General features: G+C 56.7%; 2 protein-coding genes and 1 long non-coding RNA gene across 11 annotated transcripts; 1 reads left to right on the top strand and 2 right to left on the bottom strand.

Annotated features, from left to right (window-relative positions):
- Window positions 1-22,405: 22,405 nt before the first annotated feature.
- On the bottom strand, window positions 22,406-28,332 carry LOC135316253 (uncharacterized). Its single transcript, XR_010375675.1, has 3 exons — window positions 28,168-28,332; window positions 23,574-23,698; window positions 22,406-22,684 (listed from the first exon to the last, which is right to left on the bottom strand). It is a non-coding gene; the product is annotated as an uncharacterized LOC135316253 (long non-coding RNA).
- Window positions 28,333-53,273: 24,941 nt separating this feature from the next.
- NTMT1 (N-terminal Xaa-Pro-Lys N-methyltransferase 1) lies at window positions 53,274-56,762 on the top strand. 6 transcript variants are annotated; one of them, XM_064469188.1, is made up of 5 exons: window positions 53,274-53,352; window positions 54,273-54,337; window positions 55,169-55,364; window positions 55,585-55,837; window positions 56,272-56,762. In XM_064469188.1, exons 3-5 carry the CDS (start codon window positions 55,203-55,205, stop codon window positions 56,526-56,528), a joined length of 672 nt encoding a protein of 223 aa, XP_064325258.1. In that variant the 5' UTR covers window positions 53,274-53,352; window positions 54,273-54,337; window positions 55,169-55,202; the 3' UTR covers window positions 56,529-56,762. The 6 variants fall into 6 exon arrangements, with proteins under 6 accessions (XP_064325258.1, XP_064325261.1, XP_064325256.1 ...); XM_064469191.1 differs by having other exon boundaries at window positions 54,273-54,349; window positions 55,173-55,364; XM_064469186.1 differs by having other exon boundaries at window positions 53,275-53,352; window positions 55,161-55,364.
- Window positions 56,763-57,616: 854 nt separating this feature from the next.
- ASB6 (ankyrin repeat and SOCS box containing 6) lies at window positions 57,617-63,246 on the bottom strand. 4 transcript variants are annotated; one of them, XM_064469183.1, is made up of 7 exons: window positions 63,194-63,246; window positions 62,175-62,406; window positions 61,566-61,747; window positions 61,037-61,143; window positions 60,523-60,631; window positions 59,919-60,005; window positions 57,617-59,713 (listed from the first exon to the last, which is right to left on the bottom strand). In XM_064469183.1, exons 2-7 carry the CDS (start codon window positions 62,285-62,287, stop codon window positions 59,037-59,039), a joined length of 1,275 nt encoding a protein of 424 aa, XP_064325253.1. In that variant the 5' UTR covers window positions 62,288-62,406; window positions 63,194-63,246; the 3' UTR covers window positions 57,617-59,036. The 4 variants fall into 4 exon arrangements, with proteins under 4 accessions (XP_064325253.1, XP_064325252.1, XP_064325254.1 ...); XM_064469182.1 differs by lacking the exon at window positions 63,194-63,246 and adding an exon at window positions 63,026-63,187; XM_064469184.1 differs by lacking the exon at window positions 63,194-63,246 and adding an exon at window positions 63,062-63,187.
- Window positions 63,247-68,148: the final 4,902 nt, after the last annotated feature.

Below are 68,148 nucleotides of genomic sequence, written 5' to 3'. Positions count from 1 at the left end.
CTTCAGAAGCACCGGACGGCCGCACAGCTGGGCTCGGCCACCTCGGCCTTGCAGATGGATGGAGAAAAAGGATTTGTGTGCCTGCGTGTGCTCGTGTGTGCTCGCGCGCGCGTGTGTGTGTCTGAAACCTAATTGTCTGCTGTCTAATCCGTCAGCCGGGGGGACAGCTTGCACAAGCCCCTTCCAGGCAGGCTGATAAATGCAGCGCTGCCAGGCCCCTCTGCGATGTAGTTCGGTTTAATTGGGATTGCTACGTGCACGGACTCTGCACGCGTGGAAGGGATGCTGCGCATGGGGAAGCACATGGCCGGGCTCTCAAGGGACAGACCCCTGTGTTCGGCAGGGTCCGGGGTCTTGGGAAACAGCATTTGGCAAGGTGATGTGAAGGTAACCCAGTGCTGGACTGGGTGAGGTTAAGGGTGGCTCCATGTCACGTTAAACTGGTGATATTAATAGTGGCACTGTATGGTCCTCCTCTTATGGGCTTTGTATGTTGGGGGGGTTCAGCACCTCCCAAGACTGGGCTGTAAATACACCCAGCTACTGGGATTTTGAGATCACCCGGGGTGTGATGCAGAACGTATTGACATTAGCGTGCTGGCTTGGGGATGTCATCTGCCATCTTCAGCGCAGCATAAGGAGCTGTGCAGGGCTGTCCTCTGCCCGTCCCCCCGACGACCAACACCGAGGCATCTCTTGAGCATCTCCCAGCCCTGAGCACATGGCAGCTCAGGGACTCCCCAAGCCAGAGTGGCATTTTGTCTTTAATACCCCTCAATGGATTTCCCATGAATTTGTCTAGTTGATTTTTGTAAACATGTAAGCTTTAATCATCCCCGGAGAGCTGTGGCAAGGACTTCCACTGCTAAACCATGCACCACGTGAGGAGCCATCTCCTCTTGTTTCTTTTGAACCTGCTGCCTCTTAATGTTATTGGATATCTCCTAATTCTTTTATTGGGAGATGCAGTGAGCAATCAATCTCGCTTCACCTTCTTGAGGCCACAAATGTGCCTCTTTAGCTGCTTCTTTTCCAGGCTGAGATCTTCCTCCTTTGGACTAATTTTTTTTTGATCATCCTACTCCAGACCTTTCTCCAGCTCTGCTGGTGACGTCAGGACTCTGCATATAGCGACATCCTCATTTGTTATGTAATTAAAGGTGATGTCATGATTACAGCAGATGGTATTTGCATCGGCATTGGTTGCTTAGTGCGTGTTGATGTCAGGAGATCCTTGTGTCCTGCCCAGTCACAAGAACTTCTCACAAAGCTGGTGATCCTCAACCTAGGGGTTTAATAATATTTTGCCTTTGAGTTCCTTGGCTGAAAGAGACAGGGCCCAGTTATTATTTGTCAGGAATCACTTGCTGTGCTTTGCAATATATTCCTGACTTAGGAGTGATACATCCATGTTGTTTCATCCCCCCGATGGAGTCACCTCCAGGTTGATACCCACCAACTCTTCCATCATAAATACGCGTTAGGTTTCAAGACAGGTACTTGAAGGAATCATGTTTGCAGGTGAGGGATTACAGGATGGCAGACTGTAGCTGCTTGTGTGGCCATTAGACATCTCTCTCATAGCTGGAAAATCAGCTGTGTGGTGCTGCTTTATCCCAGACCACGGTGGGGTCCCGGCAGTGCTGTAGGGTTTGGAAGGCGAGGGGCAAGCCCAGGGTGCCCAAACCCAAGGTCACCCTGGCCCAGGGTTGTGGTCTGGCACCTCCACCCTGTTCACCCCATGCTCCCCACCTAGGGTGGTGGGACCCCCTGCCCGTGGGTGCCCCCCGCCTGCACACACTTGGGCAGGACCATGGTGCACTGGCCGACCCTGGCCCATCACCCTGCCCTCCTGCTGCTCTCTGCTTTCTCATCCCTCCTCCTCCCTCTCCCGTTCTCCCTTTGCCCTCTCTTTGCTTCTCTTTCTCTCTACACCTGCTCCTCTCCTTCCCTCCCCTTTTCTCTTTCCTCCTCCTCCTCCTCCCCTCGCCTCTCTCTCTCTATCCTCTTATCTCATCCCCCTTGTTTTTCTCCTCTCTGCCTGTCCGGCTGATTTACATGCACGCTGCGTTGAAGCAGCTCAGCTGGATCTAATGCCTCCTGCCGCGAGGAGCAGAGCTGTCTCCGGACTTGGTGCAGCACCTCCCCGGGCAGGGGCAGGGAGGTGCTCTGTGCACCCCACCATCTTGGCCCACACTTTAGGCCCTTTCTGCATCTCCTTCCGCTCTTCATCCCCTCTCCTTCCCTTCTAAACCCTTTATCCACCACTGCTGTCTTCTCCATCTCTCTTGGCAGGTCCATGACCTGTGTGCCTGTGCTGCCCAGGTCTCCTCCAGCCTCCCTCCTGGGTTGGTGCAAAAGGATGGACCAAAATCTTGCAGCCAGCCTGAGATCTGGGGGCTAGTTTGCTGTAAATGGTGCCATTCCCATGGCCTTGGCACTAACATTGATTGAATATACCCAGGTGGAGCCTGTGGGTCCCCCACACCACTGCCTGGGTTCCCCACGCCACTGCCTGGGTCCCAGGACCACCATGGGAGCCTGGGGCATCTCTCCTGCGCCCTTGTGGCTCATGGAGCTGGGATCAAAGTGCCCACGTTATTCCCAGGCTCTAATCACTCCTGTTTCCATTCTGCTGATTTGCATTTCCACGAGAGGAGGGTGCCCTGATTAATATCCCCTCAGAAGAGCTTTATTGCGATGGCTCCTGCCTCTCTAATTGGAAAGTGGTCTTAACCTTTCATGCAAGTGGCTGGGACATTCCCTGCTTGCCAGAACCCGTGGGAAGGGTCTTTCTCATCCTGAATTTCAGGGGAGTGGGACATTTGGAGTCTCTGACTCTGCCTCTGAAGTGGGGCAGGAACCCCTCTGCCTGAAAAGGGCACTCCTGGGCATCATACCCCTGATACCAGGGGATGGGACCATCCCCAGCACAGCAGGTTGTCTGGACAGAAGTCAAGGGGTGACGGCAGCATGGGGACATGCTGGGATGATCCAAAACCAGCCGGCATCCAGCCAGCCCCGAGCCAACACCTTGGTGCTCCCCAGCTCACACCCACGTGCTAATTAAGGGCCTATTGAGGACTACGCTCATGTGGTGTCACTAGGGCTGTTCCCATTTACCCTCCTGCGGCTGGGAGGCAGGATCCGACCAGGCAGCTGGGATCCTACAGCTCTTGCTCCCTGGGGAGTCCCAGGCCCACCACTAACCCACACTAGCAGCTTGAAAGCCTGCCTTGCACTTAGCTGCTTTCTGATCTTCAAAGGCACTGAATGCCCAAGGAAATCAGACCTCATGCCTTTTCTTCCCATGCAGTCCCCAGATCTGGACTCTCATACAATTTATTATCCCTGGCACATGATTCTCCCTCCCCAGCCATGTGTGGGGAGGGAGCATCGATCTGCCACTCTTTCTTGGGTGCTGGAGCTGGGCTGCCCCGGCCATGGTGCAAAGCTTGTGCTCCTCGCACGTTCTCAATGGCTCCCCACCCCTTGATGCTGAAGGCAGGGCCAGGTTGATGCACCAGTGTAGGCACCACTGACTTTGTCCTGTGAAATCTTCCTGCTGGCCTCACAGCAATGCACTCGCCAGCCGAGGCTGGCAGCTGCATGCTTCAGGCAGGTCCTTCGGTCCCCTGCCAGTGGGTTTTGCTGCTCCATCCCTCTGGCTGGGGATCTCAGTCCCTGTGGCTGCAGAGCCTCTTTTCCCTGTGCTCCTCCTGAGCTGGTGACGTGGCTGCTTTATTAAGACCCCAACTCGTCTCCTGGGTGGTTCTACCTCCCCTTCCCTTCTGAGGTTATAGAAAAGATTTTTCTTTTTTAATTATTTTTAAATTTTGGTGTTTAAGCTGGTTTAGCGGCTGCAGCAGTGAGTGTTCCTGATAAACAGCCCAGGAGATCCAGAGAATAATCTCTCTGCTTGGTGACGGCAGAGGCGCCTATCGCAGCTGCTGGCAGCACGCAAAAAAAGCCGTCCTCATCCGCTGCCTGCTCTGTCAGCCCAGGGAGGGGAGAAATTGCCTCCCTCCTTAATCACAGAATTTGAAATCCCAGCTAGTCTGTACCTTTTATTCTTCAGGTTTGCAGGGCTTTGCCGTGTGTGTAGAGGGAGAAATAACCAACTCTCGGATGGGAGCAGGAGTTGGAGAAGGGACTGGAAGGGGTTGCGTGAGCAGCAGCTTCTCTCCCTTTGCCAGGTATCTCCTGGACTTGCCACCCCACAACATTTTCCTGGAACCTTTCTTCAGGGAGGTGGGTTAAGGCTGTGTTTTTAATATAGAGTCACAAAACGCAGCACGAGCTGTTGTGTGCTCCAAAAGTTTGTGAACACTCTTCTGGTCAGTAAGAGTACGTGCACTGCAGACATGCTTGCCAGAGCTCCGGTGCCAGGGCAGCTCCCCAAGAGGTGTCGGGGAAATACAGTAAAAAGAGCAGGTGAAAGGATAGTAAAACGCAGGGAAGAGAAGAGATGCTTCATTCTTGCCTCAAACACCAGTGAGAAAGATGTTTAAACTTGTCCCCATGTTATAGACCGGGTCAAATAAAGGAATTGGGTTTGTGGCATAGGAATGGCCCAGATATGTATGTATTGTCCAGGGAAGCCAATATGTTGGTGCTGGACTGCAAGATACTGCAGCCAAGCAGGCAGCATCTGTAATGAACTTCTGCCTAGAAGATGCGTGATGCTGAAGCCATAATAACTGTCAGGGGGTAGTTCTGGGGTGCAGGACAGGGCTGGACATACCCCCATAGCCCCACAGTGACTGTAAAGCAGCGTGCAGATGCAAGATGCCTCGGCTTTGTGCTCAGCGCCACTGGATGACAGCGTGGCGCCCGTGCACGTGGGCTGTCACTGCTGACAGTCTGCTCAACCCAACGGTGGAACACAAATGCCCGCCATGCTAGAGACTGGTGTCGGAGGTGCTGGAGATTGCCTTTAATGAGATAGATAAAGTAAAATGAAAAGCAAATTAAGATGCAGGCCTGTGGGAGCTGTCTTGGATGCAGTGCTGTGACTTTCCTGGGGGGAAGCTGAGGTTGCAAATGGTGGCAGAGGCACTGGGGAGGCAATCACAGGAGATGGTCATCTTACACGGACTCAAACCAGAGAGCAGTCAAGTCCTTTCTGGTGCCATTTGCAGATGTCCTACTCCGGCACATTCCACTGTGATACGAAGCAGACCCCTGTGTCGCACCTTTGGCCTCAAGGTGCATCAAGAATAGTGTTGGTATCGTCCGCTCTCTGCTCCCTTGTCCCTTCCCCCCATCTCCCGTGCCTGGGGTGGGTTTTGAAAGCCCTGCAGTCACAGGAGACAACTTTCCAGCCGCATCCCAATGATGCCGAGGGAAATAGCTGGCTGCCTGAAGCAGAGCTGCCGTGGTCCAGAGCCGCCCAGGACCTTGGCAGTCCACCCCAAACTTTCCATTGAGCTCAGAGCATCTGAGCTATTTCTGTAAAAATCCTGCACTGGGTCAGGAGGCAGGAAAGGGGCTTTTGCTCCAGCTAGTCTGTTCTTGAGCAGAGAGTGTTTAACACAAAGCCCCCTCCTGTTTCTGAGCGAAAAACGCTCAGGCATTGACTATCAACGTGAGCAGCATTGCTCAGGCAAATGGTGTTTACACCCCGAAGCCTTCAGACTTTCTAGATTTCACCTGCTTCTCTGCAGAAACCCCTTGAGAAAATGTTACCGAACAAGGCAATACTTGGGTGGATAAATTGCCTGGAACAAACGAGCTGGAATTTGTACGATCCCATTCTTCATGTAAGAAAGATGTCACTCCTTAAGCAGTCCTCAGGGAAAGTGCCTACCCTGGGGAACATCACCCTGGGCTACCCATGTTGGCCATCCCCTGCTTTGGACTGAGCTGCCTGGGTTTCCATGTACTACAATGCTTTTTTGTCATCCCTTCCCAGGAATTGCAGGGTGGGTGTTGCAAACAGCAGCAAAGCAAGTTTTCTCTGTTTTGGGGATTTGTTGGGATTTTTTTTTCTGTTGGGGTTTGTTTTGTTTGTTTGTTTCTCCTCCCAGCCCTGGGCTGGAGGGAAGGGGGATTTAGGGGCTCCTTTAAGACCAGCTGCTGAACTGGGGTGTCGAGAAGGAGGTTTGGTGCTGTATTTTGTTGGTGTTGTGTTTTGCTGGTGCTGCGGAAGCTGATCCCACTGCCAAAGGCATTTTGGGACACATACCCTCCAGTCATCATCGCTCGTCCCTTGCATAGTGTAGCTATTTCTGCCTCAACTTTCCAGCAAGCTGCCTCCAACACTTCCCAGTCTAAAATCACATAGGTTTAGAGAGCCGGTTTCATTCCCCTTTCCATGTCTCATTTGCATATATTTGCATAGCACACAGGTTTCTGGGAGGGGAGGAGGTGCTGGAGAGGCACATCCTTTATTCCTTCTTTTTTTTTCTTTTCCCCTTTCAGCAGAATTGTATTTATTTATTTAAAGCCAGCGCTGTTGCTCTGAGGGGCTCATTCCTTGCCGGGTCCCACAGGTGACTCAATGGTGGACAGAGGTGTCAGGATGGTGCCCCCAGGCCCCATCCTGCTACCTTTGCTTTGCCCTTGGCCACATTTCCAAAAGCCCACCCTGGTCCCTGCCCACTGCAGAGCCACTGTCATGCATCCAAAGGTCCCAGCCTCCTGCCAGGGCGCATGGGTCCCCACCGGTGGTCTGGTCCTGCATCTTTCTGGTTGGAGACTGGTGTATTTTGGAGGAGGTGATGGGCCAGGGGGAATTGGCTTCTCAGGTCTGTATTTTTCCAGTTTCCCAGCCAAATTGGAAATGCAAACAACCTACCTTCCCCTCCAAAATCCGGGCAGGTGGAGCTCATGGGTTTTTGGCAGTGAAGCTTTCCTTCCAGGGATGCTCTCAATGTGAAATGCCTCTGGGACTAAATGCAAGCCAGGTGTAAACGTGCTGGAATTGCCACTTGCTATAGGTGATCACACGGGGCCCTGTGTGCGCTTGCCCGCCTTCCCACAGCATCTCCTGCATTGGGCTCTGCTGCAGCCTGGCACGGGTCGGGGGGTAAAAGCTTCCTCCCCAAAACTCCTGCCTTGCAATGGCCTTGCGGAAGAGAAAGAAAACTCCGTTTCCCCCAGGGTTTGCTGGTTTTTCCCTCTCCTTTCTGGTCCTTCTCTAGGTTTGGTTGCCTCCCTGGCACTCCTGAAGGGCTGGTTACTTGGGATTTTCCACTTCTCTTGGGAAAGAGCAAACCCTTTCTCTTGGGATATGTTTCATCAACGCCAGTAATGGCTCTTCCCATGCTGAGAAGGGAACTTCTCATTTTCTTTCTGCCATAATCCCCCTCACCTCAGGGTGCTGGCAAGGTGGGCAGCTGATGTAGCACGTGTCAGGGGGATGTGGTGACCCCCAAACTGCTCCATCCCTGTGGGCAACCACTGGTGTCAACCTCCAGGAACTGGGCAATCAAGCTGATGCATCTCAGTGTCTTGGTTCTCGTTTGCTGATAGACCCAGAGAGATTTGAGACTGGCTGTGGAGTTTGCCTAATGGGCTATCATTTCTAATCTTCCTCTGAGTTATGGTCATGTGAATCCCTCTAGGGATATTCCACGCATGCCCTGTGCTGGGCGAATTTAAGGTGTGGTTTTAACAGAAATTAAAATGATGCATCCCCCAACCTATGTGTTCACCCTTTTCCACATAAGCCATGTTTCTTCCCAGTCCTTGTGCCATGTGGGCTGACTGTGTTGCATGGTGGGAGGGTTACAAGCCAGGTGGGATCCTGGGTGTGCTGGCTGGCCGGGAAGACACACAGTGCCTGCATCCCTGGTGCTGCTCGGGGACAGCCCTGGCTGAGGGCTGGGCAGCCTCTTTGCACTGTGGGGTTGTCCTGAACTGATCGGTCACGGTCGTCTGACCTTCCCTTGCAGGCAGTAATACTGCTGGGGTAGAGCTAATATTGCTTGTCATAAAGAAATTTGGTGGGTCCAACCAACTTCTCTGCCTGGTTCTCTGTCCTCCTTGGCCTCGGCATGTCCCTTTGTGTCTCTGCTATAATGTCCTTTGCTGTAAGAGGGGTGACATCAAGGTGTCTCCTTACTGGCCTACCAGAGTGGAAGGGCAAATGAGCAGGAGAATATCACGTTGGGGTCTTGGTCTGTCACCGACGGGGCTGTGCAGACACCGGGCTCCCTTCAGCTGGATTTCCTCCTCCCCCAGGGCAAGATGAGGAGAGACCAACCTGGGGGCATGGATGGGGACAGGAGGACAGCGAAGGTGGCAGCTATCAGCACGTGGGGTGAGGGGAGGTAAGGCGTGTAGTTCCTAGAGCAGTGAGGTGCAGGGAGCTGGGATGGGAAAGGACCAGCCCCAGGCATGTGGAGCTGCCTGGAACATCTTGCACCTGGCTGGGGTTTAATTTTTTATGCAAACTCCTGTTTGCAGCGAGCAGAGTGTTGTGGTTCCTGGTATTGCAGAGTGCGGAGGCGAACTGCTGAGCTGCTGCCTGTGCTGAAAGCCAGCTCTAACCAAGCAAGGGGGAGAACTGGCTGGCTGTGGCCAGCACGGCACGGCACAGCACGGCTCTGCCCGCCGAGGGCTCCGCCGTCCCTGTGTGCTGTGGAGGCTCCTGGGCAGGGCAGAGATGGGTGCTTGGCCATCGCCGGCCGCAGCCTGGGTACATGGGATCTGGGTTGGCAACGCAGCGAAGTTTTGCAGATCTCCATACTGGAGACTATCTCTTTTAAGACCTGGACTCCGATTATCAAAACCCAGAGCATCCACTGGCGTGAGGGCCACGGAGCCACCCACCCTGGGTGGGAATGGGGAGGGGGGCTCCGGCGCAGGACACAGCCTGCTGTTTGCTCCCATGCCCTCTTGCTCGTGAAGCTTTCCAAGCCGCCCAGCTCAGAGGCTGTTTGTCTTCAGCTTGACCGTTCCTCCGCCTCCCCCGCCTGTCTCCTCTGCTTCCTCATTCTCGGTGTCGGGTTGAGCAAGAGCAGAGCGGAGCCTCCTCGGGATCAGGGTGAGGCCGGGGTGGGGGGTGGGGGGGCCTCCAGTTCCAAGTTCCTTTTTTTCCCCCTCTCTTTTTTTTTTTTTTTCTCCTTCTTCTCTCTGCACACAAAGCCGGCTATGATGAAACTCCAGCTCCGTCTTGCTCGCAGCATTCATGCACGGCACATGCTGGAAATAATTGTCCTTGGTGGAGCTCTGCAAGCTGCAGAGCAATTTAGCCAAAAAGAGGTGGAAAGGAGTTTTATTTCTACACGCTGTGTTTCAGAATCACTGCAGCCCCAGGTTCACCTACAAGGTGGATCGGAGGCAGGCATGAGCTCGGGCTGGATCTGCAAGCCCTGTGACCATGGCCATGTAGCACCAAGCTTGAGTTAACATATCTTGTCATTCAGCAGCACTTATTACATTGGGCTTGACGTGGCTTTGATCGGCTCAAGCCCAAGCAGAGCAAGCCATGGCTGCCTGCAATGCCCTGTGTAGCGTAGGCACTGGGATGGGCTTGATGTGAACCCTCCTGTTGGTTCCTCCAAGTTTGGGATCAGATGCTGCAGTGGGAATTTCTGTAGGTGCCAAGTCGTGCTGATAAGGGAAATATGTTGGGTGCACACTGCCTGCAGAATATTCCTCACAACCTGGACTCTCCTTCATGCGCCTTAAATAAATCACAGATGATTTAGCGAGTCTTGCTTTACATTTTCTAGTTGTACGAACTAGCTGGGGAATGCCTGCTAGGAGTGTCCTGTCTTTTGCATTATTTTGATGGGCAGAGGGAAGCATGGTAAACTGGAAGAGGAGGGTTGGCTCCAGGACCTTTTGGAGGTATTTGGAGCAAGGGCTTTGTTTGAGTTGCCTTAAGGAAAGGGCCCATCTTTGGTGCAGAAAGACAGGGCAAGGACAGAGCAGCCAAGGCCACCATAATACCTCTTTGAATGAGATTTTGTCCTACCCAGCAAGATCTCCCTGTTCTGAGCTCCAGCACATGGTGGCAGGAGTTGCATGTGGGGAGTGTCCATGCAGCACCATTCAGGATACAGCTTGGCCTTCTCCTGGTTTGCTCATTAGTCATACCGAGTCCTTCTCCTCCAGTTCACATAACAGTACTGCAGTTTGCCAGGCTCTGTTGTGGAATATCTGTCCACAAAAACATTTTGTTTTCTTCAAACTTCCTTTTCTTTCCAAATGGCCAACCCATTCTTCTGTGAACCTCCACAGATTTCTGCTCTTGGTCACCAGGGATCTCCGTTACTGTCCATCTCAGCTGGCTTAGTACTTTGTGGTTGGTCAAGGTCAGATGTGACTGTTTGCTGATCCAATTGGAGAAAAGCCCAAATCCTTTTGCCTTGAAAACTTGGGACTGGTGGCACAACCATGCCCCTTGGTGAGGAGGACCTGCTGGCCACTGATTTTTTTGTTTTCACCAGCTTCTCTTTTCTAAGTGCCAACTGGTGTGAGGAGCAGCGCGCAACCTCTAAACTGTTTTCTCCTACCAAGTCAGAAAGATGCGATCTCATGTGTGCTCCTCAGAGCTGGGCAGAAAGAGGCTTTTGCATTATTTACTCTGTTTTCGAGCTGGAGCCAGACCTGACCCTGGTCTCACTCAGCTGAAGGCAGTAGAGGTGGGAGCGAAGCCCTCCCAGTAACACCATTGGAGCTGCTGGAGCTGGGCTCAGGTTTCTTCCTGGGCTGGTTCTCGTGGCTCAGCAGAGTCTGGCCATGCTCCCCCTTGGTGTAATGCTGACACGGGATTTTTTAGCTCAGCTCAGCCCTTGTGTAGCTTCCTCAAACACCACCCGCCAGTGAGGTTTCATGCTTGGGGTGCTCAAGCCAGGCTAACTCGCAGCCGGCCAGCCCTTCGCAAGCGCTCCGTGATGAGGCAGAGCCAAATTCTTGACTTCTCGCCCTTCAGTGGTGGCCAGGGTCGATGTGGGGTGGGGAGGAGGAGGAGGAGGGCTGCGGTGTTAGCCCCATTTGGAGTCCCCCCACCCCCTCGCCCATGGAAACAGTCCCAGTGAGGCGCTTTGCCTGCTGGCAGCTGGCTTTGCCCCCATCCAGCCTTGCTCAAGCACAGAGCTGGGAGGGGGGGGCCCATTCAACACCCGCTTTCCTCTCACCCTCCCCACCACCCGCATCCTCACATTCCCCCCCCCCCAAAAAAAATCTTGCATCGCCTAAAAAACCACATTCTCCCTGGCTGCTTTTTCTTGCTAACCTCCGCTCGCTTTGCCTCTCCTCCCCTCCCTCCCTCCTCTCCATCTCCCTCCCTCCTTCTCTCTGGGGGGAAAAAAGGTCATTGCGCAAATGATTAGTCAGAGCTCAGTTGCTGTAGCAACCGGCTGCTGGAACTGGGACAGGCGTGCAGCGAGGACAACGGAGAGGTCGAGCATCAGCCAGGGCTGGGGGAGCCCAGCCTTTGTATTTGCTTTCAAGAGCAGGGGAGCCGGGCGGTGCGAAGCCCCCAGCTCCGCACCACGCATGGGGCCGTTTCACCAGCAGCCCCCAGCCGCTTGGCTGGGGTTTATTAAATTGCTGGCGTCTCGATGCCACTGTGGAATCAGTACGGCCTCGGTGTTTCTCCGGCGTCTCTTGGCGTGGTGGCACCGTCATTCGCTGGCAGTGCCCTCTACGCTGGGAAGGAGGTTCCTGCCCTCGGCGGAGTGGCCGTGGAGCCGGGGCACGTTGTGATTTCTTCCCCACGGCAGAGCTGGGAGGAACGCATGCCGCTGGGGTTCAGGGCTCCTTGTCCTCTTGCAACATCCCACACTGAAATATGAAGCCAAGTTCCTCCTGATCCTGCACAAGGAACCAGGCGTTAACTGTGTCCTGCCCATTTCCAGTTCCAGAGCGCTGCAGTCCCTCTGCCTTCATTCCCCGAGCAGATTCAAACAAAGACGTTTCTAAATCCTCCTTTTCTCCCTGCCCTAAAATCGAGGACGGCAGCTCAGCATGCAATATCTGTGGGCCGCTTGGCCTTGGGGTACAGGGCAAGGTCTCTCCTGGGGTTGGTCGGGCCACATGCACAGTGGTTTTCACCACCATGATCATGGTCTTCAAGTGGTTTTGTTGCCAAGGCTGCTGGATACGGGCTGGGGACTGTGCTGTGGAGGCTCAGCTTGTCACAGCCAAGTCCCAGCCTAGACGATGTGGCCGAGGAGGGCCAGCAGCAGAGCCAGCGGCGGTGCAGCCAGGGACCCCTCCAGCCATCTGTTGGCTGGTGGGACCCTGTGCTGGGTTGCAGAACTGGGGAGGATGGAGGAAGGACCCCATCTTAGTCCTTGCCCTGGGCAGTGCTGGTTCTGCAGCATCACAGCTCTCCCCTGCAGCCCCCAAAACACTGCTGCACGGGCCCTTCAGGGGACCTCCACATCCTTCTGGTGTGAGCTGGGACCTGTTCCCATCACCAGCTACCTGCTCTGGAGGAGATATTAGTCCTACATCGGTGTGAGGTGGGAAAGCCCTGCCTCTTGACTGCCTCCATCTCTGCTGTTCCCCTTGCACACCAGTCCCTTGGGGCCTGAAGACCGATTTATCTGCTAGCATGCACCTCCTGGGTCTTTGAGCAAGCTGCTTCTCGCTCTTTGTGTGTTGAGCAGTGATTTGGGGTCATCCTTCCTTCTGGGGCGCATGTGGAGGGTGAATGGGCCTGAGGTTGCAGAGGGCTTTGAGACCCCCAATGGAAAGCACTGGGGAGGAGTAACGCGCTGAAGTGTTACAAGGTGGTATAAGCACTGCTGGGGAGGGGGTGTAAAACCTCTGCTTTCGGAGAGCTGGGTGGGCTCTGGCCAGGATTTTGGGGATGTCTGGTCTCTTGCTCAAGGTTGAGTTCTGCGCATCCATCTAGGAAGCTGTGGGTTGGTGTCCTCAAGCCTAGGAAATCATTTTAGTCTGAGTTTGTGGGAAACAGCAGGAAAGGGGTATTTATGCAGAAAATGGCTTCCAATAAACACGCTTCCTTTGGGAGCAGAGAGAAATTGCTGAGATGTGCTGGAAGTCTTTTCACTTTCCTGGGAGCGTCCTTGACTGCCAAGAGCAAGCCAGCCACGTGCCATGGCCGTGGCAGCACTCGGCGATGTTCGCAGCCCTGTTGCAAAACCCGTGCCCCCAGCTGTCCATCACCCCACGGGCAGAGAGGGTCTTTCGAGGGTGTCGCTCTACATTGCCCACTGCTGCTCCTCTCGGTCCTATGAGAGGTCCTCCAAACCTCTTGAGATTTCCCTCAGCTCCCAGGATTTCCTTCTTTCCTCTTTTTTTTTTTTTTTAAGGTGTAAGATTGCAGAGCGCTGGAGGGGGCTTTTGGTGGTTTAAGAGTTTCTTACCTCACGGTTGCAGAGACGAGCTTAGCAGCGTGACGTCAGAGTGGCCTAAAGGCTCAGAAACCAACAGGGAAATAAAAGCAAGCCAACTGGTGTCCTTTCTTTCTTTCTTTCTTTTTTTTTCTCTTGCAAATCTCATTATTTTAAGGCTGTTCCCTGATTTTTCCAGGGTCTGGAAATCTTTAGGAGCTCTGGATGCTCAGGGTTGGCCACGCTGTTTCAGTGTATTTTTTAATTGTGTTTTCTTTTGGAGGGGGTAAGTAAAACCTGCAGATTCAGACCAGCTGACTAATATTTCAGGTTATCAAAAATGACAAAAGAAAGAAAGAAAGAAAGAAAGGTAAGGCCTCTAGGAGAGGGCCAAAAATCCCTGTGACTCACTCAAACACTATTTTTGAGCCTAAAATCACAAAATGGTGCCTGTTCCCTCCTGCCCCTTGCAATGCAGTAGGAGACCATCACCATTCAGAGTTGGGTTTGGGTGATGGGGCTGCCAAGTCCTACAATGGCTTGTGGACTCCAACTGTGGACTATTTTCTTCTACATCTCTCATCTTTCAGTCCTCTCCTCGCTCCTGAAGGATCCCCAAGGTCCAGACTGAGAGATGGTTGTGCCAGTGTTTGAAGGCATCAACCCTGTCGGAGCATCTGTGAGCTAAAAGAAGGGTGGAGAGGGCATTGAGGGGCTTTTCCCCTGCAGATGATATCCAATGAGTGCTGTCTATGATGGTTTGGGAGCACATCCATGACCATGTGAGAGCTTACTGCTTGGAAAGGACATAGGGGGGAGAGCTTGAGGGCATCCTAGTCCCTTCCTGGGCAGTGGCAGAGGCGATGCAGTCCGAGGGGATGGGGAAGCTTTAAAGCCATTTGGCAAAGCAAGCGTTCGAGGTCTCACCCGTACCCCCATGGCTCAGCTTTTCATTGGGAACCACCTGCAGAGCAGGATGGGACCATTTGTGATCCCTACCTGCAGAGCACCCCCGGAGCAGGGTGCGGTGTGACCTGGGCTGGCCGAGCATCTGCTGAAAGGAGCAGCTAGGCAGGGGGGCAGAGGGGAGAAGGCCTGCAGCCCTTCCCTGAGCTCTGTCATCTCAAGAAACTTGTGCTGCTCCAAAGAGATGTGCTCCTGAACATTTGTCAGCGATTGCCATCGAAACAGACAAAAATCTATAACCTGGGGTCAGGCCTCTCTTCCAGGCTCTCATGTCATGAGATTCCCCCCATCTCCTCCCTAAAACTGCAGGGGCACACCCCACGTGCGGTGTCATCTCACTGACACGCCTCGGCTGTAGCCTGTGCCCAGGAGGTCATTGGCAGATGTCGGCTGTCGGAGGTGAACAGCTGGAGCGGTGCTCTGGGACACGATGGGTCCAGGCAGCAAGAAGCACCACTGCGGCTGCCCTGATGGGTGTGTGCCGCAGGCTGCCGGCGCTGCCGGCCTGGGCTCTGCCGCGGTGGGGTGGGTGATGCTCCTCGCTGGGGTCTGTTGAGGGAAATCCACCACGGAGTTAATGCGTGCTCTCATTTCAGTTGTCTTTTGTTAACGGTTTGGCCCGGTGCCACATGGGGAGCGCGGGCAGGCAGTGCTGGAGGCCAGCGGGGACGGTTTTTGTTCAGCATTGTGGCTCCTCGGTGGAAAGGACGGTTGGCCGAAACAGAGCGCGTACGAGCGCGGGAGTCACTCCGCCCGGGGAGGAGCCCAGCTGCTCTCTTTGGCACTGAATTCCCTGGGGCTCTGTGGGAGCATGAGGAAGCTGCTCACTCCCAAACTCCGCTGGGGATTCTGCTTGTGCTGTGGCAGAGTGCTGCTCCCCGTGTCCGCTGAGTGGGTGCTCGGGCGTCCCATCTGTAACGCCCGCTACGCGAGATGGGGTTTTCCTTGATTCAGGAGCACTGGGGCAGTGGGTGGCCAACAAGAGATGCTCCTCTGCCTGACCCAGGCCAGGTCCAGTTCCTGCTCAGCTTTGGTTAAGCTCAGCACTGTGAGCAGACGGGCGAATTTGGCCATCTCTGCCTGCTGGAAACGCTCCCTGTTTCACCAAGCCTTTGTTTCCTCCCAGCTCCTCGTTATTTTTCATGGCGCTTCCCCCTCTTAGTCTTGTGCTGCTCAAGGCTGTTGGTGCAAGCTCAGCTTTTGGGCTCATGCTTGTTCAGCTGAACGCATCTCTGTGTGAGCCGGGTTATTTCATGTGTTCCCCAGCACAAGCGGTCCCTGGTGGCAAGGCTCAGCCCTGGCTCGGCTTTTTAACAACAGCAGGGAACAGCACGTCCACGTGAACCCAAGCCCCAAAATGGCCCACAGGGAATGACGCAGCAAAGGTGAAATATCAAAGGGAGACGGGAAGTGCATGGCAGGAGCAGGGGAAACAGAGGAGAGAATAGCCGGAGCTGACCTCAGTGGGGCGGGGAGCCCGGCTGCACGCATGGAAGGGAAACGGGAAAAGGATACAGCTGGGACCAGCCACAGGACCCGCGTGCTCTGCCCCAACCCAACGGTGTTGCTGCTTCCCATTTTTCCCCTGGGCTGCGCTGGGGGAATGGGCTGGGTCAGGGCTAGCCCCCAGCAAACCGGGGCTCCCAGAAGAGCCTGCTGGGGATTGCAGCAAATGCACCCAGTGGGGCAGCCCCAGAGCTCAGCCAGGAGCAACTGAGCAGCCACGCGCAAGCAGGGATGCTCTTGGGCATCCGTGCTCCCTTGTGCCAGGAGCTGGCTGCGAGGAAGCAGTCCTGATCTGGTGATCATCACCTCCAGCTTGCTGCAGATCTGCCACCAGTGCACTGCTGACCCCACTGCCCAGGGTGGTTTAAAGGCAGCACGGGGCACATAGCACCCTTCCAACCTTCCCCAGCACGTAGCAAGAGCCAGCGGTGTCACCACGATCAGGGCCACCTGTCGAGAAGCAGCACAAGCCGTCCCAGCGTAGCTGCTGTCCCTTCAAACGCTCTCGGCTGTGCCCAAGGATAGCTGACTTCTGGGGTCTTTTTTTGCACGTGGAATTTTATTTTTAGCTGGAAAAAACCCCAGCCTTTAGAAAACAAACACACACAAAGTTTTTGTGAAAAATTCTCAACACAATGGGATTTTTCTCTTCTTCGCAAAACTGCCTGTGACATTTCTAAATGAAGGGTTCCTTCTGTCCATCTGCTTTTCCCCCTCAATCTTCAGTGAAATTTCTTCCTTCTCTAAGCCACCCTGTTTTCCTCCTCAAGATATGCTCTTTCAGGAGGAGGAGCAGCAAATATAAGGACTATTTTTCTGGAATGTGGTTTTTTAAGATGGAAAAAAAAAGGAAAAGGGAGTAGAAAATTCACAAAAACATCCCTTTTGAACCTGTTAAAACAGAATGGGATTAACAATTTCTGTTGTTTCCCCATTCTTCAAACCAGTTCTCACCTGTCCTTAACCTTCAGTGTGGGAGAACTCGGCTCCTACTCTGTTTTTACTCAAGGGAAACATTTTTCCACCCCAGTTGAGATCTTCCTTTGGGGCTGGAGAGGAGCTTGTGAAGCTGTTAGCACCCAAAAGCCAACATCTGGTGGGGTTTCATGCTCCTGACCTTCTCGTCTCCCTGGTGGAAGGACGTTCAGAAGTCATCAGGCCTCTGTGGGGTCTGTGGGGCTCTGTGTGTGGGGGGGTTGACCCAGGGGTGGGTCAGGGTGGATGTGAGGACCTGGGAGCAGCACAGCAGAAACCTCAGGTCCTGGGATCCATTCCCGGCTCTCCAGCAACACTTCCCAGGTGACCTTGAGGAAGTAATTTTGTCCTTCTTCATCTTGGTTTCCCCTCCTGGGGAACAGGAGGGCTTACTCTTTGCACCCATGGGCTTAGGTAGGTAGTTAATACCTTTTAAACACTCTGAGTTGCTGCGGGGATTTGATCAGCCACAATGCAGGGGACAGTAGTTTTCCTTCCAGGTTAGAAATACTTCAGTTGCTTTTCAAGAGCAGCTACTGGTTTCTTAGAGCTGAAGGCACGGGAGGTGGGGATGCTTCTGTCCTTAGGCAACACAGCTCTCTGCACCCTCTTGATGCCCAGAAACAGCATCCAAACCCGCAGCTGCATTGCAGAAATTTATCCTTCGTGGTGCATCTGAAGGTCTCACCTGGCCCGGCCCAGGAGCCTTCACATCGCTTGGCTGGGGACGCGGCGCCATGGGGCAGAGCTCTTGGCCTTTAGAAAATACTTGAGGCCACAGCAGGCTGAGGTTGCACCTTCCGCTGCAGAAGTCTGGGCATGGCGGGCCTAATTTGGCCACACAAATTAAAGTTATTTCCCAGAGATCCCATCAGAGCGGACAATGATGCTCTGCCTCAGGTACCCAACCCATCGGCTGGGAAGGGGACCCGCTGGGGGAGGTCTCGGGAAGGGGCTGGTGCTTGTGCGCATGTCTGGTGGGAGCTACTGCCCACCTCTCTTCCCAAACCGCAGGGGAAATATCAGGGCTCATAGGCAGCGGCTGCCTGCAGTCCATGTGGGAACTTCGCAGCCCCCAGCCGTGCAAAGCTGGAGCAGGGAAGGGGAGCAAAGCAAACAAGCTTTGTCCAGGCTATTTATTTTGTGCTGGGGTAAGGGATTTTTTTTTGTTTCAGACATGCGATGAGTGTGTTACTCAGCCATGACTCGAGAACTTGTGAGCAATAAAGTCATCCTGAAGTCTGCCAAAAAAAATCATCTTAGCACACCCACCTCATCACACATTCCCACTGTAGCTACTTTAGTGCGATCTGCCACTGAAAGGCGGCTACCTTGCAGGGAGGCTGCGGTAGCCATCTGCGAGCTTGCGGCAGTGGCCCATGGACAAACCCGTGCCCACCGGTGTCACCTGCCTGGTGACTGGGACCCTTTGCCAGTGGCATCACAGAGATAGTGGGCTGGGTTTTGCTCCAAAATCCAAGAGAAAACAGAGCTGGAAGGGGCTGTGTAGCTTGGTGTCGTCTCATCCTGCAGCCTGGGATGGGTCTTTGGTTGGGACTGTTGGTTTTGATCTCTTGGGATCAAGATCTGACCCGAAACCCCCATGAGGTGGAGAGCCATGGACACCTTCCTCCTTCTGCCCTGCCCTGACACAGCTCTCTCAGGGTTAGCTGGATGCAGGGTGATCTGCGGCTCCAGAGCCCTGCCCTGGCCACCACTGCAGTTTGGGGTGATGACGAGCAGTGTGGTGCATCCTCCAGGCTGCAGGGAGAGGTGAGAGGGAAGCATGCACTAGAAAACAGGGAGAGCCTGTTGGAAGTGCCTAAGAAAGTGCATATTGATGCCAAAATTCACATTATTGTGGGCTGACCAGTTCCCTGGGTGAGGAGGCAGGGTGCTGGGTCCCTGCCTGTAAGAGCCCTTGCCCTGGGGCAGCCACCCTGCACGTGGGATGGTGCAGCCCTCGCTCGGGCACCGGGTCTGATGCCTCTGGGACTGGGCTGCTCCTGGAGCTGGATATTGGGGCTCACTGCGGGGGAGAAGCCCTGCTCTGTTGAAGGCAGGAAGGGTCAGGGTAAGAAACAACCACCTATCGGTGGGGTGGCATGCAAGGAATGGTGTTGGAGACACCCCATCACCTCCCTGCTGGAGGGCAGGAGCCGGGGGCAGTGGGGAGGTGGGTCCGGGCAGGAGCCCCTCGCTTGAATTGCTGGGGTAAAAACCGCCTCCACCACCGCCTCCTCTCCCCACCCCTTCCCTGCGCCGGGGCTCTAAATAATTGATACGCTGATAAATAATAGATCTTGTAGTTGCTCCTTCGCTTTTCTCTGCCGGGGCGTGCGCGCTTGCAGGCTGGCGGTGCTGCATTAGGGTTACAGGGATGGGGAGCACACGTGTGTCGGGCCAGGGTAGGGACCTCTGCAGCGGGGAGAGCATTCCGGGGAGATAAAGGGCTGGTTTGATGTGTGTTCATGTGGCGGGGCTGTTTTGCCTTGCATGCCTTTCTCTTTTGCTTTATTTTTTTCCTGGAGTGAAGCCTGGCGCCAGCAGTCTGGAACCAGCCTGACAAGCTTTTGAGTTATGGAAAGGGGGAGGAAGGGGGGAGGAGAGAGAAAGAGGGAGCGAGAGAGGCAGGGAGGAGGAGGGCGAAGGCAGAGGGAGGCAGCTGGGATGTGGATTATTAGGGGAGAACAAGAATACACACAAGAGGCTGGTGGGGTGAGGGCTGGGGGCTACTGGGGCTGGTGGGGAGGGGACAGAGCCGGCTTCTAGCAAACCTTTCAAAGGAGATTTTTTTTTTTTTCATGGAGGGGGAGAGGGGGAATTGAGTCATTTTGGGCATGAAACGCAAACCTCGCCGCGTCAAGGAACAAGGAAGTTTTTTAAAGCGCCAATTAAAGGACTTGGAGAGGTCCGGGGCTTTTAAACAGCCTTGGGAAGGGGGGGGGTCCTGGCCGGCGTTCAGGCTGCCGTCCCATCAGGACATTCCTTTCTGCTGAACGCTGCTGCTCCCGGCCCTCTCCTCCTCCTTTTCCAAGCTGCCGTCGAATCCTTTCCAACTCCCGCGTCCGAACGCAGAGAACTTTGCTCTGTTTCATCTCGTGCCGCCTGCCTCCCCCCAGCCCCAGGCTGCCCTCGGCGCTTTGATCACGAGCTGCCTGCACAGAAAGCCCCTGGACCCCCACGCTTCGCACGCCTGGGATGTGGGAGCCAGCAGCCCCTCCAGGGGCTGGCAGTGCAAAAAATGTCCCCCCAGTTGATGGAAACCCCTGTCTGCCATCACCTCCCTGCTTGGGGAAGGCAGCTGCTTCAGCAAATTGGTAGCTGGGATGCCGAGAGGAGGAGGGCTCGGTGCCCAGTGATGGGGAGCTGCCCCCCACAATGGGAGAGGGTGAATGTGCCCTATAAGGGGCTGCGAGGGGGTGGGTTGGGCAGCATGTTTCCAAAGGTCGCTTCAGGGTCCCCATGCCTGGGAAAGCCATGTGGCGCCCACGAGGGCTGCTCCTGGGTTCACGGCACTGGCAGCAGTGTGGTCAGAGTCCCTGGCAAATCCCCACAAGCAGGGGTGTTGCAGGCAGAGGCTGGAGCAGCTCTGTGGCACGTTTCCCTGCCTAGACACCCCTTATCGCCTCCCACGGACGCCCAGCAGCACGAAGCAACCTCACTGCTGCAGCCCATCACGCCTGCCTTTCGGAGCAGGGGAGCAAGCCATAGTGCGCTGAGGAGTGCCATGCCTGGGCTCGGGGGGAGATCCTGAGTGCTGGCCAGGGGACAGGGATTTGGAGCTGCTTTGCAGGGCCTTTGTTTGGTTTGGTTTCAGCGCAGCCTATTTAACTCCAACGACTGGTGAAGGTTGGGGAGAAAGGAGCTCTTTGTTAGAGGCTGAACAGCCCCAGGTCTTTAAGTCAGCCTGTGCGAAGAGCTCTGAGAAGTTGAGATAGCCAAGGGACGGGTGGATTTTGGGATGGGCAGATTTCACATCGCTCATACCTCTAAAGTCAAGCATGAGCGTGAGGGTTCGTGCACCCAGCTCCCAAAGAAAAGCCTAGCAGGAGCCCTGCAAACCACCACCACCATCTGCCAAGTCTTTGTCTTCACAGAAGAGGTGGAAGGGGGAACAGCCAGTTTTCTGAAACCTCCATTACAGGTTGCCTATGAGCTGCAGCTCTTCAGAAAAAAATACTTCTTTCTCTGGGTTTCCAGGAAGCAAAATGTTGCCCTCCACTGTTTGCAGCGTAGCTGGAACAGATTGCTCCCTGCGTCCGAGCCTGGCCGGCGCTTTGCTCCGGTGTTACATGCCCAGCGCTGACCAGGGCCAGGGGGTTTGGAGGGGGACAACTCCTACCCAGCCCATAGATGCCGCAAAGACCTGCGAGAAGTCCAGTCATCCTCCGTTAGCCACTGTGAACGAATGCCTCCCACTCTTGGGGTGACCTACTCCCACCCTGGTACCTTGGCACAGGGCTGAGACGCGGTGGTTGGCCATGGATTTGGTTGGGTTGGGTTCCAACTGAGGTGGGTCTGCTGAAGACCAGCCTCCTCACACCTGGTGTTTCACAAAATAACAACACTGAGCAGCTCAGTTGTGCATCCTTGGTCCTAATTCCTCATTTTCTTCCTTTTTTTCTCTTTCTTCTTGGTGACTCTAGGAGCTCTTTCTGGTAACTATAGAGCTATGCTGGCAAACTTGTCCTCCAGCTCCTCCTTGCTGGAGAGGCAACACAGTTGGATTCATAATGATGGTTGTCTTCTATAGACCTCCAACGTATAAGTGTTGGGGGTCTTAAACTAGTAAATGGAGGGAGTGACTTATCTTTTCTGTACATGTGGAAACTGAGGCACAGGCTACTTATCCAGGTGAAAAGAAGTCAGATTTTAGGGTCAGGTGACATGGCTTCACTTGGAAACCTTTGCTGCATCCACTTCCTTGGAATTTCTTGAGATGCTGTCAAGAGGGAGGGGACCCTTTTCCCCTTCTTGCCCAGAAGGGAGCAGGAGCCAGGGACAGAGCCCCGTGGCCCATCCCCAACCCATCACCTCCCTGCTTGCACAAGAGGCAGCAGGCGGAAATAAAACACAATTCGGGGCTGGCAGAGCCAGGGAAGAGCGAGATGAGTCTTGGTGGGGAGACCAGCCTCACCTTTCATATTCTAATGCCTTGCCTTTGCCTGATTTGTGAGCTCTTGGGAGTCCTGCTGGGAATTCGCTCTAACGGAGGCACACGCCGCCGTCCCTCGGTAAATTACACAGAGATATAATGAAGGAGGAGAAATCAGTTACTCTGTGACTGCAGCTCCCCAGGGGACCTTAATTCAAATATTTGTGGAGCTGAGCATGTGGGGCGTTGGGGAGCCGCCGAGTTGGAGTGTCTCTCGACAGGTTGCTTGCAGGTGGTTGGTGATGGGGAGGCAGCGTTCTGGGCTGCGGGATCCGTCCCCGAAGGGGCTTTGGGCTTTTGATGGTGCTTTAGTGTCATTAGCCAAGAGGAAGATGCTGGGGGAAGATGGGACTGTGGCCTGGCTGTGGCTGCCTCAAAAACGGAGGTGGGCTCCAACCTGCGACTGGTAGCTGTTGGGATGGGACAACACTGTGAGCCCCTTTGGGGTGATGGGGGCACCTGCCCATCACCTGTGGCTGGCTCTGCTTCTCCCCAGCACCATCCCTTGGGGAGGGACGGGGACAAGGACCTGGGAGGGGACAGCCTGGCCCTCCTGTGGTTTCCTCCAGTGAGAGAGCAGCAGGGTTTGCAAAGCCAGGTGAGTTCTCTGCTGCCTACGTGGCCACTGTTTTCAGTAATGAATATAGAAAGGGTTAAACGCTGCATGGCAGGGAGGAGCAGGCAAACCCCACATTGCTCAATTTAGGAATGAGAAAATTGATTTACCTCCAGCTTCATCACCAGCACTTTCCCTCTGTATGCCCTCAAGCCAGGTTTTCTGCCCTCTGTCCTCCCAGGGCATGCCAGCACCATGGACCTGAGAAAACAAATGGGATCCAATTTGCCCAGCCAGCAAGCTGCCCCAGCAAACGGGGCACAGCTCGGGGGCGTCACCCCTTTGCTGGGTACGTGCAAGACCCGTTAGGTTCCGCTTCATCCTGATGGCCGAGGCTGTAGCTCCACCAAGGACTTGGTGGCCTCTTGGCCGTGCTGTGGTTCTCTCACCCACTTCAGCCGTGACTGCTTTTGCCCAAGCATGGAGAGCTGGGCTGCAGGGTGAACTGGGGTGCAGGGTGCTCAGTCCCCAAGGAGAGGTGGTGTGGTGGGGGCTGAGGGCAACTGCCTTCACCCAGTGCCATTCTGCATGGCCACGCTCTTCTCTTGCAGGTCCTACACCATCACCCCAGCACTCAGAAGCGATGCTGTTGCCAGGAGTTCTGCATGTGCGCGTGAGCACATGCAGACGTGCCCCCCCCGCTCCTTGCACGCCCGCTCGCATGTGTGCCAGCTCTCCCGCTCCCCAACGGGCCGCTCTGCTCATGTGCCGGCATCACGCCCCAAGTGCGTGGCAGTCACATATGCGCGCACACATGCTCTCTCCAAGCTGGAGCGCCGCTCAGCATCCCTAAGTTTTGTCTCTGGATGTCGGGGCCGCCACACGCGGCGGGGATAATCCCACACCCACCCACCCACCCGCACCTCGAGTCGTGCCGCCCGCCACCGGCAAGCACAGGCACCCTCCCCGCGCCGCAGCCCCTTGCACACTCGGCGCCTTCGGGGCTGCGTGTACACGCGGTCTCGTACAGATCTGCAGCACACCAACTGTTGGGAAGGGGAAGGGAAAAAAAACCCACAGATTCAGCCGAGAGAGGTGGGGGGGGAGAGAGAGAGAGAATGACAGACTGCAATCCCCCTTGAGTGCCTACCCTCATGAATATTAATAAGGTGGTAATTAAAATGCAGGGACACAGCAGGACGGATGCAGGCGCTGCCTTCGGAGCACTGGGAACGGGGGGAGTGCATCTTTCCAGGCAGGTTTTGATTCCGTTCTCTGATGAAAAGAAGAAAACGGAGCCTTCAACTTTAATCAGTTTAGAGTTTTTTTGACACGACATATCTTTAATTGCTGATATTTCTGCTCTTCTCAAACCTGGCTCCACCGACTCCAGTCTAAGCAGAGATAACGAACCATGCTGAAGTGCTGGGGATTCGTGCCGTATTTACGCCTCGACTTGTTTGCTACTTTCCTGGGGTTTCACCTTTTTGCCTGGGGTCGGAGGGCATGGCCCTGCTGCCAATTGCCTCTGCAGCAAGGTGCGGGGGCTGGAAACGTAGCCCGGCATCTCTTGTCTAGCCCCACTCCCCACCCAACCTCCCCTGCGGCAGCCTTAGGGAAACCTGCCTTTTTTGGGTGCTAAATCCCTCTTCTTGGCCCTGGCTGTATGGTGAGCTTGCAGTTGGACATGATGCCACCTGGCCTGGGTGGTGGCAATGAGAAGGCTGGGTTGGGTTGAGTTGGGTTGGGTTGAGTCGCATTGGGTTGGGTTGGATTGGGTCAGGTTGGGTTGGAGAACAGGTCTTTTGAGGAAAGACACTGTTTCCCCTACCCAGAGGAGGTTCCTCCAGTGTAAGAGCAGAGGTGGCTGTTGGGTTACTGAGTTATTATTAAGGAAGCTTAAGTTTCCTTCAGTAACCAGGGTTTTAGGTTGGGTGAGAGTCCTGTGAAGGATGCACAGGGCAGACTCAGAGGTCTGTGAGGAAGGTCAACCAAAGTGTTCATCCTTCTTGGAGAAGATGGTTCCTCCAGTGGGTCTGGCCCATTGATGGAGTACCATGTCACTAGGAAAATGAATGGAGGGTGTTGGTTGGTGCCCAAAGGGAATGTCTTGGATGTGGGAATTGGACCATGACAACCTAGAGAAGGGATTTAGGAGGTGTTTTCTGGCAAACTGGAAAAGAGGGGGAAAAAAAAAGAACCCCCAAAATATCCCATCGCAGTGCAAATACTTGTTTTTGGTAAAGCCAGAATATTTGGTTTGGCCTGAAAGGTTTTTGGTTTTTATGTTTGGGGGTGCTTAATTTTATCTAGATCTCTTCTTTTACACTGAGATCATTTTTTGAACTGAAAAAAAAAAATAGATTTGTTGGAATGAAAAAGATTACATTAGAAAATGACCAAATACAACAATTCATCATGCGAGTGATGGAAGAAGATGGTTTGACATCTTCAAAGCCTTCTCCCCTGCCCACCACACGTATTTCTTTATTTCTGGGTTTTTTTTTTTTCATTCCAAACAATTTTTCAACTTCACCCTGAGTTTCAGGATGATTCAGCCTTTTTGAATCTTCCAGTTTTTGGTAAATCTACTATTCCTCCAAAACCAAGCAAACAAAATCCCCCTCAGCTCTTATAAAGATGAGACAGACCAAGTGAATGGAGCACAGTGCAGGTCCCCTTACAGCCCCACAGCTGGTGCCTCCATGCCAGGGTTGGAGTTGGCGATGGACGCCCCATGTTTTCTGGGCAATGGAGGCACTGTGGATCACAGATGGAGGATATAGGTTTTGCCCCACCTTGGAGATATTGTATTGCCCAAAGAGCGGCTGTGATGTTTTGGGGAGTTGCTGTGATGTGGTTGTTTGCTCCTGTATCCTCCTCGGTCCAGAGATATGTCCCAGGAGGATCTCCTGGCCTTCAGGCTAAACTGCACACCTGCACTCCCATCTCTCCCTCCCAAGCTTTGGAGCTTTCTGTCCCCTAGGAGTGTGTCCTTGAGCCTGGTGGACCTGCTTGCATAGAGAGGTGGGAAAGCAGAGCTGTGGCATTTTGGAGCCCTTAAGATTTTGTTGCCTGGTGGTCCAGGGTTGGAGTTGTTTGTGTAACGGGGTCTTTTCCATCATGCATTTTCCTGTAAGGATGTGGATGCCCTTATCTACCAGGGGTGCAGCAGGTTGGGTGTCTTGGGCTCTGCCCCATGGCTGGCTGATGAATCCCTGTTGTCCTGCCCTACGGCAACGAAGCAGCTGATCCAGCTTTGGGGTCTACTGGATTCAACTGCTGGATCCATCTTGTTGCTCTGATTTTTGTCATCTGAGGCAAATAATCTGAGTGTGGTGGGAGGGCTGGTGAGCCTGCGTGCAGGTAGGGGTTGGGAATTGAGCTGAACTCCTTGGATGGAAGGGCACTAACCCAGCTAAAGCCCTTTGCTGAGCACTGGCTTTTCACGACACCTGTGTGAGCCATTCCCCTGCAAAGGAGAGGGGGTGACACCTCCTACCCCCTCCCCAGCAACATACCCCTTCCACAAAGCTGCCCCATGCCCTGCAGCAGCATGGGGTGGCCCTGGGAACCCCAGGCACCTTGGTGGGACCCTGACCCCTCGCTGGAGGGAGTAAAATGGATCCCTTTGCTCAAGAGATCAGCGCGATGCAGACTCCTCCGCACTCACACCAGGGTGAGCCGAAGCCAGGGTTGATTTGGGGTGAACTGCCACAGAGCCAGTGAACCTGTGTCCAGTTTTGCCCATCGGGGTCTTGGGTTTGGATGGTTTGTTGTATTTTGGGTTGGCCAGGTGTTTCTTTACTCATCCCTTCTTGCCTTTTAATAGACTGGATACCATGGCCTGGGGTTGGATCTCTCCTCCCATGCAGGTAATTTTGCAGGACTGGCTGTTGAGTTGGCTTTCCTTGGCCATGCTGGAGCTATGAAAGGTGAGGATGTGCTGATGTCTCCATCAAGGACCACAGCACACAGAAGGGACAGGCAGGTGAGGGACAAGGAGATGGTAGCTGCAGTGAAGACAGCACCCATGGAAGGGGCCACCTTGGGACTAGCCAGCCTCAGCCGGGGGAAAAACAAAGCAAAGGTACTTCGGGTGTTTAGTGAGGAAAAAAATAATTTCTCCTGTTTTTTTTTTTTTTTTTCTCCTCCTTCATCTTCTCCTTTCTGCTCCCCTGCAGTGCTACAACAGCTGGTTTGAGGCAGGATAAGGACAAGGTCTAGCCAGTGTCTGAGCCCCCCCTTTGCCCCAAACCTCCCACTGCTGCCATCAAGTCTGTGCTGAAGAAACCTTGGGAAATATCAGGTTTGCCGTGCAGATGGAGTGATGGGGCCCTGAGAGGTGGGGACAGCCCCAGGTGGAGGGGACAGACCTGGGTCACAGTACTGGGAAGGGTGGGAGTGCAAAACGCTACAGTGGACAGAGGGAGAAGGCGTCACTGTGCTGTTAACAGAGACTTTAGGTGGTGAAACGCAAATGGGACCTGGTGACTTGTGTGGGAGCAGAGGCTGGGCTTGGACGTGAGGAGCGTGGGAGGGAGGGTACAGGATGAGCCCCAGGTACTGCTTCCTGGTGACACCCCTCCGGCAGTCCCCGTCACCCCCCAGTCACATCCTGCTTGTGCTGGCTCATGTCTCATCCTGCTGCCTGCAGTTTCTCAATCCCTTTCGCTCCTGCCAGCGTTTCCTGGATGCTGAGGTTGCTGCGGGGCCCATGGGGCAAGGCAGGGCCAGGGGGAGCTCCCAAGGCACCGGGGAATTTAGGATGGGGGAGTAAACAGAGGTGTAATTGCTCGCCTAGGGATGGTCAGAACCTGGCCCTGCTCCAGCTCCTGCCTGTGTCCTGCCATCACTTGTTCATCCCCTGACCATCAACTGTGTGGTGCCACAGGGGCTCTGGCTGTGCATCTCCTGGTGCACAGGGAAGGCTCCCAGGTCCCCCATGCATCCATCCTGCTGCCTCGAGCCCCGGTGGCTAAGGCAGAAAGCCGAGGTGGAAGTGAGCTCGATACTTATTCCCCTCCTCTCTCGTGTCCTGAGTCCCTGTACTGAGCGACGGCTCTGCAGGGATGTTTGCAAGAGCCGAGCTAGGGCTGCAGAAAGCGCTGCTCCTGCGGGGCCGTGTCAGTGAGGAGCCCAGCCTGACTGCAGTCCCAGACTGAGCTGTGCTCAGGTCCTGCAGAGAAAACAAACACTGAACTCCGTCCTACCCTATTTTACAGCAGAACTGCCATTTAAGGGAGGATTTGGAGAAGAGACATCTTCCTCTCTCAGATTCCTTCCTGCCAGTGCAAACCGCCCCCCTCCACCTTATGCTGGACCCCACTCTGCAGAGCATCCCAGCAGCTAAAGGGTCATCCTCTGGCTGCAGCTTTCCTGAGCTCTCTGGGTCCCTACTTTGTGCCCTGTGCCCTTTCCTCCTCTCCAGCCCCATCTCTGGGGGAGCTGTGCTTACAGCTCGCTGGCAGTGGGCTCCAGGAAAGGTAGTGTCCTCCTCCGGGACGGTTTGTGCCCTGGCACTGGAGCAGCTGGGCTGAGCCAGCCAGCACAGGGGGTTAGCAGCGGCCGAGCCGGTGCCTCTTGGCTCAGCTCAGGGCTGGGGTGCTGGGCTTCAGATTTCTGGCCTTGAAGTCCTTCTGCAATGGCCAGGAGATTTCAAGGGGAGTTTTCAGCGGAGCAGGGAGATGCTGCAATACACCAGCGAGCTCGAACCTTGGATGGGGGGGTGGGTCAGCTCTTACCTCTGCCACAGTCTTTCTGGGATAACCTTGGTCAACGCTTTGTGCTTTGCTTGTCCTGCTGAAAAGCAGAGACGCAGCTCCCGCTCCTGTGCTGCTAAATCTGCTTGTGCTCAGAGCCTGGCTGGCAACAGGGGGAGAGCAGAGGGGGTCCGCACAAACACCAGCATTTTTAGCACCGGGGTTGCACCGGGGTTTAGCCTCGGGGGAGCTTTCTCCTCACATGGTTTTTACCCATGCGTGACATTGCTTTTGCTCGCTGCTTCCTACCCACTGTGTTGAAGGAGAGGCTGAGTCCCAGCACTCGGTGGAGGGCTGCTGGCTCCTGCCAGAGCTGCACTGCAGCAGGGCTGAGCTGCGGCTCCCTGTACCCAGGGTTCTCCGTCCACAGACCTTCGGGGCTGCCAGTCCCACTGTGACCCCCGAGCAGCGTCATGTGGGACCCCAGCTCCCACCCTCACCCAGCGCTGAGGCCTGTGGCAACTTGCCGGCTCGGGGTGTGGGTGCCCAGGGAGCATCCGTGCCTGGATGAGGAGATCCCACGAGCAGAGCCATGGGGACCATGGCACCTGGGGTGCTGCGTTTCACCTTGCCTGGCCTACAGGAAGGCAGGATGCCTCCAGGGGAGTCCACGAGGGTTATTGCACCCACATGGAGCTTGGGGCTGGGATCGTTGCTCGCCATGAGGTGCTGGCACCATGCATCCCTCTTCCTGCATCACCCTCTGGCCAGCACCCAGGGGAGCAGAGCCAGGCAGGGACCCAGCCCAGGGCTCCTGGGTGATGGAGGAAGGGTCACTCCACTCCGGGGGAGGTCCACGCTCTCTGCTCCTTCCCTCCAGGTCAGGCAATGGTTAAATTCCTTTCCAGCTGAGCTGGCAAGCAGAGCCCAAGCATATTAGTCAGATCCCTGTAGGGGGTGGGGAGGAGGAAGGAGAGAGCAGCGAGGAGGGGCCGGAACGGAGAGCCGAGAGCTGAGCTATTCTCCGGGGCGCGAGTGCAGGGAGGCAGGCGCAGCAGGAGTTGCTGCTTCCCAGAAACTTGATTATTTTTAACCCAGGAAGAAGAAAGGAAGGGGGGGGGGGGGCCGCAAAAAAAAAAGAAAGGGGGGGTAAATCTGGAGGAACTGGGAAACGGGCAGTTGGCATTTGCAGACAGCTTGGCAGAAGGGAGCGAAGGTGGGCGAGGGACGTGGCGTGGCGCAGGGATGCCAGGGCTGCCCCATGTGCTGCCCCGCACGGCCCCGGTCCTGGGGTGGTGGCAGGGCCAGGACGCAGAGCGGTGCCTGGCCTGGCTGGCGGTGCCCCCGCCATGGCGGCAGAGCCCAGGCTGCCCCGCGCCTTCGCCACCTCCGGCCTCTCCCAGCATGTGTTGGTGCCCCCCGGGCTGCGTGCCGGGGGCCAGGATGCGGCCGGTTTCCCTCCCACCCACACACTCGGGCACGTTCACCAGTAATTGTGGCTTCCCGGATCCCTCCTCTCCCCCTCCTCTTCCCCCCTGCTTGAGACTGCGGCTGTTTCAGAGATCGGGAGGGAAGCAGGGGGCTTGGGGGGGGGCCGCTGGTGGGCACATGCTGGCGGCTTTGGGGTTTGCTGGTGGGACCCCACATCTCTGCAGGGCTGGGTCTTGCTGGGGCACAGTGGGGAGCTGGGGCTCCCCAGTTGCTCTGGAAGGCAGGCCTGAGGGATGGATACTGGTGGTATCACGGAGGAGAAGGCAAGGTCTTCCTTCTTGCATTGCCTCACCACGCTTCAGTGGGAGTCTGGCATCAGAGACGTCAGAGAGGTCTCAGTGGCGTTCTGGCTGCATTGTGAGGCTGTGTTTGGTCTGTGGTACAAAGCCCCAGGGCACTAGTTTTGAAGCCCTGCAGCTGGCAGATCTTTGGGGAGCTGCTTCCCCAAGCCCACAAGTCACGCTGCAGGTCTGGGCTCCTCCTTGGCAGGCTGGCTAAAAGTTCCCTGCAAAGGTCGAACACTTTCTGGCCCAAGCACACGAAGTGAAGACATACCATCAGGTATTTATTTCACTGCAGCACCCACAATTGGTGGCAACTTAGTGTCTTCCGTGGCAGAAGCGTTACAAGCCCTGGGTGCAGGCCTTTGCTGGGAGCAAGTGGGAGCTGGAGACCCCATCCCCGAGATGCAGAAGCAATGCCAGCTATGAAGGCACGCAGGGGAGCTTGGCACCCTGGCACTGGGAGCCAAGGGCACTGTTGCAACGAGATGGTGATGGGAGATGTGAGCAACGGACAGAGCTGGTGCTTTCCTCCTCTGAGCCTCGCCCAGGGAAGCCTGTGCTGGGAAACAGCACCGTCTCTGTAGACACACCATGGCCAACCAAGGTAAACCGAGGGGATGAGGCAGGTTTTGCCATCCAGGTCCTCTGTGGGACTTCTGCTGTCATCTTCTCTGGTCTGCCACAGCAGCCAGATCTTGAGTGGGACTGGTTTTATCCACACAGCAATGTCAGTGCCATGTACCCAAGGGAGAAGAAGTCCTTGATTTAGCAGACATGACCAGATCTGGCCAGAAAATGGTTCTTGTTCCCTAAAGGCAGAGAGAGACAAGGACAAGCAGCTCAGCTGAGCTAGCGTTGGGTTGGGCACCTCTCAAACTGCATCCCACGCTGGCAGAACGTGCCAACCGTTTGGGTTTTCTACAAAAACCCCTTTCGACAGAGGTGCCCCTGCTCTGAGGGGTCCAAGTGGGGCTCGCCAAGGGTATTTGACATGTTCTAGACCCCAGGGCAATGTCACCCCATCCCATCCAAGCAGGTTGGAGATGGGGAGCTTCCCTGTTACCAGCCTGGATCACTAGCGAGGAAAACACGTCCAACCCGCTGGGTATTCCCTCGCGCCTCCTTTCCAAGCATTAAAAGTGCTAATTAAACCCGAGCTGTGCTCTGGTGTCTGGAGGGATCAGATGCCTTTCCCAGCAGACCGGCAGTAGGTCTCTGTGGGGATGGTCCCTAGTGCCAACCAGCAGCAGAGAAGGTCCTTTGGCTGTGCTGCTCTTTGCACCCAAATTTTGAAGATGGGTGATGCAGCCCTGGAGCTGGGGATGTTCCCAAAGCGGCTCATCTGCCGGGCAGCCCTGTGGACAGTGGGGTGGGAACATTGCCACCCCCAAAACCATGGGTGTGGTGGAGGCAGGGCACACAAGCTTTCCTCCTGAAGTCTTGCCCTCCAGGGTATTCGGAGCTGGCTCTCACAGAAGAGCTGGGGTGGACACAGGGCGGGTGTTTCCAGCGGACGGCAGGAATTCCTGACTTTTGGCCAGTTCTGGGCATTAATTCCCTCCTGGGAGGGAGGCTCGGCTGCATCCCAGACCTCCAAAGGTACAAAAGCCCCTCAGAGGGCAAAGGGCCCGAGAGGGGAAAGGGTAACTCCTCCAGTGGCGGTGGGGAGACAGGTTGGAGGAGAGGAAGGGTGATTTTGATTCCTGTGATTTTGCATGAGTGACCTCCCATCGTTTCCTTAAACCTAAGGGAGCTAAAGAGCTGCTGGAGCAGCATGCACTGAGGTCCCCAAGCAGGGGGAAGGTCCCAGGCTCTACGGTTCTTGTCCCCGCTGCTTGGAGAATGTGTGCACATCCCCCAAGCTCCGCAGTGAGGCAGAGGTGTCTGTCTGACCGTCACTGTTTTCCCAGGGAGCAGTTCCGTGGGTCCTTACAGCTGAATGGTGCCCACTGGGGAAGCTGCCTCTCTGCCAGGCCACATCCAACTCCCCAGGGGGCTCTTTCCCCCCAGCCCTGCACCCCTTGCCCTGAGCCCCATAACCTGGGCTTGCAGGGAAAGCTGAGCCCAGCAGCTGCACCCAAAACTAGCCAAGGACCTTGGGGCCAAGCTGGGAACCGCTCACACCCCATGGCCACCTCACTCCGCAGCAAGCTCTGCTCCCCCTGCTACAAGGGCACCTGGGACTGGGGCTCGCCGGGGGCTCGGGGCGATGGAGGGCCCTCCGAAGAGCCCCTTGTGCTGGAGGGAGACCAGCTCTCTGCTGGCAGGGTATTTTTTTTTCTTCCTCGCTCTTTGTTAAGCTCCCTTTCAGCTGAAATGGCAATGCCTGGGTGTTCTGAGCTGACAATAATTGCTGCAGTCTAGACACTGTCTGGTATGAGGCACGGGGAATCAAAGAGGCCCCTTCTCTCACTGCGACTTTCACACATGCTCCCTCGCTCCGGCTCCTTCCTTCTCCCTCTCCCATGTTCCCTTGGTCTTTGCCTTTTTCCCCCCCCCCCTTGCTCCCCTCTATCTGCTTCTCCCCGAGATGGAGGAGAAGCGTCAGCATCTTCCCCCCCACGCTCTCCCTCTCTGCCGTCTGTTCCTCTCTCCCGCTCCCCCTCTCCCTCGCTCGCTCTCTCCTTCTCTCATCTGTCTCCTCTCTCCTTCCTCCACTCTTACCTTTATGCTATTCCCTTCCTCCCAAAGTTAGCAGAGAAGGGGGGGGCTGCTGGCAGTGCTAGGGATTTAACTCCTTCCTCACCCTCTCGCAGGTTCTCCTCCCCATCCCAGTCCCTCGCCAGGATCTGGGGTGCCCAGCTGCTTTGGGGCACTGGGCCGCCCGAGCCCATGCTGGGGCTATGGCACAGGTCCTGTGAGAGGTTGAGGAGGTGTCTGTCGGGGCTGGTCTGGGTCAGATGCAGCCTGGTTGGGGTGAAGGGGACCAATGCACCCATATTCCCGGCCCTGGGAGCAGAGGGGAGTCGCCAGCATCCCAGGGCTCATCGTAGTTTGTCCCCTCCAGCAAACTCCGCACAAGGTGGGAGGTTGATCTGAGGCTGTCCTGGCCACGTTCACCCCGGTGTGGTGGGCAGGAGGAGGGTGGTTTGCTCTGCAGCTGGTGCTGCCTCTCCCACCTACCACAGAGATCGCCTTTGCTCTCCCCTTGCCTTCCCCACGCCACAGATGTCTCCCGGCTGCGAGGGAACCCATCCTCGGGGACGTAGGTTGCTTCTTCCAGCCGCTGTAGCAAATCAAAAAGAGATGGTTTTTCCAGCCACCCACCCACCCCAGACCTCAGCGGAGCTTGCCATGCTGCTGGAAGGGGAGATCCATCCGAGCTCACACGTGGATTGCAGCAGCGCCGCTGCCTCAGGCTGAGCTCAGCCGCCCAGGCACTGCCCTGTGCCTGCTGCGGGCTCCGGCTGGGCCATGTCCCGCCAGCACGTCCTTGGGACACCACGCAGCCGGTTCCAGTCACTCAGGGATTAGGCTTTTCTGCTATAATGCTATTAACAGATCATTTCTAGCTCAACACTGGTCTTCTATTAACCTCTGATCCCTGTGCAAAAGACCCTTTTTCTGTAAAGCCCAACAAAAAAATGCCAAGTTTTGGTTAATGTGAGATCTCATCACAGAGGACAGACTGTAAATGCTTTTACAAGTGGGGAAACTGAGGCAAGAGGCAGCGAGCCCATTGGGTCAGTCTGCTGAGGCCAAAGCTGCCTCAGGGCCACGTGATTCCCCTCTGTGGGACCCAAATTTGGGGCCAGGGAATTTCAAGGTGGCAGAGCGGCTCGCTTCGCCATCCATGGGCACAAGCGAGCAGCTCTCCCCGCAACCTCCAGCATCTCAGTGGCAGCCGTGCTGCTTGCTTACCACGGAAAAGTCACATTAGGAAAGTATGCGATGTATTTTTAACTGTCTATAATGCAATTTAACAGCTGGAAAGGAGGAAGAAAGCCAACCCCATGCAATCAGCCAGATCTCTGCTGTCCACAAGCGAGGGCTTGGTGGACTCGAGGTTTTTTAGTATGGTTGGGGAACTTGTTTGGGAAAAGGGCAGGAAACAAGCTCATCCTCGAGACAGGCTCTGTCTCAAGGGAGTCAGTGAGTAGAGGCCAGAGGCCAGAGGATGTAGCAGCTCCCGGCGTGACACACTCATCCCCAGAATCCACCATGCTGCCTGCATCTGTAGATGTTGAGCGCTGTGCTTAGCTCTGATTTCCCCAAAGAGCTGGGTAGCTTGGCCGTGCTTTGTCATTGGGATTGTTTGCATGCTCTGACAATGGGGCTTGCAGTGGAGGTCCCTGGGAGCCAGGCTCTTCTAAACATCTGCCCTGCACTGGAGGCACAGAACATGGGACACATTTGTCCCCACTGTCCCCAGTCTCAGGTTCCTGCAATGCTCCTGGGGCTGAATTGGCTGTGGTGGTGGGTGCTGCCAGGCTGCTCCACCCTCCTCCTACCCCTGGGTCCCCACACTGCCTTCCTGGCCACCCCCCAGCACCTTCCCCTGTGTGCAGGGAGGGAGCTCAGTGGGGCTGCGGTGTGAGCAGGATGCAGCACCCAGGACCTGAGGCATCACCTCCTGCCTTCCCTGCCTGCATCCTGGGGCAGCATCTGCCTCCTGTGCACCGAGCTCCTGCCAGAGAGGGACAGAAACAGCTGGTAGTTGTGCTGCTTTCTGTGCCATCCAGTTAGAAGCACTCCTCCACCACCAGCAACGGGTCTCTAATGGGGCTGAACCCTAATTGGGGACCCTCTGCAGGGTGGGAGCTCTTTGGGTAACAGTAGTGAGGCTTGCCTGGGGTGGTTCAGTTGGTTTGCTGCCTCCAAGCAGCTGGATGTTTTGGGCACAAGTCTGCTGCCATCATTGTTGTTCCCCTGCTATCCTTCTCCTTGGAGAACTTCTCCCCCCCCCACCCCCCCTGGGTCCCCAAGACTTAGAGGAAGAGAGCGAGACTATCTCCAGCCCTGTCCCAGGGGACACCCCTGTGGCGAGGCTCATGCGAGGGGCTGATGTTCGCCGGAGCAGCTTTGGGGCTGGAAGCTGCCAGCAGCTGGTTCATATATTCAAGGCTTTGCACACACACTGTAAAAATGAACCACGGGACAGCCCGGTGGGGATGGGGCTCAGCGGCGGGGGGCTCTGGCAAGCACTCAGAGGATGTAGGACCTGTCGATGCTCAGAGCTGCTGCTGCTGCTCTTTACACACCTTTTTGGGGGGGGTGATGGGAAGTTGGATGGAGTCTCCTTGGGCTGGGGGGTATCTCACCAGGCAGAGCATCGCTGGGCTTAGAAAGGGCTGATAGTGGGACAGCAAGCGGAAACACAGGCACAGGGAAGGGAAACAACTTGCCAAAGGTCATCCCTGGGACAGCGGCAGAACCAGGAATAAAATCCAGGTGTGCCGAGCTGGTCCTTGGGTTGTGTTCACGCATGTGGTTGCATTAACACTGCTGTCACCAGGCACGGGCCATTAATGGCAGAAATAGTTTCCCGAAGTCACCAGTGCCCTCCAGAGCCACACCGCAGGCTGTGGGGCTGGCTTGCATCTTAGAGGAGGAGAGGTCTGGATATTTGGGGGTCCCCTTTTCCCTCAGAGAATCTTCCAAGCCCTGCTGGGTGGATGGCAAATGCCATTGGATGCTGGCTGATAAGGCCAAGTGGTTAAAAACACTGCCTTTATTTGGAAGCTTGTCTCCAAATCCTAATGAAAACAGACACAGAGGGGAGCCGGGGACAGCAGAGGGGGAGGACTCGCACCCCAGCGCAGTGGGGGCCAGGGTTAGGCAATGCTGAGCCGGGGGACCTGGTGGGGTTTGGAGTCTAGCCAGCTCCAGCACACGGGGAGGGCAAGATTTAAAAGCTTTGGGGCAAAACTGTGGAATCAGAGCAAGACTGTTGGGTCCTTTCTGGGGAGGGAGAGCCTGCAGGGGCAGCTGTGGTCCCCCTCCCAGCACCCTGACTCTGGGAACCCTCACTAGTGGGGTTTTTTTAATTAGCGGCTCAATGAGGAAGAAAAACCTTGAAACCAAGGAAACATGGGAGACAAAAAGGAAAATGTTGGCTTCTGCAAGGCAGAGCGTGTTGACTCCAGCACCCTGCAGTGAGGGTGGGTGCTACCCCTGCTGCCCTGACCCCACCTCCACGGCTGGGGGGCAAAAGAGACCAGGTTGGGATACAATTAAAAAATGTGAAGGTGCAAGGACAGGTCTTGTGCAGGGGGGGGATGAAAGGCTTTGAAAGGCTTTGTCCTGGAAAGTGCTGAGCTGCTCAGAAGGAGACTGCTTTGGTGCAAGAGGGATGATGGAGGAAATGAGCAGAGGTTTTTAGGGGATGCTGTGGGGCAGAGAGCAGCTATGGTGGGCTCAGCAATCCCATGAGGAGCTGGACTTCCCAGACTCCGAAATAACAATATTCCCAGACCAAAAGTTACTGGGTAGTGGTGCTGGGAAAACTGGGGATGAGATGTGTGCGTGTGTGTGGATGTAGTCATGGCTGTGCCAAGCCCCATAAATCACAGTGGTGCGGATGGAAGCTCCATCGAAGGAAATTCTTCCTTGCCAGATTTGGAAATTTCCCCTCAACAACCTCAATTTTCCCCACCAAGCGGCAGAGACGTCGGATCCTCATTACGGCAAGTGCAAAACCTTACCAGGGAGCCCGGCATTGCGAAGGAGGGGTTCGCTGCCCTGCAGCCCATGGTGATGAGGGTGCATGGGCAGAGCCCTATTTTCCCCCACGTTGGGGCTGATCTGGCACAGTGCTAAGGGTCAGGGGGGTGTGCACCACCATCGCCCCATCCCTTGCTCTCATTCCCCCCATCCACGGCTGGCCAGGCCCAGCTTTGCTGTGCTGGGGGAGCGTAACTTGATATTTTCCTGCGCGTACCCCAGAGGGTTTTTTCCATTACACAGGCAGAGCAGAGCCGAGCCGAGCTGCCTGCTCGCCCGCTCGCCCGGCTCCCCCGCCTGCAACCTCTGGCACCGCTTTTCCAGCGGCACATTGTGCAAATGTAACCTTTCAGCGAGCCACTCCTACGGCAGGAAGCTGGGGGGCTCCGCTCCTGCCAGGAACGCAGCCGGCGCGGAGCTGGAAGGCAGCCCGTTAATCAGAGCCGGCTGACAGCGAAGCACACATCCTGGGCAACAGATTTCTGCTCCCTCTCCCTCGCTCGCTCAGCCTCGCCTTCCCGCTCCCGCTCGCGTCGGCTCGGCTGCGCGGCTTGCCCTGCCATCCCACCTGCCTGCCTCCCCATCTTCCTCCTCCTCTTCCTCCCCAGGCACTCGCTTTCCCTCGCCGTGCTGAGAGCTGCCCGTGCTGCTTGGCATGAGGCCGGTTGGCGTCCCAGCGGGGACCCAGCGACCCCGGCATCCCCCACGAGGAGGTGACCGGCGCAGGGAGCAGCGGCAGGGCTGCGACCACGCTGAGGGATGCTGCCCATCACCGCTGTGCTCCGGGGTGCTGCGCCAGCGGGTGGGACCCGTGTGTGGCTATGGGAGAGCTCACTGCTGAGCCCCCAGCCCTCCCCAGGACGTTGCATGGGGTCCCCCCTGCAGTGCCACCCAGCCGGGGGATCCCTGTGACGCCGTGGTCAGGGCTGTGCCCCCGGCGCCGGCTCACAGTCATTTTTTCCTCTCTCTTTGACCACAACAACAGCACTTTGAGGCGGTGCCTTGCCCACCTTCTGCCTGTTGTAAAAACCGAACGGGAGGTTTATCTCCCATGTGGCCAGCAAACACATCGGAGGGGCTCACCTCTGCTTGTGCCCAGCTTCATCTGCACTTGGTGGGACCTCGGGGAGGGTTTAGCCCTGGCTCATCTCATCTCCGTGGGGCCGCAGCAGCTCGCAGCAGCATGTCAAGGCCCTGCGCCGTGTCTCGGGTGTGCTGGCCCTGCCGGTCCCCGGGGGGAGAGGGACTGGCTGGGCAGGAGCCGGGCTGGCTGAGCTGAGGGCTGCGTCCCAGACAGGGAGGGCTGGGGTGGCTGCGTTGGCCAAGGCGATGGCTGGTGGTGCCAGCTTGGGTGATGTTCCCCAGGTGCCAAACACACCCTCATGCCCAGGGAAAGTCCAGCGAGGAAGAAAAGACAGTTGAAGAAAGCCCATTGTCACCTTCACCCTTTGGCGCAGGAGGAGTGTGGGGCAGTGCTGGTGTCAGCCACCTCTCACCCTCACTTTGGGCTTGCCAGGAGTGAAAGGCCACCGAAAATGGTGACATCCAGCTCAGTTCCTCCCAACCCTACAAGACCAAGCACTGAGGCTTTTTCTGCCCCAGCTAAGTCCTGTTGGAAGCACCAGGGATCCCCCCAGCCAGGGACTGCTGCATGGTGCTGTGACTTTGGAGGCAGGATTTATCCCCCTCCTAATTGCAAGTGGATGAGAATCAGCCGTCCAAGCCATGTGGGGTTTCTGAGCTCACAGACATGACCGAGCAGAGATGCAGGGGGCACTTTTATCCCCTCCTGAGATGGATTTGCTTTGCTGAGGCTGAAGGGTGTGATTTTTGGATCTGCTGAGCCTGCCGAGGGCTGATCAGTGGGTGTGAGGACTCTTCCAGCGACCCTCAGGACTCATCCCCAGCCCGGTCGGTGGGGCCAGCACTGCAAACCCCTGCATTTATATTTCATGTCTGTTTTCTTCCTGGTTTCGAAGCACTAAAGTGCTGCATTGTAGCATCTGTTTTTGTGGTATTTCCAGCCCAGCTGGAAGCAGGAGGCACTCGAAATTCAGAGATGGAAAAAAAATAATGGATCTGGTGAGATTTCATCTTCCTGCCAAACTCACCAAACCCAAGATGCCGGGAAAGCCCTGCTGCAGGCGCAGCATCCCGGGGCCTCACCTCTTCCACCCTCTTCCCACTTTCCACTCTTTGCTCATCCCAAACCATCCTCTCATTCCCAAATCACTTTCAGGACACTGCACAAAGCCTGACCCTGCTGTCGGAGCTGGGACTGGGCAGATTATACAGTCGCTGAATTTATTTCACCTTTTCCTCTGGTTGCGAATTGTCCGGGAGCAGATGGCGATTTTCTCAAGTGTATCCGTTATTCGAAGTCACTCACTGAGACAGCGATGGCTCAAACAAATCCCAGGCCCCCTGCAAAGCCATCATTTGGTCTTTCCATCTGCCCAGCCGCTGCCGTTGGTGTGGGCTCGGCTTCCGCCAGCGTGCCGGAGGGAAGTGGGGAGGCAGGAGAGCCCGTGGATGGGGTCAGCCCCATTGCCTGCACCTTCTCCCCCCTTATCTCTGCGCAGCACCTATGGAGTACAAGGCTCTGGAGGCTGTCGGGAGCTGTTAGGATCCACCACCCAGCTTTGGGTTTGGGGGTTTGGGGGCTGTGCTGACTGGCTCGCACGGTGCCTTCCTGGTGCCAGCGACAGGGTAAAGGTAGCTTACAGGGAGAGTGCCCAGTTGCAAACTGGGAAGCTGCTTCTGATGAGAAGATGCCAGTGGCTGTTTCTGCTGCACCTCCCTGCCTGGCCACGGGAGGAGATGGTTGTTTTTAGGATAGTGAAACACTGAAACAGCCCCAGGAGACCTCATGTGCCGGCACAGTGGTCCCCAGGGACCAGGCTGGTGTCGCAGCCAGGACTAGAGGTACGGGGGCGGGTTGTCTCTGCAGGAATGTCCCAAGCTTTGGGTGATGGATGTGATGAGGGAACCTACAAAAGCAGCCCAGAGTCAACCACAGGCAGCCAGAGCCCTCCCAGTGTCAGTGGCACCTTGCTGGGGAGCCTGGGCAGGACTGCGAGGGATGGGCTTTGCCCACCTGGCTTCTGCCAAGCTCCTCTGGTGCTTCCAAGGGACCTGTGCACCCACAGCTCTGCTCCGGCTGCTGGCAAATTGGGAAGCGGCCAGGTGTGGGTTTTGATCCAGCCCCAGAATAACACCACACCCCACACCCCCCAAAAAAAACCAAACCCACCCAGTGTAATTGTGAGAATGGAGAGAAATGGGGAGAAACATGAATTCCCAAGCTCGTTCTCAGCCCAGAAGTCGGTCCCTGGAGCTGGGGCATCCTTGACTTCCCCACCTAGAGAGGGGCTGAGCCAGGGAAACGCTCCCACAGCAATCTGCTCCCTACTCCTGGCTGGACTGGCCTTTTTTTCCTTCCCCATCTTCTCTCTTTTTCCCTCCCAGAGAAACCCGGGGACCCAGTGCCCTCTTGGAGGGGAATCTGTGGAGACCCTGCTGTAACTGGAGCCATGCAGGAGGCACTGGGGGTGGGGACCTTTGAAGGGTTTACAAAGGATGAAACACTTTGAAATGCAGTTTCCTCTCCCACCTCCACCTCCCCCTGGGCTAAACAAACACCCCTGGCTGGGAGATGCCTCCCCAACCCACAGGCAGGCTTTTGTTCTCAGGCCTTTGTCCAGGGCTGGGGAAGGGGCCAGGACCCCCCAGCCTCCCCAGGGACACCCATGCTGACAGGGTCCTGCGCTGCCTAGGATGCTGAGAGGGAGTCAGGAGGTGACAGCTGGCAGTGCGCCTCGCTGCAGGGCTTGGGGACACCCCATGAACCATCTTGGTCACCTCCAGCCACTGTCCTCCTCACGTGCCACCCCACAGCCACTTTTTGCTCATCCCTGGAAGTTACTCATGGGACAGGTCGTGGTCCATCCTGTCCCCACCGTGCGCCTCCTGGCACCCCATGAGCCACCAGCACAGCCTGCAGGCTCTGCACACTGGCAGTGCCACCAGCTCCCCGCCAGGGACACCCCCAGATGTTGATCTACACCCAGCACCCGAGGGACCCCGCAGGCAGAGGGGCACCATTGCAGGGACCCCACAGAAAAAGCCCAAGTGAAAAGTTTTGGGGTTTTGCAGAGGCCAATGGCCCCAGGAACCCATCAGGTGGCTTTTCATTTACATCCCAAAAGCCATTTTAATTACACCCCGAGGAGGGATCACTTCAGGGGGTTTCTTCCTGGGGCAAAAAGTTTCTGGAAAAAAAAGCCCTTTGAACAGTCAGACAACTCTGATGTGACGGAGGGGACCCCAGTGCCAGCATCAAACCTCTGGCCCTACTAGTGACACCATTGCTCTGTGCAAAAGAAATGCTCAAATTAACTCAAAGCAAAGGTGAGACTCAAAATGAACCTGCTGGAAACGAAACTTTGCCCCAGGGCAAACCATTTCTCCGGTGACCACGTTTGGAGGAAAACGGGATCCTTTGAGGTGTCTGTGTCATTCCTGCTTTGCACTGGGAATTACAACAAGAAAATAAATACCCTTTCTTTTTTTTGTTGAAACTGTTAAAGTGTCTCTAGGCTGAGTGGAAGCCATTTGCCCCAGCCTCACAGCTCCCTCCGTGTCCCTGTGGGGCTGGGCAGCCAATGCTGGTCCAGCCTCTCTGGCCAGCTGCGGCCAGGGATGTGCAGAGCCCTTCCAGACAACAAAAGCTCTCCATCTGCCTGATTTCCCACTGATTTCCTGCTGCCTTATCTCCCTCCGCGATGGCCAGGTTATCAGGAGGTGGAAGAGGCCCCAGGACACCCTGACCCCAATCACCGTGGGCCGGGAACCCGGCAGGGTGGGTGACGGCTGGAGGCAGGGTGGGGATGGGGGTGGGGTGGGGGGGTGGGGGGGGTAAAGCTTTGCAAAATAAGAAAGTGGAGGGCAGTTAGCACTCGGGGTCCCATCCTGTGTGGGGAAGAGCCCTTTTTCTCCCACTGATGCCTTCATTGCATTCAGTGGGGTGGGCAAAACCTCCCTGGGGAGCACCTTTGGAGCTGGGGTGAGCACCAAGTCCTCCAGCTGCCTCCTGGTCAACTCTGCCCATGGAACAGCCTGGGGGATGCTGAGCAGGGTGTGTGGGGCGAGCGGAGGAGGCTGGCCGGTGGGGAGAGCAGCCCCGCAGCTGAGCGCCGTGCTTGTCACCCAGACAAGAGATCAATAACTAATTTCACTGCAGCAGCAGCTCCGGTTTTTTTCCAATAATTGTGAGCTGGCGGTGGGGAATGAGGCTCTCAGCACCGCTCCACACCAGCCTGCACCCGATCAATCGCCACACCACTGGGGCAGCAGGAAAACTCATTTTTCTCCTTTTCTTCCCTCTCTCCCACCTCCTCCTGCTCCATCCCTCCTCCTCCAGGTGTGGCGCTGGCTGAGCCAAGGGCTGTGTTCCCACGCCAGGTCGTATGCAGGCTTGGGCTTTCCTGAGCCATCGCTGTGGTGGTGGGGGTAATGGCTGAGCCTCCTGTGCTGCCTCAACAGCCCTGGGTGCGTCAGTCCCCACCGCCTGCTGGCCGGACCCAGAGCCTTGTGCAGGGCATCGGTCCCAGCAGCTCGGGTGAAGGTGGCAGAGGAGCCGTTTCTCCTCTTCTCGGCAGGATCTGGGGCTCCTGAGGGTGCCCTGGCCACTGGGCTGTGACTTTTGGTGGCCCATTGATGCCTTTGTGTGGTCCAAGTGTGGTCCTTTTTGTTATAGCGATACAGAGGCAAATATCTAGGTTTTCATCCCCTGAGCAGCTGGTCTGCTCCAGCGCATAAGCCCTACTGAGTTTCTCCCATAACTACCCCTTTATACCTTCTGCTTCTATAACTCTGCAGTGCCTCAGTTTCCCCTCATATGTATCCATAAAAGACGGGGCTGAGAACATCCCCTCCTGCTCCCTCCCACGCCGTTAGGAGCCACCATGGCTCCATGTCCAGGGCAGAAGGTGTTGATGCTTCCCAGCTACCAGGGTAGTGCTTGGTTTCGGGGTCCCCAGGCTGATCTGTGGGGTCCCGCGGTCCCTGCGCCTGCAAGGCAGCAGGCAGCAATGCTGCGTGCTCAGCACCTCCCCAGGATTGAGAGATGCTCAGACAAGGGTGGAGAGCGGGGCACCTTTGGATCTCTCCAATACCCCCAGCCGGTTTTGGGTGAGGTGCTGCACTTGGATACTGCAGCAAGGAAGGCTCAGCAGTGGGTTTGTCACCACAGCATTTTCCAAGCCTGTCCAAGCACTGTACACCCAGTGCAGAGTAGAGCAGTGCAGCCCCTCGTCTTTTCTCCCTAATTTAAGAATCCCCCTTCCCTGGTTCCCCGAGATCATCCCCATGAATTAAACACCACCTTCACTGCAGAACACCAAGTGCTGCCTGCATAATTTCAAAGTTTTATTACTTGCCTTGAAGGCACTTATTGATCGGGGTCCTCTCCAGCTGATGGATCTTTTAGTATGGCCTGGGCTGGCCAAGCAAGGCTGAAATCTCAGCCTGTCCAGCTTAGCTAAGCATGACTTAAAAACGCCATGACATGGATGCTGGGACACCTCAGCTCCTGGGAGTGAGGTCTCCACGCGGACATCCACACCGGAGCTGTCTGCACTTTGAGATGCTTTTCAGCTTCTTAGTCTCAGCCCAAGAGCTGGTTCCCCCCAGTCCATGCCACATCCCTCATCAGGTGTTAATCCAGAGAATTATTTTCCTGGGAGGGTTTAAGATACCTTTAGGAATTGAGGTGAGGGCAGTCTGGGGGGTTTGCTGCCCTGCTGAGACTCCAGGCACTGCTCACCTTCACTCTGGGGCGTGGGGATGCTCGTGGGATTTGGGGTTGCAATGCCCAGTGTTGGGTGCAAGCGACAGCTTCCCAGTGAGCCCTGCTGTGCACACACACACACACACACACGCCCCAGCAAGGAACCCAGGGGCCTGCCTGCAGGCTTTACTGCGCAGTCCTCCGTGGCGGGCAGGCTGTTGTTTGCCCCTTGGCTTAGCTTTGGGAGGAGCTGGCAGCAGCCAGCATCGCCTTTGCGTTCAAGCTGTCCCTGCCACTGCTGGAGGATGTGGAGCTTCAAGGGCCACCAACCTGCCTTCGTACTGGGCAGTGGGTGCACGCCACTAGCCCAAGCACCCCCGCACCTCCTGATGCTGGCACCGGGCTCCCCTCACACAGCGCGGGGTCTGGTGGTCAGGAGCCCCCTTCCAGCGGCTGTTTGGCCCCAGAGAAAATGCAGCAGTCGGTGGTGAGCATGGCCGAGCCATGGCTCTGTGGCCGTAAAATTGGGCAATTCCACCCTCTCCTAATTTTTGTGCCCTCGGGGGGCCCCTTGCTCTCGCTCCTGGTTCCCCCTGTTCCTGGGGGTCCCTGTGCATGGCTGGGCCAAGGTTTGGGGGAGCAGGAGGAGGGCAGTGGGAGCCCCCACGGCTCCTTTAAGAAACCCACAACCAGTTCCAGAAACCACCTCAAGGTCACAGCAGGAACCTGCGGACTTGGCAGCAGCCAGCGAGGGAGGAGGGATGGAGGGAGGGAGGAAAGCAGCCTGAGATCAAAATGAAATCACAGCCAAGGAGAGGGGATGGCTGGTGGTGCAGTGGAGGGGAGCAGGAAGGTGGGGTGCAGCAAGCGGGGCATGCAGAGGGGTCCCACCCATGGGTGCCCCCCTGGGATTGCTGCGGTCCCGACCCCAGCACAGATCCCCCAGGCTTCGCTGTCTCCCGGCGCACAGCCCTGTGCTCTCCTCAATGCCGTCCAATGTGCCCATGGTGGTCCAAGCCAAGGAAGGTCCCCTTGTGCCCCCAGAGCCGCCCTGGGAATGCTGGAGTCACGTTCCTCCCACGGGACTTCCCGGGCCCTGCAGGAAGTTTTCCAGCTCCGACAGGAGCAAAGCAGGCAGGAACTGCCAGCCAGGAGGGTCGGATCCTGCAGCAGCTCATGGCACAGCCCACTCCCAAACCCTTACCTAATTTTCTTTTTAAAGCTGGTTTTTTTTTCTTTTTAAAGCTGGTTTTATTTTCAAAACAGCAGCTCCTGGAGTCCCGTGATCACTGCTGAGTGTCTGCCTTCCTCTCAGGCCAGGAGGACTTTTGGAGCTGTCCTCACCAGAGAGCACAAGGAGGAAAAAAATAAGTGTTTAAAGGCTCAAAACCCAGGAAGTTAATAAAAGATAAATAAAAAGCCCTCAGCATTTCATTTTTTTAATCTTTGGCACTGAAACAAACCTCACCATTCTGGGTCCTCTGACTTACCCTCTGGGCAGGTAAAGCCAGGTGAAGCGAAGGCACCAGAGATGAAATTAAACCCTCTTCAAGCCAGGATGCTCACAGCTGGGTTAGCCCATCCCCCTCCTGGCCCCGGGGCCTGATCCTGCCCCGTAGGCTGCAGCACATTTACCTGTGCAGGGAGCTGCTGGTTTAACACCCCCGGGGGCTTTCAGGGGAGAAGCAGGAGCAAAGCTCGGGCAGAGCCGACCCTGGAGGGTGGCTGTGGCCAGGATGGGGCTAAGCTGTGTCTCCAAAGCAGCTCATTCTGGTGTTGGTTTGGTGAGGCTCAATTTTAATTTTCATCAGCAGAATTAATCTGTGGAGTTATTTTCCCTTCCTCCCCCTCCCCTTCCTCTCCTCCCTGCTTTATACACAGAATTTGATCATTTCTCCCAGGAGCTCGGCACCATTAACATTCTCTCCCAATGCGTGTGAGCTGCGCTGCATCACCAAGCACCGCCAGTGCTGCCAGCTCCGGTACCCGTCCCCTGCTCAGGCAGGATCTGGCCATCAGCTTCTTCCTCCCATAGCCTGGGCCCCTCCATCCCCGAGTCCATGCCAGGCTGCCCCGGCACACCAAGGGACCCTGGCTGCCAGGATCCAGGGATCCAGCTCTGCTTGAGCTTGGACTTTCCAAGAAAATTAAAGCCGATGGGCTCTGGGAAGAGCACCCAAGCCAAGAGCCCATCGGCCAAATCTTGCAAGATTTGGTGGTTTTAAGTCACACAGATTGATAACCTGGGGCTTTCCTAGAGTTATCTAAATTTGCAGGCTTTGGGATTTCATTAATAAAGGGTAACAAACTATTATTATTATTATTATTATTAGTAGTAGTAGTAGTAGTAGTAGTATTGCTGCTGCTATTAAATATTGCAGACCAGGCTGCCTTCCCCAGCCACAGCACCAGGGAGCTGCAGTCAGCACAGCCCCGTCCAGCTGTCACCATGCCGGCCGTGTGCCTCAGCGCTGTATGAACTATAGGTCTGTGCACTATAGAACCATGTGCAATGTATGTAACCTGTATGGGAAGCAGCCTGTGCTGGGACTTTGCTTTCTTTGCTTAGCTGAGGTCTGAAGGGGCCCCAAGAGCTCAGGCAATTGGGAGTGAAGGAAAGAGGGAGCCTCATGGGTTTAACGCTTGGCTGGAGTGTGGTGGGGAGCACCATAGCCTGTGCCCAAACCCGACCAGGTTTCTCCCCTGGGGTTCCCCAAAACCCTTTTTGATCCCTGTTTCAGACCCTTCTCTCCTCTGCAGCTCCCCCAGCAGCAGCACTAACCGATGTGCAGCCACTGGCTTTGCATCCAAAGGGATGCTGATGGGCAGCAGCAGCCCCGTGGAGGGAAAAGGGACTTCTGCAGCAACTGCTGCCCTTCGGGTTTAATCAAAGGCAGCGGTGGCAGCACCTGCCTGTGTGCAGGCACAAAAGCCCTCCTGTGCCCACCACTCTTAACCATTGCCTTCCTGGACGCGAGACCTCCCGGAATGTCCCGCCTGGGAAATGAAATCAGCTCCAAATGGGAAGTGCAACTGAGCCAGCCCAGCCCAGGAAGACAAAAAGCAGCAAAAGAAAAACAAGTTCAGAAGCTGGAAGGGAAAAGAAAAGTTAAACCTTGCGTGCGCTGCCATCGCTGTCACCCCACACCTCGTCCCAGGCGGGAGTGGAGGCGAGAGTGAGCCTCACACTGCCACATGCCCTTAGCAATAGCTGAGAGGGTCGGTTTGTCCCACCAAGGCTGTGCAGAAAGGGGTGAATTTTGCTTTAGCAGGATTCCTGCTTCAACACAGCCCTTCTTTTTTTCCTGCTTTCTGGCTATAGCGAGGGGAGCAGGCGGGTGCTGAGCCTGCCACAGCCCAGCCGTGCTGCTGGGTGAGGGCAAAGAGGCGTTAGCTGAGCCGAGGAGCCAAGTGCTTTATTTTTAGTCTCAGTTTAACAAGTATTAATTAATAAGAGTGTAAATGCTAATGCTGAGATGACATAAACTGCATTGCCTGAAACGAATGTTTGGGACTTGTCTGTGCCAGGATTTACAGCCGGGTGGATTCACAGGGGCTAAATCATTGCTCAAACTGCAAGGATAATCCAGCTTGCTACCGCCAAGCCCGGCATCATCCGCGCCGCAATGGGATGTGCCAGGGGCTCAGGGCCATGCCGGGGGCGTGGGGCTGGGTCCCCGGCAGTGCCTCACCATGCCACACCAGCTCATCCCTCCCTGGCAAAAACTCCCAGGAGGTTTTACAAAGTGTGGGTCATTTTAGATTCTTCCCGTCAGGGCTGAGTGGGTGCAGGGTCACACCTTGCAGAAGGATTTATTGGCCTAGTGAAGACTAACTTTGAAAAAAAAAATAATCTTTTTCCCCCTGTCAAGTCCCTCTGTCCTGCCCATCCCATGCCCGTGGCTTCCTGCCCCGAGAGCTTGTCCTGGCTGAAGGGCTGGGAGCGGGCTCAGGAGAATGAAGAGGTGAAGAAATGCCTTTGGGCAGCGGGACATGATGAGTTTTGGCCCATCAGCACCAACACACTGGCTGGGTTTTTTGGTACCACAAAAAATTATGAACTTGAAGCTCTGTCAATATTTAGGCTGTAGAGTTATGAGGATGTGAAGGTCCAGTGCCTGGGCACTTGCCCTGGGCACGTGGGGCTGGAGCCCTCCTGCCCATGGGGGGAATGCGTGGGCCGGTGCTGGGGACACAGGGCAGCGGGTGTGAGGAGGAGGGAGTGGGGGCTGCATGCAGGGGCTTGTCCTGGCTGCAAGGCCAGGTTTGGTAAGTTGGAGGTTTCCAGTGGGCTGTAGCCCCTGCACTGTGAGCCAGGGCGAGGGTGCCTTGGGGTACCCTGGGACCCAAAGGGGAGTCCAAGGGCTGGGGGGGAACACAACAGCTCTGGGGACATGCTTAACCTTCGCGAGCGGGGCACCTAAATCTTTCCAGAGGCAGGCGCTTAGTCAGGCTAGATCCAGGCCAGGTTTTCCTCCTTCTTCCTCTTCTGAAATGCAGGCGGAAGGGCTGCTGCTCAAAGCTGCCTCCAGCAAGCCCTGCTCACCTGGGACAGTGGCGGCCGAGTGCAGGAGGCCACGCAGTATGTCCAGTGTGAACTGGGCACACACCATGCACTGGGAGCCAGGGAAACTGCTGAGTGTGCACACTGCATCCTCCCAGTGCACACTTCATCCTCCCCAGAGTGCTCGCTGCATCCCCCAGCCCATGAGCTGGGACAGAGGTGGGAGCTGGCAGGACTGCAGACACCCTATGGGGGGAACATCGTTCCCATGCCAGGAGGGCAACCTTTCACCTGAGAGTGCTAGACTGCCATTTCGGGAAAGCTGGAAAGGGCTGAGCTGGTTTTCGTCAAAGGTCTGGAAGGATAGAGCGCTGCGAGCGTGCAGGGAGGTGTCACACTCGCCAGCGTGTGATGGGAAACCTGGTGGTTCAAGGGAAGGGAGTGCAGGGTGGGACATTGGGGTGCTGCGTCAGGGCTCAGCAGTGCTGGAAAACTCCTGGTCTGGGGCTTTGGGTGTCCACTGGAGCCACCCTGGTCACTGGAGCTGGGTTCTTGGCTGCCGCCACCTGCAGTGATGGCGAGTTGGGAATTAGAGCAAATTATTCAGCCCCCCCCTCCCCGATCCCAGCCGGCAGGTAGCCCTGAGCCAGGGTCACCCCTGCCTGCACAGGGCTGTCCTGGGCAGGCAGCGCCGCAGAGCCGAGGGGCGAGGATGCTCCGGGCTGGCCCCTCACCACCCCGCGGGGACCCAGCCGGGGGCACAGGGGGGCACTGCCTGAGAAATCCTCACCCACGGCCTTACCAAAACCACTGGCTGCAGCCGGGCCCCAGGCGCCTTCCCGTGGGCTGGGCACCGCTGCGCTGGGGCCAGCGTGGCTCGGCGCGCCGGGGAGGGATGCGCGGCCGTGGCGCAGGCTCCTGCTCGGGCTGGCTCCCCGAACAGCGCGCTGCCACGCTGCTCTTCAGCGGCTCCGTTCGTATCATCGAATTTTAATTTAGTTAGTTGAGTTCTTTAAACAGTGTGAACTTGCTAAGTGCTTTGCATATTTTATACTCATGAGTAACATTTATCAAACAGAAAGTACAATTAATCAAAGAGGGGAGCTTTTGTAACTCAGAGCAGTTTGTATTCTCCCTCTTTCTCCTTGCCATGCGCTTTCCTCCGTGTCTCCCTCCTCATCCTCCTCTTCCTCCCCGCTGCTCTGCACCAGCCACAGAGCCAGGGCAGCTTCACTCTGCACTACACACGTACACATTCTCTCTCCCCTCTTTCCCCCGCTGTACCAAGTACACCATATATATATATTAAAATATGTTTTTATATGTTTATATATATTTTGCATGTGCATATATAGGCCTATATCCGTGTGTCTATATCTATATGCATATACCTATATCTATATCTATCTGGTGTGTAAATATATGTGTATATATGTACGGTGTATATGGCATGCATATACATATAGGCATAAATGGTCCATTTACACTACATATGTGTATATATAAACACACATATATACACAGTTATTATACTCACAATATTATACATAGAGTGTATAGAATTTTTTATGTTTATATATATGCACTATATTATCTACTGTCTAGTATATAGCATACAGTTTATAGTATATAGCATATATTACACTATATAATAAATAAATTTTACATAGTTCACGCTGCTGGGGGGTTTCAGCAGTGTCGGGGCGATGCTTCGGCCTCCCCATGAGAGCCTGTGGCCGAGGGGGCGAGGTGGGATAGGTGGTCGCAGCCCCGAGCTGCGCTGGGCGGCCGCCTGGCAGCAGAAGCATCCGACCAGCTCCGTTTGGGGACAGTGACCAGTGGCCGGGGACACGGGAATCCCTGACAAACTGCCTGGGCGTGAGTGCGGCCGCAGCTTCCCTGCCTGCATCCCGCTCCTTGCCGGGTGCTGGGGACGAGCTAGGTACCAGGGGTTGCTCTCAGGGCAAACAGCAAGGGACGCTGGCCTCTGTCCCCAGGATGTGTGTATTTATTATAAGGGCAGCATCACTCAAACCATGCCAGGTTTCAGCTCTGAAGGCCCTGGGGCAACGTGGGGGTGAAGCCTGTGCCAGTACCCGGTGAAGGGCGGGCACTGGTGCTGGAAGATGAGAGGTGATGGAGCATGGCTGGAGTGAGGGGACCCATGTCTCTGCCACCCCTCCGAGCGCCTTGGCATCTCTGGGTGAGTGGGGAGAAGCCCTGACCTAATTTATTCCGACTTCCCAAGCCTTGGCCACTGCGCGGCAGAGGCGGCGGCAGGAGATGGGCAAATGCGGACACGGGCAGGTTTGGCAGGGTCGAACCCTGCTGCCTCGGCACAGCACGGGAGGTGGGAGCATCCCGCGTGGTGCCCAGCAGAGTACCTTGGGCTCTTCCCAGGGCCTTGGAGGGCTCCGTTGCTCTATTAATTGCCATTAATGGCAACAAACGGGACAGCATGCGCCCGCCCGGACCCAGGTTAAATGCCGACGAGGGAAGGGCTGTGCCGGCGCTGCAGGACCTGCCTTGCAAATCACTGGCAACAACATGTGCCGTCCTGGTCACTTCTTCTCAAAAATGATAGTGCAAAATTAATTAGAATTAATTAATCAGAAAAGGGTAATAAGGGTGATTAAGCACCTGGGGAAAAGAAAAAAAAAAAGAAATATTCCTGAGGAGCGATTGCAGCGCCAGTGATTACCTTGAAAGGCAGCGAGTGAGCGGGAGCGGGAGGAGAGTGTGCAGGGAAACAAATGGGCTGGAGAAGAGGGTCTGGGGGGTGTTTTCTGTCTCGTCGCACAAGGAATTACCAAGTGACAAGATTGAAACCGGTCAGAGGAAAAGCATTTCCCGGCAGCAGCGACCATGGGGAGGCAGCTGAGCCGAGGAGGGGAGCAGGCGCCTCTGCTGCGTGGTGTTGCCACATTTTGCAGACTTGGCTTTCCACAAACTGGCCCCAACGCTGGACCCGTCTCCAGCAGAGCGCGGGACTCAATAGGGTGTCCTCGCTGGTGGGACCCTTGTCCCCAGCCCTGGTCCTTTGCCAGGCTCAGGAGCATGGCAAAACAAGGGACACTCAAACAATTTATTTTTCTTCTCTTAATTTTCATCTGCACTCTGTTGCCTTAATAATAATAATAATATTAAATCAAAGGGCACATTTGCAAGTGAGATTGGCCCCCACTTCAAGGCCACCGCTGCAGGTTTCACTGAAACCTGAGGGGTCGATGCAGAGCCCCAGCCCTGGGGAGAGGACGGTGCTCCTGCAAAGGGCTTTGGCGGTGGGGAAGGATGGAGGGAGAGGCTGGGGCTTAATGGAAAGGGTCTGCATGAGCCCCAGTGCAGCATGGTGAAAAAAAGGAGAAAAAATGTCTTTTCTGGGAAGCAGGGAGAGTAAATACTGCAGGCTGCTATGGGAAATAGGTGGCATGGATGGGAGCGGCTGCCCCATGGCCTGCTTCAAAACGCAGGTGATGACCAGAGCGATGCAATGGCCCCTGGTGGCTTCAGTCAGGGCAAAAACTGGTGGGTTTTGGCCATTAAAGTGCCTGGGCATGGGGGGACACTCGGTGCCCGCTCATCCCCATGCACCTCCCCAAACACCACCCCATCCCAGGAGCAGCCGGGCGCTGCTGCCGTGTGCTCAGTGTCCCCTCCCGGGCGACAAAGAGCCTCATTTCCTTAAAATCTGGAAAGCAAAACAGGGCAAAAGCAGTGCTTAGAGATGCTCCCGCTGCATCCCCAACTCCGCACTCGACTAAACATGTGCTCCCAGCTCCTGCCCCGGGTCACTGCTGCCCCCCGGCACGCTTGGTCAGAGGACCTGGGTGCCCAAAAGCTGTCCTGGGGTGACAGCTGCCTGCCCAAAGGAGGGGTCTTCCTTCGCTTTCCACATACACACCATGTAAGGATGGCAGGGGGCTCTGGCACGAAGGCCGCATCCTGGTTGTGCCATGGATTTTTGGATGGCTGTGGGGTGAGCTGCTCTGTTCTGGGGACAGCAGGTCCTTGCTGGGGCCATTAGGACTTTTTGGGGTGTAAGTGGGTGCTGACTGGGTGGGAACAGGCCCCGCTCCCCCTGTGCCCATACAGCGTTTTCCCCATTGCCACTACCTTGTGAGCGCTTTGGGCGCTTTCAAGCAGATTTTGTTCCTCCAGGTTTTGTGCAAGTTGGTGTCCAGGGGAAGCTGAGAGGGGCCGGTGCCCTGCTGAGGAAAGGACTCACCCCCATATTAGACACCAGAGAATCCACAATAGCCTCCTTTCCCAAGGGACACCAGCCAACGCAGTTTTGTCTCTCATCCGTGGGCGGGGGGGGAGGGGGGCTGTCAACCCCGTCCGGCTGGGGTGGGGGTGCGTGTGTGTTCGCCCCCCGACCGCACACCGTCACGGGGAGGGGTGGGGAGGGTCTCAGCTGCAGCCGCATGGCCAGGGCGCAGTGCCGAGGGGGGGCCACAGCTGTGATGAGCCTGCCAGGCCTCAGCTCCCCGCGGCGGCCCGGCGGAACGGAGCAGGGCAGGACACGGGAGGGTCGGAGACATCACCTGGGAGCGGCGGAGCCGGTGTCCCGTCCTCCGTGTCGCCCCCCGCCACCGCCGGGGCGCGGGGTGGGCGCGGGTGGGTGATGGAGGGGTAGGTGCCGGGTGGGCGCAGATGCGCGGGGCGGGGCGGGTGGGGTGTCGGTGCCGAGGTGGGCGCGGGGGCATGTGCGCGTCCGGCTCCCCCCACCTCGGTGTCCCCGTCCCTCCCCCCCCCCCCCCCCCGACGAAGTTCCCGCGGCGGCAGCGGCGACGCAACGGCGGGACAACAGCGCCCCCGCGCGGCCCCGGTGGGACACGGCGGGACGGGACGGGACAAGGACAACGGCGGGACAAGGGACGGGGCGGCGGCGGGGCCGGGGGCACCCCGACCCTGACACTCCCTCTGTTACCCGAACCCGGGTGGGTCCTTGTCCTGGCCACCCCGACCCGCCCCATCCCTGCCCCGGGCGCCCCCGCCCTCACCGGCAGCCTCGGGCCCCGTCGTCCCGCTGCCAGACCCGACGGGCTCCTGCGCCTATCTGTGTCCCCCTCGTGCCGCCCCCCGACAGCCGTGGGGTGCCAGGCTGGGGCGGGGGGAGCCCCCGGGCGGTGCGGCCGGCACGAAGCCCCGCGGGCCAGCCCCGGGGCCGCCGGTGACACGGTGCGGGCACCCGTGGGGGACGCCGGGCCCCGCACCGGGGCAGGGCGGGACGGGACGGGACACACCCCCCGCCCTCAGCCGCCACTCGCTGCTGCCCCGGGCCCCGCCAAGGGCCGCCCCCGTCCGTCCCACAGCGGAACCCCCCCCCGCGCTGCCCGGGGCGCCCCCCCGCGGACAGCCGGTAGGAAGAGCGGGGGATGGCCCGCCCGCCGATGTGACGTCATTCTGGCGTCACCGCCACCTCCGCTGCCTGGTTGGTTGTCCGCAACCGTCCGTTACGGTGGGGGCGGGACAGAGCGCGGCCGCCGCCGGAGGTAACCGGGGGGAGCAGGGGGGTCGCGGCCGCCCGGCCTGGGGGAGCGGCAAGGACCGGGCACCCCCTGCCCCCAGGGCCGCCCCACGCCCGGGGGAGCCGCCGGGGCCGGATCGGTCCCTCCCGCCCCCCGCGGCGAGCCCGGCGGCCTGCGGGGCTCCCGGGCGGGGGGGGCGGCCCCACGCCACAGCCCTGGAGCGCGGGGGGTCCCTCGGCCCCAGGCTGGGGGTACCGGGGAAATGGTTGGGTGAGGCCTTGAACCAGGAACCGCCCCCATGGGCAGGGCTGGTGTAACACACACCCCCCCCAGCCCCCGGGACCCCGTGGGGGTTCACACCCCACACCCCACTTCGTCCTGGGGCACCCGCCGCCCGCACACCCCCTTCCCCTGCCACCTCCCAGCCTGCAAACGGCCCCAGGGGTCGGGGAACGGGCCCCACACCGAGGCAGCGGCCTTTTGGGGGTTCTCAAAGAAGGGGAGGTGCCAGCACCAGGGTCCCCCGCTGGTGTGTAGAGCCATCTCGCTGGGTCACCCCACTCCCACTGGGTGCTCTCGACCTGTGACAGTGGTCTGTGACACCCTGAAAAACATCACCAGGGAGTCACCAAGTCAAACCCACAGCCGAGGAAGGGGTGACGCTGCTGGGAGGGCAAACTGGGGTCCCAACCCATGAGATCAGACAGCAGCGTTGCCTAAAGTGGGACCAAAACCCTCCATGCATGGCTGCCCCCGTGGCTCAGCCTTCTGCCACCTCTGAGCCATGGCTGCAGCACCTCCTGCCCCCCAACGGCCCTGGGAGGGTGCCTGAGGGGTCGGGGCAGCTCTTACCTCCAGCTCCCTGGGGCTGCGGTCGGCCTCGCTCACGCTTGCGGGACTAAAGGAGTGATTCGGGACTAACAACCTATCTTTTCTTCCCCCAGATCACAGCGCAGACCGGCTCCCGGCACCACCGAGCCAAACTGGATTTCAACCGGTGATTTGTAAGGTGAGATGCTGCGTCCCCCCTGCTCCATCCCCAGGCTGTTCAAGACCACGCGGGGCCACCAAAACTGCCTAAGCTGCCATAGAAAAGGTTTTGTGTCTAATGGGATATTTGCCAGCAAATTCAAGCCATGAACACTATATATTTCTTTATTTGTAAAGGTGTTTGAAGTCCTTGAATTTACCCTTTGGCCACTTTAAATCTAGTTTCTAATCCCCAGCGCAGTTAATCAAATCCACAGTGGTTTGAATTATGAGATGTCTGGGGGGGATTTATAGCTTGTATTGCTGATTATACCTTGACTTTATTATATTGCAAATATCTAACTTATGGTCACGGCTGAGATTTACAATCCTCAGGTAGGTGCTTAGGATAACTTTTAGCAACTCCAGATGTAATTGGAGGTGACTGATGGGGCTGTCGCCACATATAAACGTGTAATCTGTAAGATGTTAATGCTCTTAAGATGGAAAGAGGAGGCAGAATAGGTAAAAAGGGTGGAGCAGCCTTAAAAAAAAAAAAATATATATATATATTATTGGGTGTATTGCTGAGCAAGGCTCCGGGTGCCTGGTCCGGCTGAGGCATCCCCGCCTAGAAAGGGCTTTGGCTTTTTGGCCTCCAGAAAACACCAGGATTTAGATCTTTGTTCCTTCTTGCTCTCAGCTGAAAGTCTTTAGGGTTTGAAGTAGCCCTGCGAAGGGCAAGGGGTGATAAATAGAAACTGGGGGTACTCACAGAGCAGATACCTGCCTCCCTGGTTTGGGGGGAGGCTTTGTGCCTGCGGCTCCTTTGGGCCTGACCGGTGGTCTCTCCCCTGTCTCGGAGGAGCAGCAAGTCCCGCGTGGGCGTGTGCCCCTCGGCCAGCATGACGAGTGAGGTGGTGGAGAACGAGTTTGAGTTTTATTCCAAGGCGGAGAAGTACTGGAAGGATGTGCCCGCCACGGTGGATGGCATGCTGGGGGGGTATGGCCACATCTCCAGCATCGACATCAACAGCTCCAGGAAGTTCCTGCAGAGGTTTCTGCGGGTAGGTGGCACGGTCTGTCATGCTCCCAAAGCCCTGTCCTCCCAGCATGAAGCTAGGCTTTTCCCTCTGAGCTGTTCCATGGGATCCTCCACTGTGTGCATGCTGGCAGAGCTTTGCTCTGCAAAGGGTCCACCGTGCCCCATCCCCATCCTTGGTTGCCCCATTTCTCCTCTGTGGGTACCTCACGGTGCGATTCAGCCCCTCATGGTTGCTGTTCCAGGATGGCCCCAACCGGACAGGGACAACCCGTGCGCTGGACTGTGGGGCGGGCATCGGCCGGATCACCAAGCGGCTGCTGCTGCCCCTCTTCAAGACGGTGGACATGGTGGATGTGACAGAGGACTTCCTCACCAAGGCCAAGAGCTACCTGGGAGAGGAGGGCAGGCGGGTGCGCAACTACTTCTGCTGTGGCCTCCAGGACTTCAGCCCCGAGCCAAACTCCTATGATGTCATCTGGATCCAGTGGGTCATCGGTGAGGGTCACTAGGCTCACGGGGGTCTCACCAGCCTGTCCAGCTTCCCCTGAGGGATGGGTGCCCCATGCACTGGGGAGAGCTTTGGGCAGGAGAGCTTGAGGTCTGCGTTAAGGATGAGCATCACAGCACGGGTGGGAGGTTGGGCTGGGGAGCTGCCCTCCATGGGCACTACAAGGGCATTGCACTGAGGGTCTTTTCCCCCCAAGCCCTCGGAGGCCAGGGCAGAGGTGTGGGTTGGATGGAGCCATGGGACACGAGTTGGACACCCCCAAGCTCAAGCTTTCACCTGCAAATAGCTCGAGTATTTGGCTGCCGGGATCAGGAGGGATCCCAAATGCAGTCTCCAGGTCTCCTCCCCTCGTATCACATGCTGCCTGGGGGTCCTGCTGCAGTCACCTCGTGCCCTCTAACACCTGCTCTACCCCCTCCAGGACACCTCACCGACAACCACCTCTCTGACTTCCTGAAGCGGTGCCGTGCTGGCCTGCGACCCAACGGCATCGTGGTCATCAAGGACAACATGGCTCAAGAGGGCGTGATCATGGACGATGTGGACAGCAGCGTCTGCCGGGACCTGGATGTGGTCCGTAAGATCATCCGCCGAGCTGGGCTGCACCTCCTGGCCGAGGAGCGCCAGGAGAACTTCCCCGATGAGATCTACCACGTCTATACCATTGCCATGAGATGAGGGCAGCCGGCAGCGGGAGGTCTCTCCGGGGCCAGCTCGGAGCACGGGCCAGCAGTGGTTCCTGCCGGGGCCGGGAGGGGTGAGGACCGTGCCTTCACCGCGGGGTGGCAGACGGCAGCGAGGGCATCGTGACTCCCTCTCTCCGGGCCTGGTGATGATGTTGGGGCTTTGTCTTCCAAGTTGCTGCTGTTTGTGAAAAGAGGTGTTTGCCAAATACATTTTCCTGCTGTTGCACTTCTGCACGTGGGCTTTGTCAGATGCAATGTTGGCTTGATGCCACCTTTGAGGGCTCTGTACAGAGCAGGAGGGTCTCCCCTTCAAGAGGCGTGCTCCGTGGGCACCAGCAGGTTGCTGACCACAGTCACACAGGGCTGCTGATAGCAAACAGGAGCTTGGAGACCCTCTGTGAGGGTCTGGGCTCCCTTCCTTGCTTGGGTGTTTGATGCTTTCCCACCCTTGAACTTACTGCTGCTCATAGCAACAAACTGGGTAAGGCAAATGGGAGAAATCTCTGCCATTTCCCTGCAGTGTGTTGGGGAGGCAACACCAGCTGCTGGGGCTTTGGGGGAGGGGGGGGCCTCGCTTTTAAACCCACAAGCAGGTCTGCCACACACGCAGCAAAAAGGGAGGTGGATGTAATCTTGCATCCCCCACATCCTCCTCCAGGGATGGGGTAACCCAGACAGAGCCCTGCAACCCTGGGAGTGAGCTGATGTGCTCTGGGCATTAACAGTGAACCTGCTCTGAGCTGCCTCTGGAGCCCCAGCCTATTACTGCAGGCTTGCAGTGATGCCCAGCACCTCCCGCTCGAACACTGCGGCACTACAGCTGCTCCCCCAACACCCCACACCATCACCTGGCTCTGAACACGCCCATCAACTCCTTGGCCATAGCCACTTCATTTTGCCCAAGCCTGGTCACGTGCTTGTGCCACCCTAATGCAGCACGCCACAGCCAACGCTGGCACGCCAGCTTGCCAGGTGGGTGAGAAGATCCCAGTTGCAGCCCATCCCTCCTGCTGGGCTCACACACAATCCCCACAGGGCCCTCTCCGCTGCCCCGTCTCTACTGCAGAAGAAACAAGCCCCTTGTCATTATTACAAAAGGCTTGTTTAATCGCTCATTTCCCATTCCAGACACCAGGGGAGTATTTGATCACTTTTTTTTTTAAAACGTGAATTCATCAAGATACACAGCTCCAGTTCCACAGGGTGGGAGAAGGTAAAGCACAGGTTCTGCCAGGAGGACAATGGGAGGAGACAACCCTTCTGTGGCCCAACTGCCCATGGATCCCAGGCCCACCTGCTATAAATTGTACCTACTCAGAAGAGATCTTTTTTCCTCTTTTAATCCTCTTCTGCATCTGTCCCTGACAAACAACAAAAATGTCAGGGGCGGGCTCAGCTCTGCAGCCAGTCTTTGGCACGTCACAAGGAAACAGATGCCTAGAAGGGGGAGCCGGACAGCTGCGGCAAGGCTGGGACACGGGACCGCCATGTGCAGCCCCAAAGTCTGCAAGTTCCAGTAGCAGGTTGGAGAGAAAGCCCCGAGTCCTGCTGCAATTTCTTGTTGCTGGGGAGGAGGCACTGCAGACCACGGTCCTGGGAGCAGTCACCAAGGGCAAGTGCCAAGGACCACGGAGGGAGGCACAAGGCACTCAGCAGTTAGCTGCCTGTTCCTCATCCTTGCACATGAAACACACCACAAAGCCAAGAAACATCCACCTGTTTTGGAGCTCAGCGACTCCAAGATGTTCTTGGTGGATGGTCCTTTGTGCCAGGAGGATGGGGTACTCCCAGCAGAAACTCAGAGGGTGCTGAGCAGCTGGCGAGCGCTGCCAGCCCCGCTTCCCCTCACCCCTGTCACGCTCCTAGTTTCAGAAGCCTGCATAAGCAAGGAAGGCATCTGCATCCACACAGAGATGCTGGACCTGCCTCCACCATGGCTGCTCCCACCAGCCGGGCTGAAGACAGGAAAGCAGGACACAGGTGCCAGCAGTCTCTCGGCATGGGGAACACCTCTTCTCCCAGCATCCCAAGGCATATCACAACTCCGCCACTCGCCTAAGGCACTGCTTCACCCACCCTGGACCCAGCAGGGCTGGAAAGAGAGGGGACAGGCTGCCTGTCCAGTCACACCACCCCAACCACCCCACTGGTCCTGCCCGCCAGGCCTTTTAAAATCCACACAAACCAGCCCTCTGCCTCAGTATCCAGTTCCCCAAAGCCCAGGGGCTCTCCTCACCCCGAGGGAGCTGTGGGGCTCTGCCTGCCTCCCCACAATGTGCCCCAGAGCAACAAGGCCTCCACAGACGTGCATGCAGCATCATGATCAAAAAAACACACCACCCCCCCAAAATGCAGCAGAGTCGGACATCATGGGCAGCGCTGGCCAAGCCGTGGGTGTGTGGACAGCATGTGGACAGCCCATCTCCTGCCAAGAAAACTGGCCCAGAGCAGATTCGGTGGCTGTAGGCACACCATGAGCACGGAGAGGTGTCAGTCAGGCTCAGAGGTCCTCGTGCCCAGCAGCAGCATGGTCAATGAGGAGGTACCACTTCAGCCTGTCTGGAAGAGGTAGAGCCTTGATTTTGACATCTACTGGCCACGGTTTAAGGCGCTGCCGGATAAACACCCTGCAGAGATGTTTCAGTGCCTGTGGGGAGCGCTCCAGCTGCTTCAGAGAGCAGAAGAGAGTCCTGATCTTCTCCCCATGGTACCTACAGCTGCTGGTATTGACCTCAAAGTTGCTGGGCAGCTGGATGGCTTGTGAACTGGCCATCATGAGCTCCAGCAGTGTCTGACCCTTCTGGATGAGGTCTGTAGAGAAGCTGTCATCTTCAGAGACGCTGAGGTGTGAGCAGAGGCACTCAAAGACGATGTGGAAGCCTGACCAGCAGGAGGGACCGTGGAGGGAGCAGTTGTAGGCAGCCCCTGACTCCAGCAAGAAACGCAGCAGCGAGAAGTGGCGTTTGAAGCTTTTGAAGCAGAGGTGGGTGAGGGACTCGGGGGCTGGGCACTCGCTGGGGTTGGCGCCGTGGGCCAGCAGCAGCTGCGTGACACGAAAGCAGAAGCGATTGATCACCTGTGCCTCCTCAGTGTTGCTGCACACCATCTCACCCAGCAGGAAGATGATGTAGGTGAAGACAGTGTCACCATCTTTGGTGGTGGCTCTGACATCCGCACCTGCAGGAAGGGACAGGGAACATAACAGGCATTGCAGACAGTGAGGCCAGGACAGTACTAACTCTGGCACTGCTAGGCCAGGGTTCCTCTTGCTCAGGTGGGAGCGTTAAGAGTCAAGAAGGCAGTGCCCAGTGCTGTACAAATAATCATCCAGCGCTGGGCCTGGAGGGATTTGTGCACGGAAAGGGGAGAAGGTTGCCCTCACCTCCTTCCAACAGGAGACGGATGCTCTCAGTGTTGTGGATCTGGACACCGTCACTGCTGGCTAGGGCGTGCAACAGCGCTGTCTTTCCTGCAATGGAGCAATCGGTCAGTCAGATGAAAATAGGATGACACCCCAAAAGGCACAAAGGAAAACAATCCACCCTACCAACCAGGTAGCCAAACATGGGGAGAAACAACCCTTCCCCTTCTGGCAGGCTCCTGCCGTCCCCATGATGGTGCACAGCTGTGGGATAGGGTCACAGGCCACATGTGCAGGGTTGGTGGCAGCCCCAGAGGGCACGTGTGCCATGGCAGCGTGGGGTTTAGAATGCATGGGCACCCCTAGACTATGGAGGCACAACCCCATCCCATCTCCCAGGGACTGCACGGAGCTGGTTTCAGATGCCTTCTGCACCTGACATAGTCAACATACAAGAAGAAAGCACAGAGCACCAGGGAGGTTCTGTAGCCTGCACCCAACTTCCAAACCAGTTTACAACCAGAGAGCATTTGCAGCAGCAAGACGCAAGGACCTGGACCCCAGACCCATGAGGGCTGACTGCTGGGAGCACCCAGGCTGGGGGAGCTGGATGGGGCACACGGACCGTTTTTGTCAGCTGCGTTGACATCAGCCCCCAGCTGAAGCAGCCGCTGGAGGCATGGCAACCGCTCAGGTTCCTCGCTGGCCAGATCGAGGGGACTGCTCTCATGGATCTGCACAGAGCAAGAGGAAAAAAACACACTAGTATTAAAGACTATTTATGAGTGCTTCTGCAGAGTTGCTGCTGGGGCTTCATCATGTCCAATGTAAGAGCACATTTCAATCCCCAGAAATCAAAATGAACCTTCCTCCGTGTGTCCACACGGAGAGGTTTGTCTACCCCAGCCTCCTCCCACCCATTGCTTCACAGCAGAGGCCTGTTTGCTTGGTCAAAGGCAGCTGAACTGCCACAGCTTCAGAGCACTATGGACAATGGGCACAGGAGGTCACCACGGGGAAGCAGCATGCAGCAAAGCCCAGGAGGTGCAAGCAGGGAAGGCTATCTCCACATGCCAGTCCCTTGCAGATAAGTCTCAGGGAGGCTCAGCTTGGCTGTGCCCAGGCAGCTAAGCCCATACCCGGTCTCTGCGGTTGATGTCAGCCCCGTGGCGCGCTAGGAGCTCCACCATATCCGGCTGGTTGCGGAGCACTGCAATGTGTAGGGGGGTGTAGTAGGTGACTGGATCTGAGGACAAAAAGCAGAGTCAGAGAGAACTAAGGACTTCCCCAGAACAGCCCTGACAAAAAGTGGAAGCGAGCAGCTGGGGAGGGCCCTGAGAACACAGCAATGCCGATGAGAACTGGGCTATCATAGAGACCCCAGGTCCTGCCTTTGCAATGGCTCCATCTCTAGTGAAAGTCCTCAGAGTTTCAAACTGGTCCCCAAGCCCCTGGCCATCCTCCAAGTCCATCACTGCAGCTAGGTCTGGGTAAGGGCTGCCACAAAGCACATCCATGCTACCCCAGAGGAGGGAGGGGCTGAGCTGGCAGCACCCCTTCTTTCTGCCCCAGCTATCACTGCCTCCCAGGGTGGCTTCTCACCAGCTGGTTCCTCCTGGCCAGCCCAAGGAACAGACCCAGGCCCAGCCCCCTCCTCCCCAGCCTTACCTTCAAAGCTGAGGTCAGCTCCAAACTCCAGGAGGATTTCTGCAGCAGGGATGCGGCCCAGCTCGGTGACCTTCAACAGGGCATAGCTCACACCTTCCTGATAAAATGGGGAGTGGGTCTCCCTTTCCAAGACTCGTCTCACAGCTGAGAGCTGGCTCCTGTCACTTCCCAGACAGGCAGAGCTTAAGACACACAAAACCAACCGGTTACTCAGCTGAATGGCACGCATCTCAGGGGTGTGCAAGGGTCAAACTAGCACCAGAGAAGAAAAATCCCTGGTCTCTCCCTCTTGTCTCGTCACCACCAGCTCTCTAACCTGTTGGCTGTAGGGTTATGCAGCAGTGTCAGGGTCACAGCCAAACACCGGTTTAGGTTTTATTGCCATGGGTCAGGCAGAAAGGGCTGTTCCTGGGGAGCACATGTAGTCCTTGTGTTTGCTCTGCTCCACCCCCACATTCCCAAAGAACAGCAGCAAGAGGAGGGTCCGTGGCATGAGCTGCTCTCTGGGGTTCATTCCCAGCCCGTGCTGTGTCTGACTTCGGCCACACCACTAAGCTCCAGCTACCGCCCCTTAGAACACCAAGGGGGTGTTTAGCCCCATCTAGTTACCTCTCAAGGGTGTTCTGCCTTTCCGCATCCTGTATCGCCAGCAACCCCAAGATCTCGTCTACCAGGGGCTGATACTCGAAGATGATCCTGCGGAAGCCATGCAGGAAAGGCATGGTGCTCTGCTACGTGCACAGACCATCCAGGGGCCTCCAGCATTGCAGTGGTGTCTTCCCCACGCAGGTCTCTGGCAGCAGACCCTGACGCTGCCTGGTTTCCAAAAGACTTGTCCCTCCTTTTAAAACAAACAAGCCTTTCTAGCAGTTTTGCATTTAGAAAAACACACAGCCTTTCTCCCTCCTTACGTGTTTGTGAATGCCAGCAAAGACCAGTGTAGAGATCTCCTCCCACACACCACTGAGGTGTATTCAAATTATCTCCTGCATGCAGAGCTACAAATTAGAGTTATCTGTGTGCAGGAAAGAAACATGCCAGGCAGATCCCAGGCTCAGGGCAAACCACATTTGCAGAGGCTCTGCCACAAATCCCCCCAGGCTGATGGTGCCAGAGGGAGGGCAGCCAGAGTGGAGAGGTGCTCTGAGTACTCTGGGGTGCCTGCAACCAACAGACCCTTGCCTGGCTTTTGGCGAGTGAGCTGGGCTGGAGCAGCACAAGGCTGGGGACCCTGTACCGCCCTCTGACCAGCCATGGGGCTACCAACCCGCCCTGCGACCCGCAGGAACCAGCCCAGAGGCCACCAACCCCCAGCGCACAGGGCGCCAAACCTGGTGGTGGCCCGAGAGGCCCCTAAATCTCAGTGCGCCCCGCGGGAGCAAGCACCGAGGCCCACAAACCCCCCCAACGCCCCGGGGGGTGGGGGGGGGGGGGCAATGCCAGTGCCCCCGGGACCCCACCGAGAGGGCCGCAGCGCCCGGAACGCCCCCGCGCACCACGGGGCGAGTCCCCGGCGTGCCCGCAGGGCCCGCAAGCTCCCCGGGCGGGAACCGGAGGCCCCCATCACCGCCCGTCCGCCACGGGAGTCACCCCGGGGCTGAGGCTCCCGACCACCCGCTGCCCCTCACCTACCCAGGCCCCGCCGCCGGAAGCGGAAGCCGCCGGGCGGGGAGGGGCCTCATCGGGCGGGGGCGGGGCCTCGCCGGTGGGCGGGGTCTCACGGGGCGGGTCTGCGGCACGGCCGCCAGGGGGCAGCACGCGGCCGGGAGCGGCGCGCCGGGAGCGCGCGGGGCGGTGACGGGCGCGGGGCGTGCGGGCGCGGGCCTGGGCACCCCCGGTGCACCCCCACCCCCAACGGTACATGCCCACGGTGCACCCCTGGTTGCACCCCCCAGTGCACCCCTCCGTTGCACGCTCCCGCGCTGCCGCCAGGGTGCGGGCACACTCTCGCTGCACCCCCGCGGTCCACCCCCAGTTGCGCGCCCCCGGTGCGTCCCCCGCCGTTGCACGCTCCCGTCGCACGCTCCTGTTGCCCTCCGCCGATACACGCCCCCGGTGCACCCCCGCGGTGCACGCCCACCCGCGCACACGAGGCGGACGCTCCGCCCCGTGTGCACACACCGGGGGCAGGTGTGCACGCGGCGTTTGCACACCCACGGAAAGGCACCCGCACCTGCACACCCACTGGCACCCCTGCGTGCACACGAACGACAGCCCGCACAACCCCTCCAAACACCCCAGATGCGCACAGCTGCTCGCACGCGCACGGTGCACACCCACGAACACAGAGGCGCGCGCACAGGTGCACAAGGGAGTGCAGAGGCGAGGTGTGCAGGCACGCACACAGCTGCATGCCCCCCCCCTCCGGCGCCTGTGATGGCTTCAGCTCCAGCCCTGCCACCCGTGGGAGCGTAACCCCGCGCACCACCCCAGTTCCCCAGCCAGCTCCCCCGGGCTCCTCACACCCGGGACGGGCTGGGGGTGCTGGGGAGGTGGCACCGAGTGGCTGCCACCTCCCCGGGGCTCGGGGATGCTGCACACTGGGACCCTCGCCTGCTGAGAGAGCTGCTGGGGGAAGCATTAGCCCAGGATTTATTGGTATTATTATCATCATCATTATTTTTATTATTATTCTGGTGGAATTTCCAGACACAGGGAGCTCCGCAGAGCCGGCAATAACTGAAGCCGCCTTGGGTTTCCTATTTACGTATTTATTTTATTCTGGTGGAGCGCTTCCAGGTTTCAGCAAGCAGCCGTGTCCCGGGGGCAGAGGGGGCGAGGAGGCCACGCCGGTTGGGCATTTTTCTGACATGCCGTCACACTTCCCCCTGTTTCCCACCCTTCCCTTCCCCATGCAAAGTGGGGTGCCAGGGTGGAGGACCCCGGTGCCTGGAGTACCCTGGCCCCAAGCCCATCTTTGTGGCAGGGCAGGGGGTCCCAAGCCTTTGCTGAGCGGCTGATGCCTTGGGTGCCACGGGGAATTGGTGCCATGTGGTGGCACCTCACTGGGCAGCTGGTGTAGACCCTCCCTTGCAGCCCAGCACCCCCGTGGTGGGGTTTGGGAGGCATCATCCCTGTGCCATCCTGAGTGAGGGTGGAAATAATCCTGTCCAAGTACCCTGGGCAGGAACCAGAGGGGAAGAGCAGCAGGAGTAGTAACAGGGAGTGAAGATTTCTCCCTCCACATGAAGGATGCTTTATACCTGTATGAGTTGGCTTCAAACCACTGCAGCCTGGTTGGGGGGACCCCATGTCAGGTGGGCCGGGCAGCTGAGACCCTCGGTCAGTCCTGAGCACCTCCTCGCTGCTGCCGGTGGCTGGGCAAACCCTGGACCCTTCTGGTCTGGGTAAAGCCCAAACCCTCCATGGTCCAGTAAAACCCGGGACCCTCTGCAGTCAGGGTGGCAGCACCAGGCACAGCCACTGTCCCCAGCTGTGTGGCACTGGCAGGGATCATGCAGGATCCAGCCCTCCATCAGACACCGTCCTGGGGGGAAATCCCCCCTGCATTCCCACTGCTGGCTGGGAAAGGAGCATGGGTCACCCCATTGCCACCTCTGACCCCAGGCCATGGGGAGGAGAGGGGACCCTAGGCTGCCCCAAAGGGCCCTGCCAGCCTGGCCGTGCCCCCATGAACCCCGCAGAGGCTTTGCCCCCACCCCAGTAACCCCCTGGGCTGGAAAGGAGGCTTTGGGGATGCAGTATGGGGCCAAACCCAGCTCAAAACCAGCCCTGGGAGGTGTCAAGCGCAGGCACCCAAGGGCTGAAACCCCTCCCTGGCCATCAGCATGGCAAGGCCAGTGGGGGGCCGGGCACAGAGAAGCCCTCCCCCGGAGCATCCCTGCCGTGACCATGCCACAAGCCATGGCCTCTGGGGAGGTGACTCCCCATCCCCACATTTCTTGGGTGAAAAAAGTCCATTTTGCAAATAGGGACATCGCCGGCACAGTGAGTCGGGGCGTTCGAGTGCCTGGCTAAAATAACAGGGTTGGGATCTGCCCCCTTCCTCCCCATCGCCTTGGCGGGGCGGACTAGGAAGAATGCGAGTTGGCTATCCATCAGGGAGACAGAGCAACAGCCAGCCGAAGAAAGAGGGGCATTTTAGGAGGAAAGCCAGGGAAATTTGATCATTAAGAAATCCTCCTGGCTGTCTGGGGGAATTTAATTAAATTGCTGGAAAGGGCTGTAAGCACATCTGGATCCAATATGTGCAGCTTTGATTTTTTTCTTTCTTTCTTTCTTTCTTTTTTTTTTTTTAAGGTTTTTTTTTTTTTAGTTCACTCTTTTCCCATCTCGCTGTTGAAGGAGGGGGGGAAATAAAAGGGAAATAGCAGAGCCACTGAGTATTGGTTCATCTGGGACTGGGATTCCTGGCAGGGAAAGAAAGAGAGGGAGAGAAAGAAAGAGCAAAAGAAAGAGGCAGAAACAGAGGGAATAAGAAAGCTGGGAGAAAAACCTTCACCAAGGGCCTGGCTGGGGTGTTTTATAATGCCACCGACCGCAGAGACAAGGAGCTAGGAGGGAACCGGCCAGGGGGGAGTTGTGAAAGCTGGAGGGGAGAGGAGGAGGAGAGGAGCTCTCCCGGGCCATGCTGCGCTTTCAGGGTCTGGCAGGGATGGAGGGAGAAAGAGGAACTGCTCAGCAGATAGAGAAATACCATTCCTGCTGGGAGCAGCAGGGCTGAGGACAGAGGGAATCCTCCAGCAAGAGCGCCCACAGCCCCCTGCCGTCGCCCCTGCGGGCAGTGTTGCCCTGACCCCTGCCTGCCTGATGCCCTCGGTGCCAGGGGCAGGACAGGGATGCTCTGGTCCCCAGTCTGGGTGGGACACAGGTCTGAGCACAGCTCCAATTTGGGGCAGTCAGCCCTGCTCCCCCAGCGCCAGGGAAGGGGCCAAACCCCAGTCACCCACCCTGAGAGCCAGTCACTGGGTCCTGGCCAGGCACTATCAAGCTCCCACTGTCTCCCTTACTCCTTACTACCTCCTTACTCTGAACATCATCCTTACCGTGGAACAGAGGTGCAGCTCCATAAAAATAAAAAACCTTCCACCCCTAGGGGATTTGGGCAAGCCAGCCCAGTTTCTCTGCACAATAATACTCAAAGGGCAACATGCTGGAAATATTAAGGAGAATGAACTCTTGGGTACCAAAAGGAGCAGCATCAGCCCAAGCAGTGCTCCAAGGATGCTGCACTGCTGCGGTTTCAGGGGTGAGGAGGAGGGCTGGGGCTGGCAGAACACATCCGAATCCATGCCGCAGCGAGCGCTGTGGAAGCGCGAGATGTTATCACAGCATGAGAGAAATATCAGGAAACTCCTAAGAGGACACAAAGTGAAATTACCAGAAAATCATCTTTTGGGTTGGTTTGTTTTTTTTTTAAAGAGAGGAAGATGAAGGACTGGCAAACAGAAACACATTTATCCCAAGGTCTGCAAACTGCGAACCTGGCAGGCTCTGGCCAGCCGGATCCTCGCCCTGCGAGCCTTGCATGTCCCTGCCAGTTCGGTGCCACTCTGGTTCATCAGCCCAACTGCTCTGGCTTAGCAAGGCTGGACTCTGAGCTCAGCAAAACCCAGGCACTTGGTGTCAGGCAAACCAAACCTGCTTGGCTTCATCTCCAAACCACCCGTGCTTTGCTCTGAGCATGGCCAACAGTCACCTTGCCAGCTCCAAGGTCCAGTTTTAATCACTTAAAACATATTTTTACAAAAAAAAAAAAAAAAAAAAAAGGAAGAGCTTGCACAAGAGTTAGGAAATGCCGGGAGGGTGGGTTTCAAACAACAGGGTCTCGCTTCAGATGCCTTGTGTGGCTGGTGGAGTTAAAAAAAAATGATGCTGGGAAAAAAAAAAAAAGGCAAATCCTACAGCTAAAAAGGAAATTGCATTAATACAGATTGTTTTATTTAAAAAAAGCAAACCCTGACCTCTACTTCAAAAAAGTCATTAGACATTCTCCTTCTGAAAGGCCGACAGGGGATATTACTGAAAGGCCAGTTAATTTCTCAATGACTTACTGTTCTTGCTCTGCTCATGGAAATGTGTAAAGAGTCGGAGGGTAATTTAAGGCACCCTGCAGAAAGGTGTGTAAATCTTTGCATGTCTAAAGAAACTTTACCAGACCGCTAGGATTGGGAAAAAAGAAAATGCTTGCCCTCTTTTTTTTCCCTTTCTCTTTTTTTTTTTTTTACTTTCCTTTGGAACTCTGATCCCCTTTGATCATAAAAAAGGTCATATTTCACCCAAAAAAATATCAGCAATCACAGGGCCCGAGGAAGTGCGAACCCAAGGGGGTTTCACTGGCGATTATTCCCTCCATTTAATTATTTAATGCCGTGAACTGAGGGAAAGCCGTCTCCCCTGGAAAAGCCAGACAGTTCAAGAAGAAGGTCTGGCCCCAAACAAGGAGAAGGAAGAGGGTTATAAATGGGGCTGGGGCTGCTCCGTCCCCCCTCCCACCCTCGCCACTTCATGGGCCAAGACCAGCCACTCCACAGCCCCCTCCAAAATAATCACAGCAAGATGTTCCCAGTCTCTGGGGCCAAGGGGGAAAAGCTGGGGGAAGGACGGGGATCCTCACTGCCCC

The sequence above is a fragment of the Phalacrocorax carbo genome, chromosome 18 (genome assembly GCF_963921805.1).
Source record: "Phalacrocorax carbo chromosome 18, bPhaCar2.1, whole genome shotgun sequence".
NCBI classification, from domain to species: Eukaryota; Metazoa; Chordata; class Aves; order Suliformes; family Phalacrocoracidae; genus Phalacrocorax; species Phalacrocorax carbo.
This window is presented reverse-complemented; position numbering and strand designations above follow the sequence as displayed.

Excerpts from the sequence above, each read along its gene's own strand:
- NTMT1 (XM_064469188.1), top strand. The coding sequence starts at position 55,203 with ATGACGAGTGAGGTGGTGGAGAACGAGTTTGAGTTTTATTCCAAGGCG. Across the intron at positions 55,365-55,584 it reads TCCTGCAGAGGTTTCTGCGG|GATGGCCCCAACCGGACAGG; the intron begins GTAGGTGGCACG and ends TTGCTGTTCCAG. Across the intron at positions 55,838-56,271 it reads CTGGATCCAGTGGGTCATCG|GACACCTCACCGACAACCAC; the intron begins GTGAGGGTCACT and ends TACCCCCTCCAG.
- ASB6 (XM_064469183.1), bottom strand. The coding sequence starts at position 62,287 with ATGCCTTTCCTGCATGGCTTCCGCAGGATCATCTTCGAGTATCAGCCC. Across the intron at positions 60,632-61,036 it reads ACATCAACCGCAGAGACCGG|ATCCATGAGAGCAGTCCCCT; the intron begins GTATGGGCTTAG and ends TGCTCTGTGCAG. Across the intron at positions 59,714-59,918 it reads CCGTCTCCTGTTGGAAGGAG|GTGCGGATGTCAGAGCCACC; the intron begins GTGAGGGCAACC and ends CCCTTCCTGCAG.